At 31.3% G+C, this 62,672-nt stretch overlaps 1 protein-coding gene across 1 annotated transcript; it reads left to right on the top strand.

The window, feature by feature from the left end:
* Nucleotides 1-20,235: 20,235 nt before the first annotated feature.
* LOC143066403 (uncharacterized) lies at nucleotides 20,236-36,044 on the top strand. Its single transcript, XM_076239340.1, has 10 exons — nucleotides 20,236-20,326; nucleotides 21,767-22,054; nucleotides 24,563-24,670; nucleotides 25,215-25,337; nucleotides 26,502-26,630; nucleotides 28,250-28,481; nucleotides 31,127-31,386; nucleotides 32,975-33,120; nucleotides 35,505-35,589; nucleotides 35,844-36,044. Exons 1-10 carry the CDS (start codon nucleotides 20,263-20,265, stop codon nucleotides 35,915-35,917), a joined length of 1,509 nt encoding a protein of 502 aa, XP_076095455.1. The 5' UTR covers nucleotides 20,236-20,262; the 3' UTR covers nucleotides 35,918-36,044.
* Nucleotides 36,045-62,672: the final 26,628 nt, after the last annotated feature.

Raw genomic sequence — 62,672 nt, forward strand, 5'->3', positions numbered from 1 at the left:
CAGTTCACAAAAGACTGAACAATTATAAATTAATTATTCATAATCTGGATTTTTTCAGACTTGTCCACAGCTTTATTCTAGTACAGTTCAGACAATTTGATCACACTTAATAAAAATTGTTTTAACTATGTTTAGACAATTTGATTACCGTTAATAAAATTGTTTTAACTATGTTCAGACAAATTAATATAAGGTAAACTTTTCCTACGTTATTCATATGCAAAAGACAAGGTACGATAACGCCTGTTTTTTGGCCGCCCCATTTTCTCATGTTTGGAAAGCTACTTATCACGTTAAAATATTCCCTTAGGTTTGAAGTTTGTTTGGGTGAACTTCAAAACCATTAATTTTACAAAATGAGAGAGGTTAGGAGTGTTGAAGGGCACCAAAAACGCCAAAAGAAGAAAAACAACGATTTTTTGTCATTGTTTCTTAAAATTTAATAGGGTGCGCCTACGTGACCAGGAGGAAATTATGTCGATTTAGACAGCAAAAACGGTGGTGCTAATGGCATTGGAATTAAAAAACAATCCTGGGTCACGTTGGCGCAGGCACTTAAAAACTAAAAAAATGTTGTACAAAACACCCGAAATGTGAATAATAATTACAATATTTGAATAATAACAGAAAGTTTAATCCCCTCACCTCACCCCGTTGCTAAAATTAGTGTTTTTGAAGTTCATCCTAACAAACTCAAGCATTTAGGAATTTAGGAATATTTTAACATAATAAATAGCTTTCAAAAACAGATTTTAAAAAATGAGAAAATGGGGGGTCAAAAACAGGCCTAATCGTACTTTGTCCTTTCCATAAATAAGATTGCTCTTTTTCTATTTTTCTACGCTGTACACTTCTATTCTTCGTCATCAATTAAAAATCTAATTTTCTCATCAAACAGTACTTGTTCTACAAATTCAAATAAGGTCATAACATATCTTATTAAAAAAAAACCTCAATGACTCTCACACATACATCGAAAATAATATCATCAAAATGCTTTGTGGTCGATTACATAATTGATGAGTTTAGTGGAATGCTATTACAATAGACAGTCAGCATTCCAATGGATACTAATTTTGCAACCTTATTGGTCGACTTGTTCTTGTACTCACATGAATCAAAATCATATAACTATATTAAAGGGAAAAAGAAGAAAAGTTTGTACAGTTCTTTCATTTCTTTTTCATGTATATAGATGATATGCTGTCAATAGTTATCATAGGTACCAGGATTATAATTTAATATGCCAGACGCTCGTTTCGTCTACATAAGACTCATCAGTGACGCTCAGATCAAAATAGTAGTAAAGTCAAACAAGTACAAACACCGATGATTTATACGTTTACTGTTATCATTTCGAATTACTAGTTATCAAAGGGACCAAGATTATGAATTAATACACCAGAAGCGCGTTTCGTCTACATAAGATTCATCAGTGAAGCTCAGATCAAAATAGTTATGAAGCCAAACAAGTACTTATAGTGTTTATGTTTCAACTGACTGGTGCGAACTCACAATCGTCCTATTCCCGATTGTTACATTTTGACTTAGTATTGGTTCAAACGATAAGGGCTGCATGCATTGAAGTAGACATTTAACCTGTTGCTGTACCTGTTAACGTCCAATCGAAGTTTCTTTAATTTACACAATGTCAGTGTTTGCCCTTTAGTTGTATCCTCTTAACAGATTTATTAGAATCGAACATCGATAAACTACTTTTGCATTGAATTCATAGTTTAGAATGGCTACTTGTGTGAACACCTACCTATATGACAATTAACACCTGAGTATCCTGGAGTACACCGACAGAGATAACCATCGACCTTGTCTACACATGTTGCTCCATGTTGGCAAGGTGAGGGGGAACATTCGTTTATCTCTGAAAAAACAAACAAATACTTATTTTTAGTGTTTGACAATTTCTTTAATGACGAAAGTTTGAATTTTAAATTAAAATAGGTGTCTTATTATGAAAACATAATTAGAATATACCATCCCATAAATCAATTCCGTGTTAAATTTCTACAAAGAATCGTTATCAAGATTTAGTAGAGAAAAACACATAAACTACATGATTACCTTCATTACAGTACGAAGAGAAATTAGGATATACTGTATACGAAAGGGAATGAAATTCGTCTTTCTTTTTAAAAAAAGTTAAGAACTGCTCTAATTCTGAAAGCATTCAAATCGGTTCTGACGTTACAGTTTGATAAATTCTTATGAACCTTTCGTTGATTTAATTTGTATCGTGTTATTTCCTGTTCAATTCATTCACAAAATGGATCTCGTCTCAGGAATTCAGATATGTGGTTTAGAAGAGAAAGCGGATACAAATGTAAATTATGTAAGCGGTCATGACAAAATTCATGTCTTGTCGAAAATAACCACAAAATGTATTCGAATGAAAAAGGCAAGTTCATGTTTTTATTGACTGTTTATGACGTCTTTACACGAAATCTATTGGATGTTGGATGTGTACGGATTGATAATTTAGTCTTAGATGCATGAATTTTTTATTAGTTGTTAGAGGCTTTAAACTAGCTGTCAGTTAACTGCGAGTATTCTCAGATCTGTACCTAGTGTCTTTTTGTTGTTACCCATACCCGTCCACGTCCAATTGTATGTTTGTCCATCTGAGGAATAACGCCTTTTTCAACTGATTTTTATAGTTTGTTCTTATGTTGTAATGTTATACCACTGTCCCAGATTAGGGGGAGGCTTGGGATCCCGGCTCATTTTGTATGTATGTGCGTGCCTGTCTTTGGTCAGGAGCCTGCAAATCAGTGGCTGTCGTTTGTTTATGTGTTACATATTTGTTTTTCGTTCAATTTTTGCACATAAAGTAGGCCGTTAGTTTTCTCGTTTGAATTGTTTTACATTGTCATTTCGGGGCCTTTTATAGCTGACTATGCGTTGCTCATTGTTGAAGGCCGTATGGTGACCTATAGTTATTAATTTCTGTCTCTTGGGGAGAGTTGTCTCATTGACAATCATACCACATCTTCTTTTTTTATAAATAAAAAATTAAAGAAGAATTCGTCTGATGACACGAATATCCTGCTTAAGATTTTCTATAACATTACCTGTCTGACAATATTTTCCTTTGTACCCAGGTCGACATGTACATATACATCCATTTGGTATGTCTGTACATTTACCGTTATTCTTGCATGGATTAGAGGCACATGCACCTGGAATAAGAATTGTAAATAGAATACTTATTTCTATATGTGTATATGGTTAGGTGACTGTCAAGAACAAGGTTACATAAGTACAGCCTACAAAGACTTAAAATAACAAAAATTAAGTCATTGTCTACAACTAAACCTGTTTTGCCGATCAGGAGAAAAATAATACCATGCAAACAAGAATACTAATACTTAGGATATATGGCAACTATTTAGGCCAAAACATTTTCCCTCTGATCTTTTTATTTGTCTTTCCAAAAATATAGTTAAAAAAGGCTAAAAAAAAAAAAAAAACAAAAACAAAAAAAAAATTGAAATTTTGTTTTAAGTTTTTTTTTACTCATGTAGGAGGATTCTTGTAACGATTCTTATCATTTCAGTATTTATATATTGCCAATTCTGATGTTTATACACTCTTCCTGTTTACTTCTTATGCTCCAATTAGTTGCATACAACAAAACTGATATAACATTGTTATTTAAGGTCTGAAAAGTTTATTCAATATCAATTACAGTTTAAAGGCTTGTAGTCGACAGGTTTATCCAACACAATGGATAAAACGATTTACCATCAATATGAGTTTAGTTGCAATTCGACTGATAATTTCAAGGAATAATATTTTGTGCAAGTAAGCAGAGAACAGACATACAAATGCCATTTGATGCAGGTGATTTAAAAAAAAATAAAAGGCATGAATACAACAAAGCATCATTTACTGTCCGGAAAACAGTGAATGGTTGACCAACTTTCGGATCACAATTTAATCAACTTTTAGTCACTTAAAGGTATGAAATAACGCCCAAGTTCGTAGTGTTCTTAAAAATTTGACTGGTCGATTTAAAAATATATGCAGGACACTCGTTTCTACAATAGACACATCAGTGACGCCCTTATCCAAAAGTAAAAAAGCTAAAAACAATTACAAAGCTTAAGATCGTTGAGGGTTCAAAATCCCGAAAAGTTTTACAAAATACAGGTAAGATATTTCATGAAGGAGAGAAAATCATTAAGATTTCGAAAAAGAGGTGAAAGATACAAAAGGCATATTAAAACCCATAAGTCGAAAAAAAAATATATAAATGCTATAACAAGAGACAAAAAAAACGAAAAAAAAAGACAAACAGCAGTACACAAAACACAACATAGAAAACCAGAGATTGAGCAACACGAATCCCCCAAAATCCAGGAGTTCCAAAGGTGTAAGCAGATCTTGCTTCACATGTGGCAACCGCTGTGTTGTTAATGTAAGTACCAACCCTGTGATAAGTCTTATCTGGTAGGTCAGATTCGACGAAAATATGGGATTGTGGTTACGTCAAATTGGAAAACAAAGGTAATACATTAATGGTTAGACACTTAGCACTGTTCAAGAATCATTTATATCTTATATTTCAAAGGCAACTCTGGGACGTTGTTGTTTTACATGTGTTAATAACACTTTAAGCTCTATACAAGAACTTACGTTTTGTTTGGCATCGATCACCTGTGTAATCAGATTTGCATTTGCACTTGTAGCCTAATCCAACCTGCTGACATACACCATGATTCTTACATGGAGATGATTTACACGCATTGATTTCTAAAATAAAATTGCTGCTACAATGATAATATGTATTAATCAATCAATTAAATGACATTAATCTGCCATCTATTTTTCATGTGATGTTTTTCTGCTCATCAGTCACCGATATTGACATATTAAATTTTTCTTTCATGTGTAGTGCTAATATTATTTTTTTGTTTTGGTTATTTACATATAATAATTCCAAATGGCGTTTATAAACGTCAATATTTCTATTCTAACAACTGTTGGGTTTTTTTTTCTAAGTGTATGGTTTGTTGCAATGGATTAAAATATCATATCATATCATCCATGTTGTGTCGTTTGCTTATGTTCAATAGATTTTCAGTCTTTTGTGTCATTTCTGTGTTTCGTAATTTTGATTTTCTTTTAAACTTGTGTATGGTTAGGTAGGTTTAAAAATTGATGTTTATAGAAGTGAAGTTTAATTATAATCAATTATTATAGTATATTCCTTTAAAATCTTGAGTCAAAAATCACCTTGGTAGTTAGAAGGGTAGATTATGGAAATGATGATTCAATTTTCTTGAAGTTAAAGGATGATTTATTTGTCAACAAAGATGCATATTTTATTAACCATGATTTTTATAAAGCTCGTAATTAACCTGTTTTACAATAAGATCCTGTAAACCCTTGTTTACAAACACATGTATATCGATTGATCCCATCCACGCAGTTTCCACCATTATGACAAGGGTTTGATTTGCATTCGTTTATACCTGAAAACAAAATTGTCTATATTTAATAGACAGGCAAAAGATGTCAAAGAAACATTCAAATTCATAAGACGAAAGTAAACTGACAACGCCATGGCAAAAAAGAAAATGACAAACAACAGTACACAACACACATATCAAACAAAAGACTGAGCAATACGAACCAGATGATTATTTGAAAAATCTTTAAAATATTTTATCAGTTGTTATAGTTTACATTTTTGAATAGATGAACTGGTGACGCCTGCCTCTGTGATATATTTAGAACTTCTCAAATAAAAAAAATCAATTCACTTTTTTTTTATCTACAAGGATCTACGGCAGGACAATTGTCAATCCTTTACAATTTGTCAAATCAGACCGAATACACAATTACAGTTATGAACCGAGTAATATTTTGGCAAGCTAAGACTTGAACTATAAAAACGTTGTCATTGTTAGACAATCAAAATTAGTCCAATTTCAAAATTAAAAAAAATATCTCCCTCGGTTTTAGTTCGTAATCAAGATTTGTTTCTCTCAATCGATTCATGATTTTTGAACCTCGGTATTCTACTGTTGCCTTTATTTACTACAGACAGGAGTAAGCCCAACCTTATTTTTAAAACACCTACTATTTAATTTAATTCAAATAGCACAGTTGATAAGAAAATAAACAATTATTCAGATAGCCACAAAACACATGTTTCGACAATAAAAAATGAGTGATAACTCACCTACTTCACAGTGATGACCTGTATACCCAGGTTTGCATACACATCTGTATCTATTTGCCATGTCAACACATCTCCCTTTGTTTTTGCAAGGGTTTGATTTACATTCGTTAATATCTAAATAAAAAGTTACAAAATGTTAGGTATTTGAATACAATCATATACTTACTAAATATACTAGCAGCACCTTGTACCCCTGATGATAAATTTGACAATAAAATAATAACAATATACACATGCAGTTTTGTATGTTCTTGTATATCAATTGGATGATAAGGCTATGTATAATTTTTATTCCTATGTGTTGTGAAAACGGAATTTGATATGAGAACTATTAGGTATGTGTGTATCAGAGATATAGGAAGATGTGGTATAAGGTTCATGAATTTGAAAAAAAAACTAATGTATATTCTAAGAATTTAGAAATGTTAGAATTGTTTTGAATTGTTGTGCTTAAAATTATCAAAATAGGAAGTTCTGGGGGGAAAGGGGAAATGTCCTTGAATATTTCCATAATAGCTAAAGTACGACTTTAACATGTGTATAATCTTCCTGTGCAGTTTTAGACATCTTGGTTGAAAAGTATATGAAGAGTTGATTACACTCTATCCCCGATTGCCTGCAAAATATACTTATAGCTGGTTTTGTGCTACCCGACCTAACTTGTTAACATTCTAGGGATCATTATTATTGTTTGATAATTAGATAAACTCAAAAGTCCACTCTGATATCGAGGTCCCAACTACATGAACAGAGTTCAGACCTTTTAAACTCATTAAAATATAAATAATAGTATTCCAGTTACACAAATAAGTCATCATATATCGATCAACGACAGTAGACAATAGCCACTAATATTTTAAGCTATACATCTGAACAAGAGTTTGACAAATATGATATATAATGTATTAAATATCTAACATCACCATCTACATTCTTATAAGTAAAACATCAAGATATAACTTAAGGCAACCTTCGACAAGGAAGTTACTTTTAAGGCATTATTTGACCTTGAGATTTTGTTATGATACAAATCAAAGAAATTAAAGCTTGTTCAAATCCTTAATATTAGCTGTTTGATACGCATATAACATAATTATATCGTGTATAAAAAGAATTATAAAATAATTATCCGATCAGAAGTCACTGCCCTACCTTATGATTTAAGTTAACTAAACACTAATACTTTTAAGTACCTTCGGTGGCGCCATGTTTCCAATTTCACAATTTTTTTTTATTTTTTTCATATTTTTTTCTTCAATAACCACTAGTTATTATAATATATAATCTTGTGCAATTTTATTTATATGATTATGATCTAACGATTCCATATGTACACTTTTAATTTAGGTTTGCATTGGCGGCTCCAAGGGGAGGGGGTTCCTGTGGTTGGAACCCCCCTTTTTTTAGACAATCAATGCATTTGAATGGGACCATATAGTTGGAACCCCCTCTTTACTATGGGTTGGAACCCCCTCCCCTTTTTCAAATGACTGGATCCGCCCCTAGTTTGTCCCATATACACCAAAAATAGCCGACATCAGATACTAGGTGCTCCGACAGGATGATCATATAACATTTTAATTTATGTTGCGTCCTTTAAAGGGATTCGTATTGCTTATTCGTTAGTTTTCTATGTTGTGTCACGTGTACTATTGTTTGTCTGTATGTCGTTTCATGTTTAGCCATTGCGTTGTCAGTTTATTTTCGATTTATGAGTTTGACTGTCCCTTTGGTATCTTTCGTCCCTCTCTATTTTAAACAGAAGTTTTCAATAAAAGATAATAAGTAGACGTCAAATGATCTCCAATTATAGAGCAGTCTATATAACATATTTCAAGCGTTGATGCGTTAAGAATACAATAAAGTAAATTTTTAAAAATGTGGTAAAAGTCATGATAGTAGCAGTTTTTGATTCTGAATTTTCATTATAAAAAATTCCGTTGAAAAAATAGTCAAATTCATAATTTTTAACACTTTTGAGGTGAATGAAACGTTTTTATGGTGCTGCACCTCTTGTTAATTTTTTTTTATCTGAATGGTACTCTGTTGTAAAGGAAAAAGCATTCTTTATTTTGCACAAAACATTTTGATCAGCTAAAAAAGTTTCCTTCAAATAACCATTATTTCTATACTAATGGCCAACATCTGTTTCTCACAATTTCAATTTTTTTTTAAATTACCAGTTCAGCAAAAAGTGAAATAACTTATAGATGTAAAGACTAGATGGTGTCCGTCATCTTTATCAACTTCATTTTAGCATCATCTGTCTACCGTCAGAGTCGCGGTATACACTGATAAAGATGTGTATGGTGAAATTAGCTTTTACAACCTCTTTTTGAAATAAGAAAAACAAGATGAAGTCGACTCGATGCAACATGTGTCCATTTTCAACAAGTGTTTTGAAAACACAAGGAATGAGTAAAGAATGCGAAGGTTCCAGACGTGTAGAAGAGATAAAACATAAAATATGTCAAAATATACGTCAATACAAGCTAAATATAAAAAGCTGTCAGATTATACATTTGTTCAAAATGTCTGATCAAATAATGTTTGAAGTGTTTACACGAGTTTGTATATATATCAAGAGTCAGTGAAAAGGATGTATATTTATTTTTTTTATATATAGAATTCGACTTTTTAGACTTCGTCCCGGCTTGTGGCTATATGTTTCACAATTATTGGTATCTAACATTGAGCGTGGCATTCGTACATGCTCGGATGTTGATTTTTCTTTTTCTAAATTTGCTTTTCAATTAACATACCTTTGGCTTTGTTACGATTATAATATTGTATGGTTTCAGGTTGTTAAACTTTTTAATCTAAAGGAGAAACTTGGGTACTATTTTGCTGTTCAGTTGTAAGTTGATAAATTTATGTGATTCGTCATACATGTAACGTACATCCTACAAGTGAATAAGGTTATTAACGAGGATTTACAGCTATATCTAAATTATGCACCATTCTCTAAACCCCTCACGGAGAGGATTGTGCCTGATATTCATATGATGAGAATTTTTCAATCAGTTTAATTGAAGTCCGGAGCTGGCATGTCAGTTAACTGCTAGTAGTCTCATGTTATTTATGTATTATTGTCATTTTGTTTATTTTCTTTGGTCGGGTTGTTGTCTCTTTGGCACATTCCCCATTTCCATTCTCAATGTCTATGCAGACTTCTTATACGTTCAGGTATTTCACATCCAAATTTTTATGGAAATATTCTTTATAAAGCACAAAGGTGTCAGTATTCACCTAAAAAACTAACAAAACCTTTGAATAGACTTATTAAGAAGGGATATAGTTACGATACTGTTGTCAGGTCATTAAAGATAGCATATTTTGGCGTTAATATTGATTCACTTATAGAGTCTTTGCATCGGAACTAAACACATTTATTCAAAAACCAGTTGTTGGCATGACACGGGTTATGTTCTTCTCATATATGTTATGATGGTATGATACTAAACCCCTAACGGGAAGGATTGTGCCTGATGTTCATATGATGAAATCATAATCTTTCAGTCAGTTTAATTGAAGTCTGGAGCTGGCATGTCAGTTAACTGCTAGTAGTCTGTTGTTATTTATGTATTATTGTCATTTTGTTTATTTTCTTTGGTTACATCTTTTGACATCAGACTCGGACTTCTCTTGGACTGAATTTTAATGTGCGTATTGTTATGCGTTTACTTTTCTACATTGGCTAGAGGTATAGGGGGAGGGTTGAGATCTCACAAAAATGTTTAACACCGCCGCATTTTTTGCGCCTGTCCCAAGTCAGGAGCCTCTGGCCTTTGTTAGTCTTGTATTATTTTAATTTTAGTTTCTTGTGTACAATTTGGAGTTTAGTATGGTGTTCATTATCACTGAACCAGTATATATTTTTAGGGGCCAGCTGAAGGACGCCTCTGGGTGCGGGAATTTCTCGCTACATTGAAGACCTTTTAGTGACCTTCTGCTGTTGTTTTTTTTCAATGGTCGGGTTGTTGTCTCTTTGGCACATTCCCCATTTCCATTCTCAATTTTATTCCTTCTGATAAATGCTTATATTACTTAATATTTCATGAACAATGTATATTTCTTACAATGGTGTATTAATACTTATTCTTTATAACCCATTACAAAGCGTAGCATTTGAAAACAAATAAATTGTTATAGATATTTGTTTGTTTACTTACTTATTTCACATTTTTTCCCAGTAAATCCACTTCGACAAATACAGGAAAAAGTGGTACCTGAACTTTTACATACGCCTCCATTCTTACAGGGAGCCTGTGAACACGCGTTCCGTATGATGGGCTGTCCTAAGGTGAAAAGAATAAATTAGTTTTCGATAATGCATAAATGTATTCCGTTATAGTGCTCTTTAACCTAGAATTTATGTTATGGCCTTGACAATAAGGTCATAAAGGTGTCGTATACGAAATGGAATCCGTTTGATGAAATGTTGTAGTCTGCATAAGGTCGAAATGGCTTTGCATTAAACCAGCTATCTGAATTTTACCTATGACCATAATATAATCAGGCGCAATTTATTTTATGCAATATTGTTTTGTTTTTTCTTGGTCATCCAAGGCGTTGCAAAATGACGTAGAAGTATTTTTGGCTGTTAAGAGTGCCTCTTAATTGTTGTCGATTTTTAATTCTTATCTTTCATAAACAATAAGGATTATGAACATTTTACGTCAATCACATTAACATATATACCTTCCTAGTTGTTACTATTGTTTACCGTAAAAATCAAGAAAGGTTATCGTCTTGTACAACAAGTTTGTTACAAACACTTTATTATAGAGGGTTGCTGCTCACAAGGAAGCTATTAAACCAAGAGTTCCAAATGGTGAAGTTGAAATCATCCCTTTGTAAATTTTACGGACGCCATTACGAGTTGGTTGACCGTTATAGAATAACCGTTTCACAAATGATATCGGATATGTTCCTTACGTCGTAACTACAATCCCCTTCCCTTTCATGAATGTGACCAACCGAATTAGACTATTTACCGGATTTGTTATCACATAAGCAACACGACGGGTGCCACATATGGAGCAAGATCTGCTTACCCTTCCGGAGCACCTGAGATCACCCCTAGTTTTTTGGTGGGGTTAATGTTGTTTATTCTTTAGTTTTCTATGTTGTGTCGTGTGTGCTGTTGTTTGTTTGTCTTTTTCATTTTTAGCCATGGCGTTGTCAGTTTGTTTTAGATTTATGAGTTTGACTGTCCCTTTGATATCTTTCGTCCCTCTTTTTTATTCACAATACCCTCCATTGTATTAACCTATTTAACTACCATTGTGGCATAAACGGAGGTTACTGTGACTAATAAGAAACGCTTGTTGAAACTTTTAGAAAAAAGGGTTTAGAAAAAGGCCATATAAAAAATCAAATATACACAAATTGTTCATTACATACCTTTAAGACATTGGTATTTAATTCTCAGATATTTCTCTGTACCAGAACATGGTTTATTAAACACTCGATTTGAAGCATATAATCTGCAAGACTTTTTCTGTTGGCACATTTCTTGAACTTGTCTAAGTACATTAATACGACACATTGTTTGTTTTTTGTTTCGTGGTCTACAAGTCCAAACTTGTGATCTACCATAAACAGCTGATAGAATCTTTAGCGTTTGACCCCAACGACAACTAATAGTGGAACGGCGTTCGTTGCAGACTGTGTTGTGTCGTCTATAGACAACTGAAAAGAAATATGTTGATAAAAAATGTAATCATATATTATTGTTCTTTCTTAAAAACAAATAAACAAAAGTATGTAGATAAAATATTTGCAGTTGAGATAAATGCGTGGAACTGTCATGTTTTTTTTTTATCTGAAGATGTTATCATCCTGATACGGCAACAGAACTCACAATTAAAAGCAATTACAATCACATTGAAGTATTTCCATAATTGCGCTATGCAGACAGGCTTATCTTGCCACTTCTAAAAATTGTCATCTAAAATAAAAACACAAAATGATAATTGAAAAACCAAAGAATATGCGCTTGATAAGTGAAGTGGTAGCACTAGTTTCGTTTCGTTCTTTACAACAATAACGTGAGGGTAATGTCGACACAGCTTGCTTTGATTTGAAACGTCAAAATCTAAATTAGCAATTTTAACTTCTAAAAACATATTGCTTGTTATGTTGTGTCAATGCTTATAAAAAAAAGAATCTACAAAGACACAAACAAATGCAGTAAAAAAATTACCATTATATCTATTATATCTTTTCCATCCGCGACCTCGAAACCATCCTTAAAAATAAAATATTATAAGGTATTAATGGGTTACGTTTTTAAGTAACTTTAGGAAAATTCTAAGTAAAAGCTTTTTTTTTTTTTTATCATTTATGATTAAAAAAACATAACTTTATTTATTTAATTCAATAATTTGTAGCCATTGCCTTCTAAAGCTTAATGAAGTACTTTATAAACGTAACATATAATGGTAACAACGGTCGTAAGAAAATTGTTCACGTACAACTGAATTGCTCGAGTTTATTTCAGTTTTGATATTATTTTACTTCATTTGTCGAAGAACGGACCAGAGCGAAGTTTTTACCAAATGAAACTTAACCGTCTATCCAAAGTAAAGGGACAAATATTTCTACATGTAAACACTTTTATTGTCTACAAATACATGTACGAGTAAAAGAAGACGGCGGATCCACATCAACGAGACCGCCAACGAATGACACAAATAACCAAAACATCTAACTAAAATGGTCAATATACAGCCTGTACCAAAACATAGGCCATACTATATTTCAAGCTCTAAATGATTTGAACAGAGTTATCTTAACCAGAAATAATAAGTTATGAAAGGTATTTTCAAATGTCAGACACCCCCTTTTTATTTTCAAATAATAATTTCAAAAGGTACATATTGTTCAACAAATTAAAAGACATTTTTATCATATATTTCTTTTTAAGTTGTGGCACCTATTCTACATATCCGATATCCGACTATCCGATACCTAGTGAATTTGCTGGATAGTAGTTTTATAGTCTATGTAACAGCTAATATGTTGTAAAATGCTTATAAGAAAATTAAGAAGAGTACGTATCAACCTGATTTCTTAACCAAAGATTATTTCAAAGTTTCCTCAATCTGACATATTTAGATTACTTGCGATTTAGAAGAAAAAAACTTTAAAAAAACCTTTATTAATTCATCAGAAATAGATTATCTTAATTTATGTGATAAATATTTATTTTTCTAAGAAAAATTCACCTTCTTCAATCAGGTTTGTTATATTGGAGAACAATTAGGGATAGTTCACAAGCATGAAATTTAGATCGTTACTATGTTAAGAACAAAACTGTGTCGAAACCTGCTTTATAATATTGCCCTTTATCGAGATGCCGCTTTCGTATCATGCATGCTGCGCCTGGTGTAGCCCTGTATATATCAAGATACTAAAATAAAATCAAAAGAGGTCCTGGCTGCACATGTATCAAGTGTCTGAATATTCAATAACTTATTTTGAATTTTCTGCACACTGAAACATTTGATTTGAATGCTATATTTGAGACATCTCGATATTGCTTTCTACGTCTCTTGCTGACCTATTTCGATAAAGTCTTTCGGCCAACATTTGCAACGTGGTTGTGCTCATTTAAGGAATATTCAATTGTCTGTCCATCACTTTGCGTTGCATCATGAATTACTTGTTCATCTATATTAAATATTTCATTTTTTAAAATGTTTCAAAGTTTTTAAGAATGTATTCCATAGAATATTAACTTTCCTCTTCTTTTTTTATTCGAATGCAACTGATGAGTCTTTTGTGGACAAAACATGCGTCCGGTGAACAAAAGTTCTGGTATCTATGATGAGTGCATTGACTTATTTCATAATTTCAGCTCCATATTATTTCAAAAGTTTTCCGAAGTTTTTGAATCAATCAGCTGTAATTTTATTGTAGAAAAATCACTCCCCGAGAAAATAATATGGGCTCTGTGTTATACTTATATACCCTTAATGAAACATCTCAAAGGAGCCCCAACGACGCATGTAGATGTCTCTGTTAAGACTATTCAACAGTTATATTATTTTATTTATTATTTACAGAAGATGTGAAGTTTATATCCTGACTACGTACGAATCAATATTTACAAGATAAATAAAATTGTTTTATTACAAAAATCAGATATAAACATAACGAAATGACGTAGTTCAGAAATTTTCAAGATTCCTAGTTCAGAAATTTTCAAGATTCCTATTATTGAGCTTATGATTTGCCTTTTGCTGGTGGATTTCCGTTTGGAATTTTCCTCGGATTTCGAAATAATTTTTTTAACTTTTTGTAGTTAAAATCAAGCTATGTATGTAACTTCCTCTGAAATCGTCATCAATAAGAAAATTCTAAATCATGATAAAAAAAGCTGCTCTCCTTTAAATTATTGATTATAACAGTCAACCATAGAACTAGTCTTCCAGTTCTATCCTAGAGCTGATCTTGATTCAAAAACTAAAGATAAAGGGATATCTCTTTCTGATTCACACTCTGATTCCATGTCGAGAGTTTTCTGCACTTTACACTTTAGCCATGGCGCTGTCAGTTTATTTTCGATCTGTGAGTTTGACTGAACCTCTGGTATCTTTTGCTCCTCTTGTATGTCCTTTTAGTTTATCAGTTCTTCAACGTTTGTATAAGATTATGGATTTTCAAATATTTTACCTTGAGCATCACTGAACATAATTTAATTATCGAAATGTCCAGTACAGTAAAACATATATAAATTAGTACTGTATATGTATTTTGACTGTTCTACAATAACACTGATTCAGATACTAGTAGTTTTACCCAATATCTAATACTAAAAGTATATTTCTATGACAGATCGTTCTAAGAGAGGTACGAAATCCCAACTGCATCTTAATTAATTTTTTTTTGCATTTCTATACAATATTGTAATATCAATTTATTAAGGAAGTTTTCATATAAAATTTACGCTTCTGCAATTATTATTCCATGTCGGCATTTTCCAGTTTATGGTTTCTATATTAAAGTAAAATTTTTAAAATTCTTTTACAATTCGTATACGTTTGTATTATAAATACATTTAACTGACCATAATGAAGAAAATCGAAGAAATAGACAAAGCCTTACCTTGGGTACCAACTAAAATCAACGAATTAACAAGTATAAAAGAAACTAAAAATTTTGGAAAAATGTCCATTTTGTGTTAATTGTACTTTCATTCCATAGCCCAAAGTAAATAAAAGAAGAAGAAAACAAAAGGATTATGTATTGGAAAATAAGGTAGTTGTTTTTACAGAAAATTTCTTGTTACATTTCTTTACAAGTGTTTGATTAGTTTTCTTTTTGCACATGTTGCACTTCATATATTACTTTTTGGATACCGTAGTTTTATTAGAAATGAACTTTTAGCTTATGTTAATATCTTCATTGGTGTGAAAGAATTTGTGTTATCCTGTTAGTAATCTAAAATCTTTAACAAACATATGTTGTAGTGAGTATTAATGAAAGTTTAGAATGACATGCAATGTAGAATACGGTCGTTCATACAACAGTCACGTTTCAGTGGAAACTAATTATTAAGTAGTTGAGATGCAAATCATATTCGTTCGTTTGTTAAATAAATAGAAAACATGATGAACTCGGAGGTCGATTTTGTTATAATTATAAACGTGCTAACGCTTATCCATTGTCTCAAAGTTGAAATATCGTTCCCAGAGGCGGATCCAGGGGGTGGTCATCCGGTGCCGGTGACCACCCCCTGGGTTTGCAAAAATGGTGCACCATGTACCAAAAAATGGTACACCTTGAACATTTTGAAAAATAAATTCGTCGATCACTTTCTCAAAATACGGTTCTTTCTACTCTATTTGTGAGCCTAATTCTTTACACAGTCACGTGATAAGTTTGACAGTAGATGAAACTTTGATAAAAGTTTAGATAGCTATAAAACCAGATTCAATCCACTATTTTATACACAAGAAGGTGCCTGTACCAATTTATATGACAGTTGTTATTCATTCGTTTGATGTGTTTGAGCTTTTGATTTTTACATTGTTTTGGACTGATATCTAGAATTGACTATGAAGGGTCGATTGAAAACAAAACTTTACAACAAAAGAGATGATTTTAGCTTTCCAATAGTGATTTTTTTCATCACGGACGTCATCACGAGTTGGTTGACTGTTATAGAATATACGTTCCACAGATGATAATGGATATGTTCCTCAAATCGTAACTACAATCCCCCTTCCCTTTCATGAATGTGATCCACCTAATTAGACTATTTACCAGCTGTGTAATAATATTAGCAACACGACGGATGACACATGTGGAGCAGGATCTGCTTACACTTCCGGAGTACCTTCGATCAACCCCAGTGTTTGGTGGGATTCGTTTTTGCGGTTGTACCCCTATTTATGACATTTTTACCCTATTTTGTTGATTTGTTTTGTTTACCCATCGTTGTCTACATAATCGAATTTGAGGCAACTATCAAACAAGTGAGAGGTTTAGCTAGCTTTAAAACCAGGTTGATTCCACCATTTTCTACTTGAAAAAATGTCTTTACCAAGTCAAAACTATGACAGTTGTAATCCATTCGTTTGATGTATTTGAGATTTTGATTTTGCCATTTGATTAGGGACTTTTTGTTTTGAATTTTCTTGGAAGTTCAGTTGTTTGTATTGAAAAAAATATCCATGTTCAAACTCATTTCCAACAAAACATAATGGTACCTAGAAAAAAAATGTATTTCCACATTTCAATGTACTCTTCCTATATTTTATATTTGTGCAGTGAAGCTTTAAATATTAACACAGAAACTATCTAATTTTTCATATTAACTACGTTGTCAATATCAATAAATTTTATAATAAGCAAATAGGGATCTTTACCAAGATCTTGCAGCTGCTACTCAGACATTGTAAAACGTCATCAGTGTCTGAGCAGGAGGTTGATGAACCAGGTAATGCCCAAAAAAAAGTCTCGGTTTTTTTTTTTCTAACAAATGTTCATCGGAAGATACCAAGATCAATATTCCGAATCATGTCCACAAATAATACCGAATGGTTTTGAAGTATAAATTCTAGGTACGTACGTTGTTTATCATCTTAATTACGTGTTGTAGTATTCTTTTATTTGTCTAAGTAAATCATTAAGTTTTGCTGTTTTCTTTTTGTAATATCCTTTTGGCGTGGCTCGTTACTTTCACATTCCGTCATTGTTTAATTGTGTTATTGTTAATTTGTGTATTCTTGTCTTTCATTTTATTTTAACTTTTGCTTATGTGCTTTGTTAATATGCCATTAGGTTTTTCTATGTTGACATATTTGGGTGTTTTTTTATAGCTTATAGCACAATGTTGACTTATGTACACAGGCACTGATCTTAAAAAAAAATTCCTATATATAAAGGTATATAGGAAAAAAAATTCTGAGACGAGTGCCTATGGAAATGTACCCATATTTTTGAAATTTTTTACCAAAAATGTCTGTTTGTTTTGTTCAAATTGTGTCAATATAATATAATTCAATGCGAAAGTTCAGCTATATATAAGAAAATGCATGTCCTAGTCAGGAATATGACAGTTATTTTCCATTCGTTTGATGTATTTCAGCTTTTAATTTTGCCATTTTGAAAGGAACTTTCCGTTTTGATATTGTTTTCGTTCTTTTTGTTATTTTACTTTATATTTAGTCATTGCCTCATCACTTTGTTGAAGCGATGATAGTTTGTCTCTATTGTTGGGTATTTATAAATAAGGTCGAAGGTTTCCTCTCATCGAGTGATCATCAACTCATCTGAAGAATCCAATACTATTAATCAGAAAATTAGAAAGAGGACCATTTGCGGAGACGGTCGTGTTCAAATATTACAATTTCAAAACTCATTTTGTTTTAGGCAAGCACCTCTAATTTTATTTCTGAAACTTATATAAAGATTTTCACTTTCAAAAATCCTAGATAAGCTCGATTGTCGTATATATCTGATTTGAGGAATCGGTTTGTTTTGAGAAAGACTCATTTTGTTTAATTTTTTTTGTTGCCTCTTCTGACACCAGACTCGGACTTCTCTTGAACTGAATTTTACTGTCCGTATTGTTACACGTTTACTTTTCTACATTGGCTAGAGGTATAGGGGGAGGGTTGAGATCTGAAAATAACATGTTTAACCCCGCCGCCTTTTGCGCCTGTTTCTTGTGTATAATTTGGAGTTTCGTATGACGTCCATTATCACTGAACTAGTATAGATATTTGTTTACGGGCCAGCTGAAGGACGCCTCCGGGTGTGAGAGTTTATCGCTACATTGATGACCTATTGGTGACCTTTGGCTGTTGTCTGTTCTATGGTCGGATTGTTGTCTCTTTGACACATTCCCCATTTCCATTCTCAATTTTATTGTTGACGTTCCAAAATTAATCCTTGTCACACGGATAACACCTTTATTTTGATGAGAATTACCTCTTGTGTCTATGCAGGATTTACCCATCAAAACCTCTAAAGAGTTCGATAAACAGAAACATTTGAATAGGGGACAATTGTTTTTATATTAAGGTTAAAATATATCACTATTGATACTTTGTTCCCAATGGAAATTTCTACAAAGGAAAAAACACAGCTAACAGTTTACTGTGAGCTCTTCATCATTTATTGGGCGGTAAGATCAACATTTCGTGCTTTTACACACAATATTAAATTTAGTTATGTGAAATAAAGATAGCTATTTATCCAAGATATGTAAAGGACAAATTCACAGATTGAAAATAAAACGACAACGCCATGGCTAAAAATAAAAATGACAAACAGACAAATAATAGTACACAAGACACAACAAAGAAAAATAAAGACTTAGCAACACGAATCCCACCTAAAACTGGGGATGATTTCAGGTGCTTCGGAAGGGTAAGCAGATCCTGATCCACATGAATCACCTATAAATCATTTCTCCCACTTTAAGGTCAAATTTTATTAGTAGAAACCATTTAAGGTAGGTCAGGGGTATACAGCAATCTTGAATTGTACAATCACAGTAAATAATCGGTCTAGTTCTTTGCCCTAATCAGATAATGTGGAGACATATTGCAATTTATTGGTTACACGTCTATTTATATAAAGAAAACTTAGTTATAAGGTTTTAACAAATAACACATATTTGTGCTTATAGAATTAATTTTTAAAATAAGCCATTTAAGGGGAGATAATTCTTATAGTGACATCATTTTTTCTTTTTATTTTCTTAAACTATATTATAAAACCTATCTTCTCATTTTTTTATTTCAAAATTCTGTAACATAGATTTTTTTGTATGCACAAGAAATGTGTTTTTTCATGTACAATCTAAGCAAACTTTGGCATTTTTGAACTCTTACCTTGAAAAATAGCGCGATGGCTCATACCTTTTATAATATTTTTGAAAACAAAACATGGTAAAATCTTCAATTTGGCAAAGTATAAGAAAATTCTGTATTTTTTTCTATACCCCTGAACAACCTTAAGCCATCAATCAATCAAACAGTTAGATAAAATGGACATGTTTTCTATACGATTATACCGGTGCATGAAAAGTTAACGTGTGCCCGCTGTCATTTCATCTTTGATCATCACACTTTTGACTGCTACCGTTCTTTATGAAGGTGAGCCAAAAAGAAAATCTAACAAAAGCAATTCAATATTAAATTAACAAGCAATAATGCCTTTATAAATTTACAATTCAAGATTTAAGTGCATTATATGCATCACATATGAAAAAAATATATAGATTTTATGAAACCTTTTAATAGTATTATGGTAATATTGTCTTAATAAAAGTGTTCACGGAAATAATGCTCACTCATGTTCAATAAAATAGTTAATATTGTGTGTATTAAAGAAAAGAAAATGCATCTTTTGTTAACGGGAAGTAAAAAAATATATATATACAAGGTGTTAAGTATATATATGATTATTATTAAATTAAATGTACATATTTCCAACAGAATAACGAATATGAATATATTATTCTAAGATATTATTGTAATGTGGTATACCTACAGTCTGATCCTGTTGGAAAGTAGATAAGGCGTACCATTGGGATGCATATCTTTATTGTTTTTAGTTTATTCATTGCTTTTACAACTCTCGTGGAAAATATAGAAGGTAAGGTCGAACATATAAATGTTCCAGAAAATAATGTGAATATTTCAGGCAAGCTTATAAACAGAATGAATTCTGACACTTAATGTTGTCAAGCTCTACCATTCTTGTTTGGTTTGTTTATGAATTGTGAACGAACGATGTTTCTTACAACACATGATACGAGTTGTGTTACAGATTATATAACCACCGAAACCTGTGCAAAGTTAATACCAATGATGATGTCAAGATCGAAGTTGTGACTAATAAAACTTATCCGGTTTCGACATTGATTGTATGTTAACAGCAACGATATACTATTGTCGTATTACTGTGGATTCAATTATTTTCGTGGGTATCAATTTTTGTGGAATGCTAAAAACTTGGGTTTTTTTTGTGGATATTTGATTTCGTGGTTTTGCAAATCCATGCATGAAATTACTTAATCGTTGAGCATTTGAATTTGTGGTACCAAAGAAACACACGAAAATTGGTATTCAACTTATAATGAATCCACAGTATTCAAAGTTCATGTCTTCGAGCAAATACTTTATATGAGTTTAGATATGACATACTTTTACATAATTGATACATGAAGAACCATTCTGTTAATTTCTGGAGATTTTTTTGTGTATAGTTGTGTATAAGTTCTTTTTATATGAGAACACCAACATTCAACGTGTGACTAACATAACCATCTACTAATAATTACAAAAGTCATATCTATTTTTTTTTCTTCCCAATCGTCATCAAGAAACAAAAAACCTATTTTATTAAAATATTGGTTCCCGTTGCAAACCAATATTTAAAATATTTGTTTTGAGTACAATCAATTCATTTAACATGTTCAAAAACCATTTCTTAAAACAATAACACAGTAAGTGTTATTAAATTGCCAACAGTTAGTAAAACTACAAAGATTTTTTTTTTTATTTTCCCAAAGATAGCAGCATATGACCTTGTTAGTATAATATTTTTCTGTTGAGACGAAAAAGTTCGAATAAGTATTGAAGATTAATACGAAATATGTACCATTATCAACCTGATACTTTATTTCGCGTTTATCTCTTTCTAGTCCATTTCACGATACTCAAGTTAACATATTCAAGATGATTTATAATCGCGGTATGTTTCTACTCGTGAAAATAAGTTGGTTTACAGTAATCAAGGAACAAAACATGATCCAGGTCCATGGGCCAGACGTGATAAAAACATAATTGTACATACAAAGCATGTGATCTTCAGATTGCAATGAAATTATCGGAACCTGCAAACAAAATACTGACAAATTTTGAGACCAATGTATTGCACTATGTTTAAAACTAGTCAACAGTGTTTATATTTACATTGGTCCATCAGCTTATATGGAAGAAGAACATATTCGGGATAACTATAATTCATTCTTTTATATGCAGATATCAAAACAATGAAATATTATTCTTTGGTATTTTTTTTATGATAAAGGTAAAAGAGTCGCAATATGTCAAGGAGATAGACAAACAATAAGTTGTAAGAAGAATCGACGTCTTCAAATTATGACTGCAACATACGGACTACGTAGAACCAGGAATAAATGTCGTAATGCCAATAGAGCGGTTTCATGGTGCGGTAAAACAAATAATGCCAAAACAAAAGTCATCCAGCTGTGCCAAAGCAAACAAGACTGCGAACTATTCTCTTCAAACAGCGTATTCAGAGACCCTTGTCCAGGAACGTCTGTTATACTAACTGTAGTATTCAGATGTGTAAGAGGTAAAATTTTGTTACTAGTACTTTTAATGTTGATATTTTGAAAGGGTTGTTGTGGTGACGTTTTTCCAGGCCATCCGTAAAAATTTTATATGCTAGGTGGTGACAATGAAAAAAAAATTCTCAGAACGATTCTTGAATTTTTAACTTCTACTTAAACTAAAAGACAATCGTCTACTTGTGGATGTTCAATTCAGTTACTTTTTAATGATTAGTTCTATTTCTTATTTTAAGTTGATAGGGGTATATGTATAAAACAATCATTTAGGCATTACCCAATCACATTTATTACCAAACATAAAAGCGAAAGGCGTATCACTATTTTCCAAAACAAACAACACACAAGAACTAGGATATGACAATTAGATTAACAGAGTAAGATAAAGTAGGTAATACCTATCATGAAATAAATGACAATTTTGTCTGAAGCGGTTGGGGTCATATCTAACTTTGCTTAAACATATTATTGCTTAAGTGGTACTATAACTGTTTTTTACGTTGTTGATTGATACCTTTCAAATGAATCAATATACATATTCAAATATTTGTGTATAGTATTTTCATCTCATAAACACAATGCTTCACATTTAAATAGATTTAGTTTTGCAATCGATCATTGTAGTTTTTAAAGTACTAATCTTGTTTGGTGTTTGTTCTCATTCATTTATACAAGTGTAGGGGAATGTTAGGAATTTCGCTGCTTGAAAAAATTATGGCTTTACTTAGTACTGATTACTTATATTTGTCTTAACATTTTGTTTGCTAGATACACTAGCAATCCGTTGTAACAGAGGGGCGTAAGATACAAGAGGGACATTCAAATTCATACGTCGAAGATCAACGGACAACAAAGAAAAAAAAAACCAGACAAACATTATAGCACAAAACACAACATACCATCAATGCCAAAAAATATAGGAAACAACACGTTATTAATTTCAAGCGTTTGAAGCACTTTTCTGGATTTACCTAAAATATATGAAAAATCCATTCAAACTAAATGATTTTTTTTTCATGGTGAAATTATGGTTTCTGATGTTCTCTAGATTGTATATTTCATCCGTTAATTTTTCCAAATGCACATTCTATCTACTATTGGCCATTATGTTAGGAGTTTCCCTCGACTTTTTAACCCTCTGGTACCAGCACTATTTCATTTATGTCTGTGTGATTTTCCTATTTGGCATTACTAAGTAAATATCCTTCTTTAGTTTTTACCAAGAAGGGCGTTTGTGATAGAGCTGATGTCACGAAATATTGACTCTTAAGTGCAGACTTTATCTCCTTTTATTTTGGTAGATTACCCCTCGCCATTTACATCATTCCGTATGTAATTATTTAGTAAATGGTCTGAAATCGACAAGTCTTTTTCAATGAGCATAGCTGTCAAGGATCGGAAATTCTTCAAATCGCACTTTTTATCTTTTACACTTTTTTCGCTCAATAAATATATAGTTATTATTACCACACCGTTTTTCACTTCCTTGTGATTCTTATACAGATTGTCCAGTTAACTTTATCTTGTAACTCTGACAGAGTTCTCACTTTCTACTTACTTGAGTGCTGTTTTGCAAAGATTGACTAAAACTTTTTTATACTTTTAACTTTGTCCGACAGTATTTTTCTTTTTGTTTGTTTGTTTTTTTTTTTTTTTTTTTTTTGTTTTTTTTTTTGTAATTGATATTTCACATTTGTTTTACATTTAAATGGCGCTATTGCATTTGACATTGCTTTCTTAAGATTGTCCATGCTTTGTTTTATCATTTGACAAAATATATAAGCAGGTTCGGTTGAACGATTCGATATAACTGAAATCTCTTTTGTTCATGGATGCAAGACTAATGATCTTCACACTGTAATGCTTGTACTAATGAAATATTATCGTCATTTTCAGTATTGACCTTACTAAGGATTTTTTTACCCATGAATTTAATTGTATTTTGCAATATCTTTTGGAAATGGTGGTGCTCTTTAACTTTGATCCTTATTTGGCTCTTTAGAGTATATCGTTCAAGCCGTCCATGATTAATTTTTGGAAGACAAGAGTGGCACCTTTATATCGACTGTATATTAGGAGTTAATACTCCTTTCTTAACACTTTTTTTTAGAAAAATGATTCATAATAGTGTGTGATGGAGAAATATAATGTTTTAAAAATTTTCAGAAAGTTAAATGAGGATGTTTTCATTACCAATATTATTACATGCAAATATTCTCTGATTTAAAACAAAAGACTATTAACGAGAGGCAAAATATGGCACATGGACTCCACTAATGGGCCAACCCAGAATTGATTTCAGGGAACAAAATATAAAAAGAAAAAAAAAAAATTGAATATATTAACAAATTATCAGACACCATTCTTGTAGTCTTGTAGAAACGATGTTGACTTTAATGGCAGTAAATATCATTTTCATTATAAAACATTATATTTGTACAATACGCATGTGAATAACTATACGCATACGCATGTGAATAACATATATATCAATATGTACTAATGCCTTGCAGGGTGTAATAAAAATAAATTCCAGTGCGTCGGTAATCTTAAATGCATACCAAAATCTAAACGCTGTGATGGAAAGAAAGACTGCAAGGATGGTAGCGACGAAGACAATTGTAAGTCTTATTATTCTCTATTAGGTCGATGGATGTCGTTTGTGAAACTGTTGAACAATTTATAGTCCCTTATTTTTAAAAAACTCAAAAATATCATTTTTCAAAATAGTTTTTAATGTGAAAAATTGATGGAGAATTTTAACGGTTCAACAGATAAAAACTTATAAACGTACGGAAACCTATTGAAGCCACTGAACCTAAGTGGAGAGTGCCATGACTGGGACACATTATAACACATTTAAGGAATTAAACAGGTCCATTGTTAATTCCATTATTTGTCATACAAATGTAAACCTAAATGTCCCAACTATGTGATATGTTTGTAGCCAGATTAAATCAACAAAATCTGTAAAAAAAACTCAAAAACATGAGGTGCAAAAATTAATTAATTTCAATAGATGTGGCAGTTTGTGGTAAAACTGGCATTTTGTACGCACATAGAAATGTTGAAAAATTCATTTACTTATTATAAAAAAATACGGTATCTATTTAGATTTGGAGCTATATTATAAAATTAATTTGCAATTGAAAAAAATCGTTACAGGTACTACTGTCCAATGTAAATCAAATGAGTTTAAATGCAAGAATGGTGAAAAATGCATTCCGATAACAAAGAAGTGTGACGGTTATAAAGATTGTTCCGATAACAGTGACGAATTAGCCCACTGTAAGTATATAATAATATAATCAAGCATAATTGAAATGATTGAATTGCACAATCTTCGAGGTAACACAATAACTGTTGTAACTAAGTCTTTGTGCGTGATTTTATATTTGTATATTACCTTATATTATTTTCAATTTCCTGGGGGAAAAAAAGATTCCAAGTTTGTATTTGTGTTTATTGTAAGGCGTAATTAATGACTAGTATTGACTATTTTTTTGCGAAAGTATGAATTATTCGGAATACTAAGAAAAAATAATTCTTTTCCCATGCATAGATAACCATAGCCGTATTTGGCACAACTTTTTGCGATTTTTGGTCCTCAATGCTCTTCAACTTCATACTTGTTTGGCTTTCTTACTTTTTTTTATATTAGCGTCACTGATGAGTTTTATGTAAACGACACGCGCGTCTGGCGTATTAAAATATAAACCTGGTATCTTTGAAAACCATCAATTATTCCAATATTTTTTAAGTTTTAAACACAACCAAAGCTTTTTTTGCTTTTGCTATCGATATGGGGAGTTGTCAAATAAAATAAAGTCCTACTGCCTAATCTTTATTGTTAAGGCAATTTAATCTTTGTTATAACTTAGCCTTGGTGCGTAATTTAATAAATGTGTGTATTTCCTTATATTGTTGCATTCCTAAAAAAAGCATTTGCTTTTTTATCATAAAGATTGTTTGTATAAGACTGTTAAACATTTTGATGACTGGTCTATACTTTAAATAGAAAAGTTCAGGGAGTCCAAACATAACTACTTACATTTAGAAATAACTTGTCGAAAGTAAAAGGTGCTATCAAAGAGATATTAACTGCAGTGTTATTGTAGTCTTGCATTACCAAAGGAATGTTTACACTTGAAACAGCAATCAGCATGAAAAACATCGAAGTGAATGGCCTTGGTTTTAGTGCTGCAATGATAATAAGGAACCAGTGGTAGTGTAAACTATAAATTATGAACATTTCAAAATCGCATGCAGATGAATGTAATATATATGTGACAGTAAACTTGTTATAAGATAATTCCAATATTGGCTACTTTTAAGGCACAATCAAAGCGTGTGGAGTAAGAAAACGTTTATAGCGTCTTTCATCAAATAAAAGTTCTACTGTAAAATAAACTGAACATAATAAGATGGAAATATGATATACTATATATTTAGGTCCTCTGAAATGTAGAGCCAATCAGTTTAAATGTAATGATGGTAAGAAATGTATCCCTAACAACAGAAAATGTAATGGCAACACGGACTGTGCCGATGGAAGTGATGAGGCAAGCGCAATTTGTAAAAGTAAGTCATTATAGAAAACTTGACAACAACAAAAAAAAAAGAATGGTAGTATGAAATTTATAACAATTTTAAATCATTGATAAGTTATGGTTTTTTTACATCTTTTATTTTTTTATTTTTACATCTTGATGTAATAGGAGGATACATTAGTCCCATAGACTTTTCCATCCACTCATGTGGTAAATGTTTTCTCAAATATACTTTATTTTATTCTGGAGGGTTGTTGTAAAAAAATTAACTCAAATGCTTAATGGAATATATAAGTAGTGTACTAAATAAAAAATAAATGTCGGTTCCATACCGGATGTATAACAGACATGTCCATAGTAAAAATATTATTTGAATCACATAAACCTTAACAAACGTTTTAGCATCTTTTAAAAATTTATTTAATGTTTACTGAAAACAAATTTGAATGTTGAATCTATGAAGGAAATACACTTGTTTTCGCTTCTATAAACAAATGTTAAAAGTACCTTTGGGCAGTGATTTGATTTAAATTTCAATCAAGTTTTTTTTCTTCATATATTTGTTTACGAAGCTTGCTAATGTTTAACATGATAAGATCTTTTTACAAGAAAAGAGCAATGCATCCAGTTTATCATCACATGTTAACAAATGATGGATTTAATTGGTCATATTTATTGAACTATTCGTTTTTTAAAAAGAATAACAATACTACCGATCTATAAAGCAAATTCAAAACGTTGAAGTCCTTAAAACTGATGAAATCAAACGCTATCAATCAACACAACAAATGAAAAACAACTGCCGTATTGGTAGATGCATTTTCGCTGGTAAATTATGGGTAAGCCTGGTTTATAGCTAGCTTAAATTCTTACTTCTGTGACAGTTTTTTTATAGTTCCGTTATATTGACAAAATTGAGTAAATAACCAAAAACAACTAATAATTTCTATGGAATAATTTAGTACATTGTAAAGGTTGTAAGTAAGTTATGATATCGATATCCCTGACTTACCAGTTTTTCATCAATTACACTTATTGCAATCCGAAACGTCACTCAGGACATTGGCATATCTAATGAAATGGAATATTTAAAACACCAAAGGACGGTGTCAAAGTAACATATGTATGCATAAAAAAAGAAAAGAAACATTTACAATAAGTAAAGAAAATTGTCCTTTACGATGTAAAATTTTGCTACATTTTGTCATGCGGAACTTGAATAACTAAATCTTGGGATGGACAGCTATTGTTGTTACTATTTGATGATCTCAAGAGTAAATTCTTTTATATAGATTCGACTGTATATTTAGAGAATTCAGGATTATTTTACAAAAACATATGTTTGGATATAAATGTATTAATAGAGATAACAGTATAAACTGTTAACAAACGAGACAAAGCCAATACCAACCGTGCAAGGGCTGTATAGCCAGTCAAGGTCGTAAAACAAACTTTCATTTGTAAATCCTAAGGTAATGCTCTCTTGACATAATCCTTCCCACGTCTAAACAAAATTTAGTTTTTGTTGAGTTATTAAATTCTATTTCTTTGGGGGTAAATAGTAATGACTTATTAGTTGCAATTAATCACATATCTTTGAATTTACATCAGAAATAGAATAATCAATGTGTATGCTTCTTTATATCACAGTAGCAGGAGCATGTGGTGTTCAACAAATTAAACCTAAACTAGAAAGACCAGACTGTCCTAAACTAGAAGCTTTAAGAATAGTCGGAGGATGTGATGTAAGACCTCCTCACTCATGGCCTTGGACGATACAATTGCGTCTTAACGATGCCGAAACTAAAACGTTCAACCATGAATGCGGAGCTGCTTTACTTTCAGAATCATTTGCACTTACGGCTTCCCATTGCTTTTTGAGGTAAGTTTTAAACCCAGATGTTTTGAGATATCTTATCATAGATGAAATGTACAAGCTGCATTTTGTCTTTAGTAAGATTTAGCATACAGTTGTAATTCTAAAAGATAAAGTATGCGTGAAAATTAAAGGGCAAACGAATGGTATTTCTTTATTCTATGATAAATAATTATTATTTGTTTTCATTAATTTCTTTTGAATGTGTAAAATGATACCTACGAACTTAGTTTGCCTTTTCTTTTTGCGTCTTAGAAATGGACTGAGACGTAGGGTCCCAATTATCGTCTTTTCATCTCCGTTTGTTATGATTTTTGCATTAATAAGATGGGGTCAGGTAATTAAGAAATGATATAAAAACACAAAGCGTTATTTTATCAGCTTTTTAGAGTGTTTTGCGTTCATTGCAATAGTTATTAAAGGAATATTATCACAAAAACATGAACAGTAAAATGTCTTTGAAAACTTTGCTTTGATATTATGTTCGTTTTTCTGTGTGGTGTTTTGTTGATTGTTGGCTGTCTTGTTGACCATGGTGTAATTTTTTTTAACATGGCGGGTGAGGAAAACATCACACAGGACGTTTACCGTGTCAACGCTACAGGCGGTATATCTTTTTGGATATGCAATTTAAGGAATGATGTATGCTTGCTAATTAAACAATTATCAAAAAGAGTTCAAACGACGAAGACATAAACAATTTAGGTTCATCGGACGGTCTTCAGCAAAGAATTCAGTGGATTGCCTCAGTTTTACGTCGTAAGCTTGGACAATTTTTCATAATTTATTTACTGGCCTTACTATCAATAAACTATCTTCGCTTCAATATCTCCTCAGTATCGTTTCCCTCTAAGTGTTTAAAATACGAAGTTGCCTTTGTATTTGGCAGTTTCCAATTGGGTCATTAGATTATTTTGTATACTTGCCAAAATATTGTACTATTTCATATGATGACATCATTAAATTAGGCATTGTAAATCATTACGATATTAAAATTGGTAGATTTTGCGTCTCAAGTTCTATTATTGATTTTCCCTCACCATCAACGCTTAAAATAAACAATAAAAACAGAGATGAGTTAGGAACGGTACGACCACAAAGGACCTAAACAGGCAGAATGAATAAATCTAAATAAAAAGAAAAATTGCTTAAAACTTTGATGTCTTATAAACACTTTTAGTGTATCTGTCAATGAGCATTATGTACCGATTATTTGATAGATGTGTTTGTGGATAAACAAAAACGGGAAAGAGTTACATTTTTAAACATTGCTATATAAGCGGAAGATTTGGATAGCCATAAAATCAGTTTCAAATCATCATGTTTTCTTAAAAATGTCCTTAACCAAGTCAGAAATATGTATGTCGGTATCAAAAAGTTCGTATCTATGTATGTAGGCGTATGCTTATTGTTGCATTTCCGCGTTTCTTCTGTTCCGTTGTTTTCCTTGTATTGCTGTGTTTATCTCTGTTTTTGTTTGTAACATGGATTTTTTTCTCTCAATCGATCTATGATTTTTAAACAGCGATATTCTACTGGTGCTTTTACATTGTATTTATAATTTCTAATTCAAATATAAAAACTATAAATTAATAATAAAGATCATTTGACATAAACACGTGTTTTTAGGAGCTTTTCCCTGAAAATCAATTCTGTTTAGTTAGAATATGCACAAGCATAACCTATTAATTCGATACCACTTTATACAATGAGACAGAGGGTATGTTTGTGCCGAGAAATGCGGAGTTGCGTCTTAAGTTTGCCATTGCAGGTTTTATTGCATCCAACTTTCGTATTATATATGGTTGCAGACTGTTTTGATTCGAGGGCCACTTGTGAGTCTTATGTAGACGAAATGCCCAAGTAGCGTCATAAATATACCTTGTTATATTTTCTCAATATATCCAGTTGTTCTTGTCATTATCAGGTGCATTTGATTGTTTCGGTGCAGACTATATATATGTTAAAGGTACCTTTCTTAAATTGTCCATTTATTCATTAAGATCTTGTTTTGTAAGTCCTTGTACCTCGGGAAAAATTAACAAACTTTGGGGTTTTTTGAGGGTTTTTTTTTTCTGTCTCCTTAAATCACATACCACTATACTGTGTCCTTTGTAAATGAAACAAGAATCTGATTTACAAATTGTTATCCTGGAAAACTATGTCTATGATGAGTTTTTCGGTTATCAAGCATCCTTGGCTTTGGGTGGTCTTGATGAGGGTCAATCCAAATCTTTTTTATGTTCTAAACAAGGCGTGTCTTTAAATGGTTGACATCCTATTTTATTTTCGAATTGAAAATAAACGGTTCTAGAGTGTATCGTAAAATACATTTTATTATCTGTTACATCTTTCGGTATAATATTATTCACATATCAGGAAAAAATATGTTCATTCAGATTTCCACTCAAGACAAATAAGAAATATGGAATAGTTTAAATTTTGAAAAAATACAATTGAACACGAGGGGTAACGAGTCATAACCAAATCTGTATTATACACATATTTACATAATCGAAATTGTAAAAGGGGAATCTTATTTGTAGGTTATTATTATTGGTAAACCAAATCACCATTCATCTTTAATATATCTTCCAGCAATTTTTATTTCAAAACTGACAACAATTTTATTAAAGCTCGCTTTTTTTCAGTTCAGATAATCCGAAGGATTGGAAAGCTATTGGGGGGCGTCATTTGAAAGACACAAATGAAGCCAATAATCAGGCTCGTGATGTTATCAAAATAGTGAAGTTTCCAAATGATGGTGACAATATTCTCGACAAAGATGTCGCTATTATCAAATTTGATAAGCCGATGACAATTAACGCGTATGTTACCCCGATTTGTTTACCAGTAAGAGAACCAGCAGTAAATGACGAATGTGTTGTAGCTGGATGGGGAGACGTACAAGGTTTGTACTTTCGTCCTTTTACATCTGTAATTCAATCATATATTCATTACAATAGGAAAGTTTGCATGGTCATATCTATATTAAAATGTGTCGATAGAAACAGACTCGTCCAAATTTTCCAGTATGAATTCATTAACAATTGCAATGTGAAAGGGATTTACCCTACATCAATTACGTAATGTAACATATATAAACTACAATATACAAATGTTTGTATTCCGATTAAGACAAAAGTGTTTTATGATAGAAATTTTTAAAAATGGAAAAAAAATCAACGCTTCTGTCAAACATTTGAAGGAAAAGAAATGTTACTCACCAACTGCTGGTACATGTTGTTTCTTCAACACGTTTTAATAGACCACCTTGATCATCCTTGAATCAAGTAGGCTAAAAGTAACGGTCAATGTGGATACGATATTTATGCAGCTTCCTTAATAAACTCATTAGGTTTTAATAATTATTGTACTTACTTATTTACTTACTGCCAGGTAATTATAAGACAATGGCATGTAAAGCAGCAACAAAGGTTCTCCTTTTTTGTCTTTCTATTGCCATTTTTTCTACTGTTTCACATGTATTATTCATAGTCTTCAGTTCCCCTTCTACAGTACGTCTCAATATGCTGCGGGTCCTTTTTTCTGATATGTGGTTGAAAGCCAAATTTTCTATCTTTTAATAATATAGTGTATTTGTGATACGGTAATAGGGGTTCCGGTATTGAAATTAACAGTCTTTTTCTAAAGGGAATATTGAAATAAAAAATATATGACAGAAATCATAATATGAATGATATATTCAATTAAATTAGAACTATACCATGGTAAAAATTCATAATTCGTTTTATTTCTATGGCATCAAAGGTTATGTTTTTATTATAAATGGTCGATGGACCGAAATTTGTTGGCTCTAATTGTTATTAAAAATAAACTATTTATCAAACATATCTAAATGTTAACAATCAATGTATCAATACTTCACATAGCTAGTACTGACTTTTGTATTTATTGCAACATTATGTTGAATATGCGGATTTCTCTAGTCCGGTCTGAGCTAGATCATGTTCATAGTTTCATAGTGTATGGTCCGCAAGAAAATCATACAAGCAAATTGTGTATGAAAAATATTTGTCTGAGTAATGGTACTGTCTATATTCCACCTATAAAAAATATGAATTGCCAAAAATAAATGTTTATGATAAAGTGTCTGTTATGAATGAAACAATAAAACTGAAGTACTTCTAAATCGTTGTATAAAATCTTTTGTTTTACGATTTACGGATAGAAATACTTGATCGAGATATAGATAAAGTTTGTTGCAATAGATGTTTTTTTTTTATATCTTCAACAACTATGTTGACAATATGAACTCATTACTGAAGAATCTACCTTACAAATCTATCGTCATGTGTAAGACTGAACTTATACTTTAACCATTAGTATATCAAATGTCTTTCTGCTTCGAGTTTCATGAAAGACGGCTTTAGAAATGTTTGATGTGTATAATCTGTTATATTCTAGTGGAGGTTGAAATAGTTTAGAAATTTGCCATGTAGTATATATGTAACCTTTTAGCACGTGTTTTTCTTCAGAAACAGGGAATGAAGATAAGTTGAAAAATACTGTAATGCCGATAGTTGATACAAATAAATGTAATGGTACTGAGGACCTGAAGGACCAGATTACACCCTACATGTTTTGTGCCGGATTTCAGCAAGGAAAAAATGACGCGTGTCAGGTATGACGATAAAGCGCAAAATGCGATAAAAACGCAGTTTAGAGCTAATTACAAAAATGAAAAGTGTTCTACCGAGCTTTCACTATCAATTAATTATGTGAAAAACAAAACAAAAATGAAAAAAAAAGAAAAAAGATCAAGAACCTATCTTTTAAACTGTTATGTTGGAGCTTTATCGAAAGCAAGACACACGAAAAAAGGAGACGAATGAATTTTGCGAATTCAAATTTCTGTAATCGTTGTTTATATGGTTGCAGGTGTTTCTTGAATAAAAACCACTTCTTTCGTTTATTACATGATGTTCTGCTAACTTCGGTTGTGTTTGAAAGCAGCAAAATGTCTGGAACTAAATAAAGTCCTCATTTTTAAATGTTTGCCAAATGTTATTTTTAGAATTTACCGCCATTTTGGCAATAGTAAACAAAATAAAATAAAAAAAAAACACCGAGATACATTCAGAACTAATAATTCAATAGAAAAACAGTAAACATAATTGATAATAACGGACAATGACGACAAATGCCTAATGTCATTATTTGCTTGCTGTATGTCATTTTTCTTTTTCCCTACATATGTCAGTCAGTTGGTTTTCTCTTTTGATTTTTTGCAATAATATAACACGATATATATTGATTGACAAGAAGATAATTAGATGGATGAAGTTAGCTGTACGATAATTGTTTCCATTAAATATCAGAGGAAGCCGGTGTGCAGGAAATTCAATAGCTACATAGTATGCCAGTAAGGCTCGAATCCCCATATCGAATTAACTGAAATATGTATATCGTATTAGGTCACTAGTACACTGTGTTACGATTTTATCTTACCGACTACCTTAACATGTGGTCTATAGACTAGTAGCCTACAGAAGTGATCAAGTCTTTAATATTAAGAACCTACTTCCCGTATTAAAATAGTCTACTTCCATTTATCTATACAAAAACAAATGCCAACAATAAGAATGTGTTAGTTTTTATCTGATATCATTTCAATCTTTCGTCATCAATTTTTTCAGACCTTTTCAAACCTTTTAGACTTTTCTCGCTCATATATGTGATCAAATTTATTGAATATATCGTATAATTCTGCTTTAATTTACAATTTATATTTCTATAGATATATAACACACCTGAGAAATCGCGGGCATATACAGCTTGTGAACTGTTGTAGAATGATTCTTTGTAAAAGATATTATGTATGGATAATTTCACAAAATGTATCAAAAGCCCTCTCCCTAAAGTCCGATATTTGTTTCATTTCTGTTAAATTTAATTATTTTCGTGTTTCTGGACTCAGACCACAATTATTCTTCTCCTTTGCTACAAGGCTTCTTTTGGTAAAAAGTCAAATCAAATTAAAATTTGCACTGTTTCAAACATAAAATAAATGTAACTGCTTATATATAGACAATAGTCTAATAAAATATGCTTCTAGAACATTCCATCGTTGCTTTTTCTTTTGAAAGCCTTATTAACATGCCAATGGTAGGACATGAATCTTGTATAAATGACTAAGACCGACGAAGGCTAATTTGAGGGGTGGTCGGAGGGGTCCTGATCCCGAAATCCCGGGCTTAAAACAATGAAATCCCGAGATGCAGAATTGAAAGAAATTCATATCCCGAAATCGAAAAATATATTCCCGGATCCCGTAAGAATCAATCCCCAAATCCCGAGCTTAAAAACATCAAATCCCGACGCCTTCAAAAAAGGTCCTGCCTCCCTTTTATGGGCATTATGTTTCTACTCTGTGCATCCGTGCGTTCGTTCGGTCGGTCGTCCGTCCGTCCGCCTCTCCCGCTTCAGGTTAAAGTTTTTGGTCGAGGTCGACTTTCTATACTTACATAGAAAGTCCCTGACAGAATACAGAGAGTCTATATATTAAAGTATTACAATCGTAGTTTACATGTAGATAAACGCGAAAAATAATTGTCCTCTCTAAGGAGGTATAATAGTTGTGGTTCTTGCGATCTAAACACCATGATATGGAACGCGAAAAATAATTGTCCTCTCTAAAGAGGTATAATAGGTGGGATTCTTGCGATCTAAACACCATGATATAGAGAACGCTCAGAATCGCTTATTCATTTTTGTAATCTATCGTACGATTGGTTGTATTTGTTTCAAACTGGAAGTCTTATCCATGACTAAAATTTAGTCTGATGACGGAATCATATCCGGACTCCTTTTTTGTCGTTTTTCTCCCAAAATAACTCAATCTGAATAATCATAAGAATGGATGACAAATGCGACTATGCATGTTACCTATAGGGCACAGAGGCATGATGATTGACTTATTGTGGAAGGAAGAGAAGCGACACACAAAATGAGGTCTTCTCGTTTAATAGTATAGATGTGTTTCTAAAAGCACTTGTTTTGTTTTAGGGTGATAGTGGTGGTCCATTGATGTGTAAATATAGAAATTCCTGGTATTTACAGGGACTTGTATCTTGGGGAGTTGATTGCGCACGTAAGACTTAATTCATATGATTCAAAGGTTGACTTTGGTTCAATCTTCTTTTATAGTATTTTTTAAATGCACAAATATCGAATTGTTCACTATGTTACAGTTTTAACAAACTAATTGTATTTATTGCTCCTAGTTTACTAAGTATTCCGATACCAACACGAAGGAAAGGTAATTAGCACTAAATCAAAGCAAACAATGTTATTACTCAATGCATAAACATTATTCATTTCGTAGCTTTTCATTTCAATTTTCAGAACCGATGCTGCCTGGAGTATATGCCAATGTGTTCAAATTTGTAAGCTGGATAAGGAATCAAATGGAACTATAATAAATATGTTATGCTTAAAAACGTGTTTAACATGCCAAGGTTTGCAAACAACCAGACTGTGATTAAAATCCATGTCTATACATTTTACTTAAAATGATTTTTGCTGTTACTTAATGCGCATGTTCAAATTTTACTGTATTTACTTTATTAAAGTTATATAATACACAATACATACAACCTGATTTGAATGGATCATTCTCAGACGGATCATCATGTTTCCTCCCAGACAAATAATCTTTCAGCTGCCTAATAATAAAACTTTAAAAACTAGCTTCACAAGTTCTGAAGCATTTGTTTGTCAAATATCTTTTTCTTTGCTTTCACCACCGTCAGTATGCAATGCAGAAATGCTATAGAAACCTGTTTCAGGAGGATAATTTAAACAAAAGTCTGATAATTTATTCAATCGATTCAAATCAATAACACCTACAGTTTAGAGGTGAAATAGAATGATCATTTCAAAGTAAAAGACCCGTACAGGTATAACACTTCACATAATTATTCGATTTAACGGTATTATACTATTATCAAGAGGGATGGATAACGAGTAAAAAGCTATTAGCTGACTTTTCTGTTTCTCTGCAATCAATTTGCATTCGAATTTGTTTTTTCTACAATCATGATTAATAATAAAAATGATCGTGTTCTCCATATAAAACTGGGCTACCTTCCATTAACAAAAAATGATCAACCTAAATTTTCAAACTTTAAGGTAAATGTAAAAGGGGAAGTCTATACATCTTTCTCAAACCAAAAGCTCGACTATATTAGCCATCGAAATAACTGGAAACACCTGTTATATTTCTGACCATTACGTCGTTTTTTAATCCTTTTACATCTCCACATTTATTTATTTCTTCGCTGAACATTTGCAGAGTTTGTACTTTTATTGATGCTCTTTTCATAAAATTGAGAATGGAAATTGGGATCAGTCAAAGAGACAACAACCCAGCCAAAGAGCAAAAAAACAGTCGAAAGCAACTAATGGGACATGTAAGTTCCAGACCTCAATTAAACTGATTGAAGGATTATGTCTTCATCATATGCATATCAAGTACAATCTCTCCCGTCAGGGGTTTAGTATCATACCATTAAAAAATCATATGAGAAAAAAGTAAAATCACCAAAAAAACTGAACTCCGGAGAAATTTCGAAAATGGAAAGTAAATAATCAAAGGACAAAATCAAAAACTCAAACGAATAACAACTGTCATATTTCTGACTTGGTACAGGAACTTTCTGATGTAGAAAATGGTGGGTTGAACCTGGTTTTTAATTTTACAAAGAACATTACTGATCATGCCAACAACTGGTTTTAGAATAAATGTGTTAATTTCCGATGCAATTATGTACTTTATTAGGTTACCTATATCGAATCTCGCATTACCGATGTGTCTCTTATAATAATATAAATATTATCAATAATGTCTTTATTTAAAGAGGGTGACTAAATAAGCAGTCGCTTATCTACATTGAGGCCCTCACAAAAAAACATACACATTACAGAACATGTAACTAAACTTTCATGCGAGATGAATTAACATATGTATAAAAAGTAAGATAGCAAAAAAATAAAGCTCAGAGGAAAATCAAAATAGAACGTCCCTTATCAAATGACAAAATGAAAAGCTAATACACATCAACTCGAATGGAAAACAGCTCTCATATTCTTGACTTGTTACTCGCATTTTCGTATGAAGAAATTGTGGATTAAACATGGTTAAAAGTGTGAGGTTTAGCTAACCACAAAACCAGGTTCAAGCCACCATTTTGTCTTAAAATGTTCTTTATGTTGTTATCTTATAGTTTGTTTCTCTGTGTGTTGCATTGTCGGCTGTGATTTGTTCACTTTAGTGTTTCTTTTGTTTCGTTGTTTTCCTCCTATAGTTGATGTGTTTTCCTCGGTTTTAGTTTTTAGCCCGGAATTATTTTTTTTCAATCAATTCATAACTTTCAAACAGCGGTATACTACTGTTTCCTTTATTTATACCTAGCTAAACCTTTCAATTTCATTCTTTCTGTATAAACTTTCCATCGATGTAGACATAGAACCAATACTTATACCAAATATACAAGTATATATTTTACAAAGCCTTGTACAATGAATGAATATAAACCCAACAAAAAGGGCTTTGTAAAGTGGATGGTCGCATAACAACGCCGATTCTATGTTTACCGTGAAACAAACATTGTTTAACCTATCAAACAAAAAAACCTATTCACATCTTAAGCTGAATAAACTTAATCAAGAGGTAAAATTTACTAAGAAAATTTCCACTGTTCAGATCGCTCTATGTGCTACATATGATAAAAACACCAAGCAGAAATTAATTCTAAAGCACTTCCCGTTTGAACGAATGAAATAACATTTATATTGACAACAATTTGTGAACAAAACATTAGACATGATTGGTATTAATGTCAAATAAAGGCAACAGTTTATAGGGGTACTGCATTCAACATTGTGTAATAATCTTATTCACTATAAAACAAACAAATAATTCAACAAAGAAAAACAAAAATGCTTTATAGACAAGCACATTAGCCAAAAAAAAAATATACAAAAATTTATCATAACACAATAACACAATCAGGGGATGTATAAGTACCAAACCATGTCAAATAGATATTACCAAAAAAAAAACACTATATATATCACGTTATTAAGATGATAAGCAACGTCAGTACCTATACTATATACTTGTATTATTTGTGAGATGATACGGAATATCTTTCAACTTCTAGATATCTTTAAATTCTTTTTAAATTGGGTGTTAACACTCTTCTGAGAGAAAATAAAAGCAACACAAGTATACCGCTGTGCAATAGTCATATTTTGATTAAGGAAAAACAAATCCGGGTAACAAACTTAAAACTATAACAGGAAAACAATTAAACAACACTGAACTTCAACAAAAGCAAACGCTTACAAAATAGAAACGGACTGTAAATAACAACTGCTATACTCCAGACTTGGTACAGGACATTTTAGGAAACAATATTGTGTGTTAAAACTTTCTTTTTCATGTATATTGTGATTGTGTATGCGAACTCAAAATATGCAAATATGGATAGTTTCTTTTATTTTACCTCCTATACATTTGTAGAAATATGATTGGTTAAAAGCGTTTGCGTGCAGACCTGTAAATTCCATATTAAGTTAGTAGGAAGGCGGGGCTTATTTCAAAACGCGGTAAGGAGTGGAGTTAATGAAAGTTTTATTTAATATTGTTATATCAAGGTTAATGATATTAAATTGTTATTGTTGACATTAGGTTTTTTTGTATGCATACCAATGGAAGTAGGTTCTTAAATTGAACACTTGAACACTAAAATATGAAAATAAGATGTGGTATGATTACATATGAGATAAATCTAGCATACATAAATTCAACAAATAAAGAAAGTCGATAAGATAAATTCGCTACATTGTGTGCTAGTGACCTCTCACCCCATATCGAATTTACTGACCCTGTATATATCGTATTAGGTCCTTAACACACTATACATGTAATAACTAATAATGTCGTTTTCATTTCATTTTGGATTTTATTTATACCTTTTAAGCATCCTCAGTTCTTTTGGATATAATTACGTGTATTTGTACTCTTCCTTGTAAAGTGCAAGATTTCTGAAAAGATCGATTTTTTTGCTTCTGTCATAGTGTATATTTTATATATTCAATATCGATTCGAACACCACATGCGGTGTTGGCTATATTGGATATCTCTTGCACGTAATCTACACCCTTGTAGATTGCACGCTTATGCCGCTAAAAGGCTGCACTAGCACCAGTAAAGTGGAGAGGGATTAAAATAAGTTTCAGTTACTTGTTTCCCAATCCCTTATACATGAATATGTTTAAACTTAACACGGTGTAGCAGTTTTGAAGCGAATATTCAAAACAGGTGATAATATAGAATATATATCTTAAGAATGTTAGCATAAAAAAATGTTGCACACGGAAGAAAAAGCATTCTTTATTTTTCGTAACATATTTATACAATACAAATCGCGGATTATATTTTACATAATGTTTCCAGCACAATAATCAAAATGAATGTTAAATCAAAATTATAGTTTAAGTAGAAAGAAATCTAATTTTTTATACATACAGATAGAAATTGCAAATAATGGGAACGAATATATTTACAATTCTAACAGTTGTCTATGTTTTATTGTCTGTCAATGATAACACTGAAGGTAAAATAACGATGTAGTTATTGAATTGAATAGATACGAACTCATTGACAGAAAGTAATAGGTATATAATATTTACTCCAAGAAAAATATCAACTGCGGCCAATACTGATAGTATCAAACACATGTATAAGAAGCTGTATATGTCTAAAATGTAAGGGGGTAAAAGTAACCAACAAACTCAATATTTAGATCACTTATACATACGGGAAAGTTAAAAAAAAAAGACAAGTTGCTAACACATACGTCATTTGGTCTTTCCTGGATAGTTTCATTGACAATCATTCCATATCTCCAAATTTTAAAACAATACTGCCAAAATAAATTACCAAAAAAAATGAAGTATCTCATAGAAAAAGACAAATCTTTCGAGAGTCAACGGCTGACATCAGTTTTTTATACAAATAACAAGTACAAAACGAAAGGTTTTTTTTTTAAAAGGTACCCATACCAATTTAAGGTCATTTTGAATTTTAAAGTGCAGTCTCTAATAGACAAAAAATCAAATATTATAACGTTTTGGAAAATTAAAAATGTTAATACAAAAACACAATCATGTATACCCACACATACACACATTTATACTTTCGATGAAGAATGTCCGACGTAGAGTTGACACAAATCTATAAAATAAAAAACACATTTTAAAATATGAGATAGGTATTTAGCATCGACTGACAAGGATACCTTATGTGCTAGGTATTCATATACATATATATATAAGTCTGTTTCTTAAAAACTATAAGCAATAGGTCAACTATATTTATTGTTTTGAATTATTGTAAGATGTACATGTTTTTCTCATTTTGGTTTATATGACCTTGACCTCCTTTTCTTGGATTATGTTTAGTTTATGTGATAGTTGTAGTGAAGCTTTATATTTAGGACCATCATCATTATATCAATGGTTAGTTAAGAAGGCGAGACATTTCAGCATGTGCACTCTTGTTTATGCCTGTCAGTATACTATTAAATCAATCTTTTAATAATTGATCATGGTACAAGAAGAAGAAAAACCGTATGTGGCAGAAACAAAGGAACACTCCGATGTATGAAAGAAAACTAAGTTCTAAGTATATCAAAGGCAACATACGGAATAAGAAACTTTTTGACTTGTTATCAGAATAGTAATGGTACAAAACAGTGGTGTAGTCGAACAAATAATGTTCTAGAAAAAGTAAAAACAATGTGTAACAATAAAAGAAAATGTGAAATATTATCACCAAACACAGTATTTCAAGATCCTTGTCCAGAAAGAACTGCTTACTTAACAATTCGTTTTATATGTGTAAAAGGTAAAGTATTAATTCATGCTGCATCATATATCTAAAACAATGTTAACAGAAACGGATAAAGAATTTAAATAAAACAAAATTTGATTGAAAGTTGTCAATCAGTTTGTCGTAATAATTTCACAGTTATATATACATCGTCATTATGTTGTCTTTCAGTATTTGAATAATTTCATATCTTATTGGTGGTAATTGTTTTCGACAAACGCAAGTAACAAATGAATTTCAAAATCCACAGTGCTGTTTATAAAAGTTGGTATATGCACTTCTTGGTTCAAATATTCGTTGTAATTACAAAATATATTTTCATTTTCGAAGTCATATGAAACAAGTTTTACTTAAATTATAATATTATAATTACATTAGATGTATATTTCATTATAATACGTTATTCTGATTTGCTAACTGCAATCTCGCGTTATTCTTTAATCAACTTCATTTCAAAATGAATTGTAACATTTATTCTGACACGTGCTTCTACAATAAAGTGCACAGGTAAATAAAATAAAACTTGATAGTAATCGTGTTTTTATGATCAGCCGGAAGTGATCTTGAGTAAACTGGAAGTAGCTATGTTTGCATATATTTCATGGCAACGTACCTAGAAACTTTTTTTTAAATATGCATACATAAACCTTGCAATTGTGACCTTCATTGACTTAAACTAAAGTGGAAGTACTTAATATCTCCCATATTACAGGCAAAAGTATAAAGAAACCATATTTTTTATCAGTGTAAATAAAGCTATCATATGAGACTGATAGTGACATTTTTCAATAGGAAGTTGACAAGTATCTTCATTATAACAGGCAAACATAAATAGAAACATTTATACATTGAATCCTTTGAAGAAAACCTATGCTTAAAAGCCAAAAGTAACTTTGAGTAAACATTAAGTAGCTTCTCGTGAATAATTTATAAAATTGATGTGGAAAGACCTTCAATTGTTCATTGTATTTCTTTTGCTGTTATAGAAACAGCACCAGTTCAAACATCGCGTTGTGGCCTGCAGCAAATCAATCCAAGATCAACAAAACGTTGTACGAGTTTTCAATTCTTGTTTGAATACTGCAATGCCGTGCCTCATTCCTGGCCTTGGGTAGTCCAGTTGCGTCTTTCCGATGTCGACACTAAGACGTTCGTACATGAATGAGTAGGATCATATACACTAACATATTCGCATTGCTTTCTATCGTAAGTATTTAGATAGCAGTATCCATTTGATATGTCAAATGAAAAACATCTTTCCTTGATCGCCGATAGCGTATGCAGCCATGATATTTCAACAGTTTGATGTGAGAAGATGTGATACGAGTGCCAATGAAACAACTCTACATCCAAGTCACAATGTGTAAAAGTAAAACATTATAGGTTAAAGTACGGTCTTCAACAGTAGTGTTTGGTTTGTTTTATTAATTTTTAAAACAGCAAACTCGTTTCAAATAGACATAATTTGTTTGAATTTATTACTTATTAGTAATTGATAATTGGTGTATTTATAGGTCGTATTTATAGGTCACATTTAACAATACTACTTCTGTTGTGACAATAAACAAACACCAGAAACTAACACAGTTTAATTCATTCTGTGGAATCTCATACAAATTCCAAGCCAATCTGAAATATTTTAAAGTCCTTTCTTCGTTATTAAACTATCTAAGTGCAGTGACTGTGACTGATTTTTACACTTGATAACGATGATAACAGGTTTTGTTCTTTGAGTCAAGCTTTTTTTCCATTTCTTCTTATGCTGACATATTGCACCACTGTCCGTCTTTAGATGACTGATCTCTCATAATTCTGTTCAATTCCAACAAATTTTGTGTGCGCCTGTCAATAGTCGGCAGGAGAATACATATGCATTGTAGCATCTGTCTTTCTTAAACGATTCATAGATATAAAGATAAGACGTTTTGTACCAGTGTGATAAAAGGAGAAAACATGAATGCGATACTGTGAAATCTACGACACCTGAAAGTATCATGTTTTTAGTTGTTTTTTTTTTTTAAGAATAGAAGAACATACTTATAAATGAATATAATTTTGGGAAATAGTCGTGCTGTATAGATATCTTAAAAGACAGTTGTCAGACTTAAATAATCAATTTTGACAATAAGTTAGGTAAAGGGTTTCGGCATGCTTATCCATCAAAAGGTTTTCTTTTTCCTACACCCTATAGTTCTTTTTGGATTATGATACTCCGTACGTTTTTTATATATTATTTATTTTTCAAGTTTTGAGCGTGTTTCGGCTCAAGGATCAGATGTGAACGAACTTAATATTTTTATCTCGTATAACTTCAACGACAGTGATATAGCTATTATAAATTGATTAAAACTTTAACCAAATTTTATCACAAACATAGAGATTTCTTGTTTAGGTAAACTCATCATAGATACCAGGATTGAAATTTTGTATTTGCGCCAGACGCGTGTTTTGTCTGCAAAAGACTGATCAGTGACGGTCGAATAAAAAAAAATAAAAGGGCCACATGTAGTACGAAGTTAAAGAGCATTGAGAACCAAAATTCATTAAAGTTTTGCCTAATACAGCTAAGGTAATCCATTCCTGAGGTTAAACAAATCCTAAGCATTTAAAAAAGTACTGTTTACAGTTTATGTGAAAATATGTCAACACAGACGTTGTTTAAGATTTCAGAAATTAAATAAATGCAGATGTATAAGCCGCTCTTTAAAAGCTATTATGAAACAAAACAGTTGTCATTTAAATCTTTATGTTTGATCGAAAAAGGCAAAAAAAAAGTAAGATCACAAAAATACTGAACTTAGAGGATAATCAATTCGGAAAGTCCACAATCACATGGCAAAATCAAATAACAAAACGCATCAAAAACGAATGGACAAGAACTGTCATATTCCTGACTTAGTACAGGCATTCTCAAATGTAGAAAATGGTGGATTAAACCTGGTTTTATAGCGCTAACCCTCTCATTTTGATGACAGTCTCATCAAATTCTGTTATATTTACATTGATGCGTAAACTTAACAGACACAATAAATATAATAGTCAAAATATGGGTACATCAGTCATCATCGTATAACAATTTTAAAAAGAACAATTTAACAGAACACAAAACATCTATCTACAAACACATTCATTGATTTGTGTGTCTGACGTCAGAAAATTTTTATACGTGACATAAATTTGTCGTTCAATGTGCATGCAAACAATTGTAAAATTTACATAGGTAATGTTAGCATATAGGGTTAAAAAATCAAAAGTATGTAAGAATAAATATCAGAAATAGACCGAGATTGAAAATAGGCCAAAAGTTATATATAGAATTTATAAGAATCCAAAAATAGTTAATTCCACTATCAGTCATTTCGTATAACAATTTTAAAAAGGAACAATTTAACAGAAAACAAAAACATCTATCTACAAACACATTCATTGATTTGAGTGTCTGACGTCAGAGAATTTTATACGTCACATAAATTTGTCGTTCAATGTGCATACAATCAATTTTGAAATTTATATAGGCAATGTTAGCATATAGGGTTAAAAAATCAAAAGTATGTAAGAATAAATATCAGAAATAGACCAGTATGTAAGGAAAAATAAATAATGTACATACCTAATAAAAATAAATCTATCAAACCCAACAGCGGCATTTCCAATCACGAAATAAGCATTTCCATGATTACTGTTGCAGGGAAGTAATGCATCTTATTTGTTGATTTTATTTTGTGTCTAAAATAGACTCATCATATATACCCGGATTGACATTTTGTATTAGCGCCAGACCCACGTTTCGTCTACAAAAAGACTCATCCGTGACGCTGAAATATTTTTTTTTAAAGGCCATTTAAAATACGAAGTTGAAGAACATTGAGGACCAAAAATTCCTACAAAATTTGCCAAAGCTAAGGTAAACTGTTAAAATAATTTGGAAATGCACTGAAATTGTTCTGACTACGTATAATCACCGATAAAGAACATGCATTCAAGTATTGAAACATCTAATAAACTCGATACAGTAAGACACATTTGATACACTTTTAATTTTCCAGGTTAAAAAATCTGAAAACATAGTTAAAATAAAAATACGAACTTGTTTCTGTAAATACTTCATAATGCCAATTTTATGATAGTGGTTGTTGTCCATTGCACTAAAAGTGTAGCATTAATGCAAGAAGTGGTACAAAAGGTTGTATTAAAAGACATCCGGTGAGTATACTCATGTTCAATAATTAAACTTAATTTTTGAAAAAGCATCTAGTACGGTTTCTCATTGAAATAGCATTACTGAACTTTAGCATTTTACTGTTGAACAGATCCTACAAGTGTTATTCAAGTCAAAATTTGTGAATAAATTACCTTTTTATTGTATGATGTCTCTAAGTGCAATAATTTCATTTAATAGATCGACAGTGGTAGTCCACTTATGTGCAAATTTGGAAATATCTGGTATTTACAAGGATTAGCAACGTTTGGCGTTGATTGCGAAAGTAAGAATAAATTTATGTTTCCAAATTATCATTTTACATTAGCCTGATCAGAAGTGCACAAGTCAGTAGTCTTTTAGAAACTAGAATCAATATTTAAAAAAAAAATGTTTTTTTTTTATATTTTCCGTAGTATTTCAAGCGTCTTGGATTTAATGTAGGCTGCAAATACTACCAAATAATGCTCACTTTTATTGAATAGTACAAATTACATAATTAAGGGCATCAGTAGTGTTACGCGTACGCTGTTCTATTGTCATAAATCGGTTAAGCGAAAACAAATCCAGTTAACCAAAGAAAAAGTAAAATCCCAAAAATACTGAACTCCGTGGAAATTCAAAACAGAAAGTCCCTAATCAAATGGCAAATCAAAAGCTCAAACATATCAAACAATGAGTAACAACTGTTATATTTCTGATTTGGTACAGGCATTTTCTTATGTAGAAAATGGTGGATTGCACCAGGTTTTATAGCTAGCTAAACCTCTCACTTGTATGACAGTCGCATCAAATTCCATTATATTGACAACGAAGCGTGAACAAAACAAAACAAAACAAACAAACCTAATAGTTCAAAAAGTCAACATTGTGTTATAAACTTAATCACTTAAAAAACAAACAAATGTGTAACAAAAACACACAGAATGGCATATAGACCAAGCATGTTAGCAAAAATAAAAACAATAATATACAAATTTACCATAGTACAATAGCACAATGACGTATAAGTACAGATCGACGCTATATGTTTCGAAGTAACACCAAAAGGAATATAGACAAAGCACATTAGCAAAAATGAAAGTCAAGATTACGAGAATATCATAAACAATAATGACAGGAGGTACAAGTACCACAAGTATCTAAATCACAATAAAAACAAACAAATATTAAACAGAGAAGCACAAAAAGGCATAAATCAAATTTAACAACCTCATTCATTACTTTTATATTTTGGAATGTAAATCCATCTTTGAACAATTGATAGATTTTAAGTACTGGGACCGAATGGTTGGATTAATATTCATTCTAACGTAGAATCGCGCGTTGGACGTCAAAATGTAAACGTCACATATAAAATAATGTTGTCGTTCAAAGTATGAAAAGAAAATAGTCTATCGTTCTTAATGCATATATTCTGCAATATGTAAATTACAAGTTTACCTTTCCTTCATGTCACTTGTCTATATGCTTATTGTGTATGTCTTCTAAGAAAAGAGCCACATCATTATGTATAAATGAAAAATAAAAGGGCATATAGGCAAAGCATTAGCAAATATGAAAGACCAGGATACATACAATAGGACGATTGCATGCAGAGCCATGTCATATGTATCGATGGAACAAAAAAAGTCACAAAGACAAAGCAAATATGAAAGATATGCAAACAAAACAATGACGGGTTTCATAAGTACAGAGCCACGTCTAATGGATATAACCAAACACAGACCAAACAGTAAAAGTAATATTAATAAAGACAAACTATAGAATAATATAACACACATTTTAAAAGATGATAATCAACGACAGTACGCAGAATCTATACTTAAAGACAATCATGTATTTTTTGTGAAGTTTATACGGAATATTTATTCCGTTTATACGGAATATTTATTCCGTATCAACGAAAGGGAAAATAAGACGAGATGTTCTTTGACATGCCCCTGGTTCATCAACTTTCTACTCAGACACTGATAACGTTTTACAAAATCTGAGTAGGAGCTGCAGGTCTTGAACACCGATTAAAAATTTTAAAATTAAAATAAATGTAATGCCTTCATTACTGTACATTACTTTTCATTACAAATTAGTAAAATACATAAAAATGAAGAATATAGTAAAATAAAAATAGAAGATTAACAAAAACAAAATAAAGTATTAAATAAAAACATTGTCACAGTTTATTTTGTGTTAAATCATTATAGATAGTTTGCCCTTAAAAGTTTTCTTCAACGATCCATAAATAAATCCCCTATGCCAACTCAACTTTAATCCAGCATATGAAAAGGTGATCAGTTGTTTGTTAATTTGCATTTTCTTGTCAGTGTGGGATGAGATTTTAAAAGGACAATATGAAAAAAGTATATTAGACCAATTTGATTTACCACCTGACACTGATGGAACATTTAAGGAATGATATTGGGAATATTTTGGTGTTTGGTGGTCCATTTAAAATTTTCTGAAAAATTATCAAAAACTATAGAGATGAATGTAAAAAGGATGAATTTTTCATAATTCTATACACACCTCACATATATTTCAAGGAAAGATTGAATATGTCCTAAAACGGGAAATGAGAATACCTGAATGGTTTAAGTTCTAATTTTATTTTTCTCCTTATACAATATTCATATCCATAAAAAGTCTTTTTGTGGTCTTATAATGTTTTTTTTTTTGTATCAATGTTCAGTTAAAAATATATCATGTAGTTGTTAAAATAATACAGAAATCAGCGAAACGGCCCTGAAATTGAGTCTTGATATGGCATCAAATGAGTCAATGAAGTAGATAAACATTGTCTTTTAGATAGCTCTTTATCGATTGTATTGACAATGAGGGAAACGCATTAAATATAAGAAAACAACGACACAACATTAAAATGTAACACACACACACACACACACACACACAGAAACAGACTACGCATTAGACAATATCCTTTGAGAATAACAAATATAACATCAAAACCAAATGCATGAATTTGGGATAGATAAGAACCATGACACGTCTTATAGTAATGTGAATTCACACTCAAAAATAAGAGAAAACAAACGACACAACGGAAACACAACGTTAAAATGTAACACACACAGAAACGAACTATAATATAACAATGGCCATATTACTGACTTGGTACAGGACATTTTTAAAGGAAAAAATGGTGGGTCAGGAGGCTGTCATTAAGAAGTTGTCTTTTGTTGCAGTTACAAATTTGTTTTCCGTTCATTTTTTATACATTTATTAGGCTGTTAGTTTTCTCGTTTGAATTGTTTTACATTTGTCATTTCGGAGCTTTTAATAGCTGACTATGTAGTATGGGCTTTGTCATTGATGAAGGCCGTTGACTTTAAACCGTAAGTTTCTGTTATTTGGTCTCATGTAGAAAGTTATTTCGTTAGCAATCATACCATCTCTTCTATTTTATATTACATATTGAGTCTTTAATTGACTGTTGATTAATTTAAGAAATTATATCGAAAATACGGTTTCAACTTCCTCGGGGCAATGTTGTGATTAATTTGGCTACTTTTTTGTGTTTGTCCTATTTATAAAATTAAGAAGATGTGGTATGATTTTAGTATTTTATATCCCATCATTATAGTGATTTGACATAAACGTGACATCATATGTGAAGTATTTTCAAAAGTATCGATATTAAACCATCATATATAAACCCTTGCATATAATTAACATATAACTAACTGAAAAAAAAATCGAAACATGTTACTTTTTTTTAAGTTGCAGTACACATATTAGTGCTCTTTTACATTCTTGACTAACCGCAGTTTAATAATTTTTTCTTGTTTTAAGAGACATTGTATTATGATGTGTAAACCACAAATATAGAACAAAAATATCCATTCCAGAACTTATGATTTAAATAGCCGACATGGTTAATTATTTAGGTTATTAAGTGTAGGAAAAAATTAATTTAATGGTCAAATGAAGGAAAATAAGAAGACAAGAAATATAAAAAAAAACTGTTATATCTTATTGTATTTATTACAAATAGAATAACAATTCCAATAATTGTATAATGAATTACATTTAATATGTAGTATTAAAACATTAATTTTTGTTCAGATATTGTTCAGATATTGTTCCAATTCAAATCAAGTCTTCTATTTAATGATTTATACAAAATATGTTTGTTTTGGTATTTGTTTATATGCCTTAGTCAAATGTAGTAACACGTGTGAAGCAGATATGTTCGAACATGTCTTAAAACTTATTAATATCTTTAAAAAAAAAATAGTTTTACCTATGAGCTCAATTATGTGTTGTAAATATAGTTTATATAGACATTACACATTTTTAAACATTTTTAAACAATATCTTGAAGAATCTATATTAAAATAAGGGGTTAACTTCAATATAAATAGAAAGCAATTCAGATACCAAAATGAAGACCTTCAGTACGTCTATTAGAAATTTAAACTTACACGCTCACAAACATGTTTAATCCCCTGCATATGTATGTGTCTGTCCTAAGTCAGTATCATGTAGTTCATTGGTTGTTGTTGGTTCTTTTTTGTCATAGTTGTTTTTGGTAAACTGTTTTGTAATAAATTAGGCCGTAAGTTTTCTTAATTCAATTGTTTCATATTTTTCGTTTTGGGGCCCTTTATTGCCGACCATACGTATGGGTTTTTCTCATTGTTAAAGGCCATATCGTTGCCTATAATTGCTTACATCTACTTCATTAAAAGTTTGGTGGATAGTTGTCTCAATCAATCAATCGGTAATTTCAGAAATACAAGTGGAACATCTCCGTTGATATGTTAAACACAGGTCTTCCTTAACATTAATAATCAAATAATAAATTTTGGCTTCCGTAAAATTGTTGTCAAGATTGATTTCACCACTGTGTTATTGATTCATAAAAACCGATAAGTTCGTGTAAAGTTTAACTATACCCGACCCTCATTACAAATTTATGTCCGAGGTAAATCTAGAAATACATTTCGGACGCAGCAAATATATTAAGATAATTCTTATTTCTAGCATAAGCTTTCAATAGAAAATAATTCCTACGCTGAATCATCCAATCAGGAGTCCCAAATGACTTTATTCTAGATATAGGCAGATATATGAAACAAAAATAACTGTTCCAATCAAAAGGTTGGATCAACATTGTTGCAAATCTTATATTTTCAATAGTAAGACAGGTTTCCAATTCTACAATGTAAATAGATTTGTTTTAATTGTTTGAATTTCACATGCCAATTGTATACACTTTTGTACACTTTAAAGGTTCTTCAACCTATCGATACCTATAATTGTACATTGATCATATGGTCATGTTTTTCTCTAACTATCAATGACTTATTTACACTAAATCGTTGAATATTGTGGGGACTGATTGATAATTTGGTATAATGGTTATATTTAGATTTTTGTATTATTTAAAACTTACTTTGAACTTACTGCCAGTAACTTTGCGTACTTTGGATGGGGTGTTAAATTTCCTGCAAGTTTTGTCTTATATAATTGGGAAACGTCTGTCCCAAGTTAGGGTCAAACTCCATTGGTTTTCCTAACAAAAGTAGGTGTATTAACACGTGGATTAAAATTAAACTTTTTTCAATTTAATGCAAATTTTCTGTTCGGAAAACGTTTTTTTATATAGATTAGACCGTTGGTTTTCCCGTTTAAATGCGTTTACACTAATAATATTTGTGGCCTTTTATAGCTTGCAGTTCGGTGTGAGCCAAAGCTCTGTGTTGAAGACCGTACCTTTACCAAGTATAATAGCTTACTTTTATAAATTGTGACTTGGATGGAGAGTTTTCTCATTGGCATTAATTGGCACTCATAACACATCTTCTTATATGTATTTGCATTACATTGTTGACATGACAAATATATTCTGTACATGTAAATTATAAGATATGACAAACAACAATATATACAAATGAACGAATGGTTATAACATGTTAGTGTTAGTACACCATTATCAAACTGACGAATGCATTGGTTTCATGCCTTGAAAAGTACCTAATTTGAACTTTTGTTTATTGTTTTTAAACGTGAACATACTTACACATAGCATGTTAAGCTATATAATCACTCGGGAGGAGGGGACTGACGCACTCGCAAAATCCCGGACTGCTCTAAAGAAAAACGAACAAAAATAAATGAATTTAGTCTCAAAATGTCGTTTTCAATGCAATAACAATTTTGTGTCTGTATTTCTAAGGATACTTAGATTCCATATATGCATTTCTTTCCACATTTGCATTAGTGTGTGTATAACAATAGCTTTTTTCTGTATTTTGGAATAAAAGTATTGTTAGGCTTATTTTAAACGAAAAATATTATCGAATTAATAATATCTTTTTATATCAATTACTAACATATATTGTATAACTTTGAATATGTAACTCAACTGTATATATCACGTCTTGTTAGAAAGCAAGTATGTTTCTTTACATTTTTGTTCATGTTCACCCGTAAAAAAGTGGTCCCACTCGAAACAAAATCCCTATCAAATCAATAAAAAAAAACACGATTCAAGCTATATAGATGTTCCGGACCATATGAGTATCTGGACCATATGCGTATGGTCATGACCATATGGGTATATACTCATATGGTCCAACCATACGCGTATGGTCGGGGTAATCAACACGTATACTTTTAAACTCTTCATTAGGTGTGACCCTTCTGGTTATTACGTCACTAAAATGTCATTTTATTATACATTCAAAAAAAAACTTATTAAAAAAACCAGTTTCACACAGTTAATCATAGTTACTATTTGTAAGTACAATTATAAGATGTCAAAATCAAATGAACATATTGTAAAAGGAATTTTATTGTTTAAAGTAGTTGACATCACCGGCAAGGATCATGATAATTTTTAAGGATCATGATATTTTTAAGACATTTTTGAAAATAATATAAAAGTAAAATATTAAAAGTGTATGTTTCTTCATTTTTTTCTATTCTTTATTTCTATACTTCTATTTTAATCGTAATTATAATACCGGTAAAATAGCATTTAAGAGTCATGAAATAGCCACTGCCTTTATTTAATTTGATCTGTGATATTCATTTTACGATATTGGAGATCTAGAGTTTCTTAAAAACACCGTAGACACATCGGAATTGTCCGAGTCGATATCACTGCACACAGCCAAAACAAGCAATCGCAGAATAGCTACATGTATTGCACCGTGTGAATGTCATTCTAAGTATACAAAAGCATACACGAATACAATTAGCGATGAAAATTAATATCAACTGACTGTGTCATCTATATTTAATGTTTATGTAGCGTTTGAAATATAAAATTAATACTTTTTTTTGTAAACACATTTGTTTTTTAATATAAAGTTTATTATATTAAATCTATTGTGTATTTGAAAAAATACCTATATGGTCCAAATACTCATATGGTCCGGCCCGTCAATAACCAAACGAGTTTAATACTCATATGGTCATGACCATACGCGTATGGTCCAAATACTCATATGGTCCGGAACATAGATACACACTTTACCTACCGTGCTAGCGTTGTTTGTAGATACAAGTGGTTTTTAAAATTGATTTGATTCAGTCTTTTTATTTGAAATATGCCCACAAATTTAAATGCCACATGTTGGATATGCTTGACACATGTTGGTGGCTTATATATATCAGTAAAAGTATAAAAATTATTTTTTTGTCATCACATAATGTTGTACGCGGAAGAGAAAATCGCATGCTTTAATATACGTAACAGATTTATACAATTTAAAAGCGGATTATATTTTTACATACATGTTTCAAGCACAATAACCAAAATGAATATTATATGAATATTATATACAAATATAAATGATATGTACAATCTGTTCATACTTTACTTAAACAAAAAATGGGAAAGAACATATTTAAAATGTTTGCAGTTGTCTTTGTTTTATTGTCTGTTAATGATAACACTGAAGGTAAGATTGCGTTGTAGTATTTGCATTGGTCACTGACGGAAAACGAGAAAGGTAATATAGACAAGTTGCTAACATATACGTCAGTGGTCTCCACTGGCTAGTTTCTTAATAATAATTTCATTCCTTCTTATTTAACGCTAAGATTTTTGAAACTATACTGATAAGATAAATTACAAAACGCAGAAGAAGACAAATATTTCGACAGTCAATGGCCGTTTTCAGTGTCGAGTCTTTTATCAGAATAGAATAATAAAAATGATGTTCTTCCCTTCTACAAGGTACTCAAAGATATAAGAATATGTGGTATGAGTGCCAATTAGCCAACTCTCTATCCAAGTCACAATTTGTAAAAGTAAACCGTTAAAGGTCAAAGTCACTGAACATCAGGTTCCAGACTTAGTTCAGGTGTAAATAATGCAGCGGGTTTGATCGTTTAAAGGTACCAACCTTCATACTTACCTGACACAATAGTGTTATATTACAAAATTGAAAGACACACTATAAATTATTAATTGATATGGCTTAACTAAATATCCATTTACGGTCATTTTGTTCAAACTATAGTAGACAAAACAAATGAAACGCATGAAAAAAAAAAACAGAAAGAAGAAATCTGCAAGGTATTTCGTCTACTTGGAACCATGCATTATGACTGTCTTACATGTGTCAGTTTGACTTAGTTGGATTTGCATAGCGAGTGATATATAAATAAAATGTGGTATAATTGCCAATTTATACACCTTGTCACTAGAGACCAAATGACGAAGGTAAGTAGGTAACTATAGGTCACAAAACGGCATTTAAAGTGAGCAAACCTCATATTGTAAAGTTAATTATAAAAGATCCCGATATGATGTTAAGTTAATTAATAGGATTGGTTTTATAACAAAAAAATCATAGAAATTATGTTTGAAAAAAAATCTAAACTTTTTAATACCCAGTGTATTGACAACATATAAAGTTAGTTTTCTTGTTTGAATTGTTTTACATTGTCATTTTCAATAATTCTAAATTGAAAAGGAAAAAGAAAAACCATATGCAAAAGTAACAAAGGCACACTCCGATGTATGAGAGAAGACCGAGTTCTGAGTATTTCAAAGGCAACATACGGAAGAAGAAACTTATTGACTTGTAATCAAAATGGTAATGTTACAAAAAGATGGTGTGGTCGAACAAATAATGTTCTAGAAAAGATAAAAACAATGTGTAACAGTAAAAGAAAATGTGAAATATTACCATCAAACATAGTATTTCCGGATCCTTGCCCAGGAAGAGCTGCTTACCTAACAGTAAATTTTATATGTGTAAAAGGTAACGTATTACTTCATATTGCATCTTATAACTAATAAGTGAACATTAAAGGGATACAGAATTAGAATAAAACAAAATTTGATTTAAAATTGTCACTCAGCTATTCATAATAATTTCATAGTTTTAAAACATCCGACGAATTTCATATTTTGATAGCGATAATTATTTGGGCAAATGCAAGTACCAAATGAATTTTAAAATGAACAGTGCTGCTTTTAAAAGTTTGTATATGCTTTTCTTCATTCAAAAAATTGTTAAAAATTGAAAAAACAATCAACACAAATCACTGAGCACGTGAAATATATGTGAGAGGATCAAAATTTATTGGCTTATGTAAAAACCAAAACAACGCTTGTATAATTCACGGAATATACCGAACTTAGATTAAAACTATGGAACTGTGTATCTATAAATCCCAAATGAAACTAACTCACCAAGTATAGCGATGGTAAGCATTGCGCGATTTTAACTGTACCTTTCCGTTGATTCAATTTGGTACAAGTATTTTTATTCAAAACGCTTTCCCGAGTGTTTATCTCCTAACAAAACGAGCACTGTTTTTGGTATATGATGGTCATGATCAGTCAACTGAGATCTGTCTAGTGAAACTAGGGAAATCTCAAAAGTCCATTGAAAGGAAAGTCTGGCTTACATTCATAGTCACTACGATGACTGTTAATACGTTTGTGTAATAGACTTTCTAACGCACTAACACACTGTTTATACTGTAGACGATGCAGGTGATAGCTGATGTATCCTCAAAACCAGGTACTTTGTCTTTAGGCACCTGTAAGGCTTGTAGGATTAAACGATGTCGGACTTGCTAAAATACTCAAGACTTTTAACAATAACTCAAATGGTACTAAATACACCATATTCTACAATGTTAATTCCAAAATTGCAAATACTTTGTATCTTTAAAAGGGTAAATGTGGTAAAGTGTGTTAGTGAGTCATAATAGCCATTTTACAAAGTATGAAGTTTTTGAGGCGTCCATCTGTTTTACAATACCGAGAAAGAGAAAATATCAAGATGTGACACAGACCTTCTCATAATTGTAATATCCTATATTTCAAAGGTGAAATGAGCAAACGTATTTTTCAAAGACTTATCCAGATTACATTCAGATAAGCGCTTTGATTTTAGGCCATAAATAAAGTGTAATTTCAATTGTATTGTCTTTGTCGTTATAGAAACAACACCAGTTCAAACACTGCGTTGTGGTATACAGCAAATTAATCCAAGACCGACAAAACCATGTACGCTTTTAAGATTATTTTATTATTCCTGTAATGCTGTACCTCATTCCTGGCCTTGGGTAGTCCAGTTGCGTCTTTCCGATGTCGACACTAAGACGTTCATACATGAATGCGTAGCTGTTTTGATTTCAGAATCATATGCACTAACAGCTTCGCATTGCTTTCTATCGTAAGTATTTAGTTAGCAGTATCCATTTGATGTGTCAAATGAAAAACACCTTTCCTTTATAACAGAAACGGTATGCAGCCATGATATTGCAGTAATGTTTTGTCTATTTTACTCATTTTTACAACAGTAAACCAAATTAGTTACAACAAGACAATAATTTACTTCGTGTTATTACATATTAGTAATTGATAATTGGGGTATTTGTAGGTCACATTTAACATAGAAACTGATGGCGTGACTAAAAAAAAACCGAAAAAAATACAGTTTTATTTAATCTGTGAAATCGCATACAAATTCCAAGCGTACCTGAAATATTCAGTCTATTTCTTTGTTATCATTCTACCTGTTTAAATTCAATTTTTTTTTTCTCAGCATATCTTATTAAAGCAACAGTTGTATACCGCTGATCAAAAGTCATAAATCGATTGAGAGAAAACAAATCCGGGTTACTTATTAAAACCCAGGAAAACATATCAACTATAAAAGAAAATCATTGACACAACAGTTACACCGAAGTACATTTCGTATATGAAAAGAAAATGGGTGATATGGGGCCAAATAGTTTACATTGTATAGTAGGGAAAAAAACAAGAAGACCAAACTTCTGCAAAATTCCTAAACTTGACCTAAAAACATCCTGAAGGAATGTATTGTTTTATCGATCCAAACTACATAATAAATAAAGGCAACAGTAGTATACCGTGTTCAAGAGTCCTAAATCGATTAAGAGCAAACAAATCTGGGTTCCAACCTAAAACCGGGAAAAACACATCAACTATTAGAGGTAAACAAAGTAACAACAGAAACTCTGAACTGCAACAAAAACACACAATAAATTTGAAGTATACCTCCAATCTCGGCATTTATTATGTTTCATCTATGTTGTCGACAAGACAAATTGCAGCGTTAAAGATAAACGATACAATTACAGGGGAAGTAATGACGTTGCTTACGTAAAATTAAGAATAGAAATGGGGAATGTGTCAAATGACTGGATACTTTATGAGGATTATTTGAATCACAGATAGATGTTTTCTGAATTAGATGAATATGTAGCAAAAAACGCCAAAATTAAAAAAACAGAATTATTATCAAAATTTGTATCCTAGTTATCAAAGGTACCAAGATTATAAGTTAGTACGCCAGACGCGCGTTTCGTCGACAAAAGACTCATCAGTGACGCTCATATCAAACTATTTATCAAACCAAACAAGTACGAAGTTGAAGAGCATTGAGGATCCAAAATTTCAAAAAGTTGTGCCAAATACGGCTAAGGTTATCTAATCCTGGGATAAGAAAATCCTTAGTTTTTCGAAAAATTCAAAGTTGTGTAAACAGGAAATTTATAAAAATTATCACATAATTGATATTCATGTCAACACCAAAGTGCTGACAACTAGGCTGGTGATATCCTCGGGGACGAAACGTCCACCAGCAGTGGCATCGACCCAGTGGTGTAAATAGTTATCAAAGGTACCAGGATTATAATTTAGTACGCCAGACGCGCGTTTCGTCTACATAAGACACATCAGTGACGCTCATATCAAAATATTTATCAAACCAAACAAGTAATCATACTTTTCTACAATAAGATATTCCAAACTGCATGTTATTTTTCTAAACAAAAAAGTTAAGTATGTCTGTCCAAAGGAAAAAAATCGAAATTTTATGTAAATTTATAAAATTGAAAACTCATCTATTTCTTAATTTGGCAAACACAGGTATACTTTTTTTATTAATAATTTGAATCAAATAAGTGAAAAATAGCTTATATGATTTTCGTGGTTAGAAAATTACTGTCTGATCCTAACTTTATCGTATGCCCTTAATAATCTCTTGACGTTTATCTGGAATAACTTATTTCCTTACAGAAAAGGGCTGAGTCTCATTGGCACTCATACCAAGTCTTCTTATTTATATTTATGTGAATTGAAGCCAAAAAATAGGGATTACTATTTTTAAAGGACCGTTTTATTAAATTAGATATCATCTGTTTGATATATCATGTGGAAGTGTGTGGCTGAGAGTGTTCGAAAGTCACAAATGTGAACCGAATTAAACGAACCATCAAAAACATATCATGTGTCTACAACACACAAACAGTTGCACGGCCATAACGATCATATTCCAACAGTCATAAGTTATCGGACTGTCTGTGGTGTCCATGCAGTGATTGTGTACTGATTGATACTTGATAACGATAATTACTGGATTTATGCGAATGATTTTTTCGTTTTCTTCTTATTTTGATTTATTGCATCATTGATCGAATCATGATAGATTGCTCATAAATCTGAATAATTCCGCCAATTGTGTGTGCGCCTGTCCATTGTTTGGAGCCTGTTATACGGTCGTTGTCGTGTTTCGGTTTCTCTCATATTTGTTTGATTTACTTATATGGTGCTGTTGCCCAGACTATGACGAACGTAAACATATTTAACACCGCCTGATTATTTCTATGTATACCCGAGGGTATCACCAGCCCAGTAGTCAGCACTTCGGTGTTGACATGAATATCAATTATGTGGTCATTTTTATAAATTTCCTGTATACAAAACTTTGAATTTATCGTAAAACTAAGGATTTTCTTATCCCAGGAATAGATTACCTTAGCCGTATTTGGCACAACTTTTTGGAATTTTGGATCCTCAATGCTCTTCAACTTTGTACCTGTTTGGCTTTATAACTATTTTGATATGAGCGTCACTGATGAGTCTTATGTAGACGAAACGCGCGTCTGGCGTACTAAATTATAATCCTGGTACCTTTGATAACTATTTACACCACTGGGTCGATGCCACTGCTGGTGGACGTTTCGTCCCCGAGGGTATCACCAGCCCAGTAGTCAGCACTTCGGTGTTGACATGAATATCAATTATGTGGTCATTTTTATAAATTTCCATTATACAAAACTTTGAATTTATCGTAAAACTCAGGATTTTCTTATCCCAGGAATAGATTACCTTAGCCGTATTTGGCACAACTTTTTGGAATTTTGGATCCTCAATGCTCTTCAACTTTGTACCTGTTTGGCTTTATAACTATTTTGATATGAGCGTCACTGATGAGTCTTATGTAGACGAAACGCGCGTCTGGCGTACTAAATTATAATCCTGGTACCTTTGATAACTTTTTACAAGTAAAGAACCTGTAAACCAATGATTGTTGTAGGTATTTTCCTGTCATGTTTGTTTCCTTAAAAATATGTGTTGTCATTAAACAGACCATTTGTTTTCTTGTTTGGATTATTTCATTTTTGTTTTGAGTTTGATATCCACACCCTTCATGTCATGTACTTAGCATACTACAAATGAAGAAAATTGATGATACCTTCATTAATAAATGATTCCTTAGAGTCTTTTTTAAGGTTAATGGTTTGAAACATAATTGAAACATTTTATTGTTCATGTACAACTGATATTTTCAGCTCAGATAATCCAAAGGATTGGAAAGCTATTGGTGGACGTCATTTGAAAGATGTAAATGAAACCAATAATCAGTACCGAAATATTATCAAAATAGTGAAGTTTCCTAATCCTGGAAACCTTATTCTCGACAAGGATCTTGCTATTATTAAATTTGATCAACCGATGAAAATAAACACTTATGTTTCACCAATATGTCTTCCAACAAAAGAACCAGTTGAAGGTGACAAATGTGTTGTGGCTGGATGGGGATTTGAACGATGTATGTATCGTTGTCCATTGAAACGTTAAATGTTGTTTAATTTTCTTAAATATATATAATATAATTGATAACGATTTATATTTAACATATTAGAGTACGAAAGGTTTGAAAGGATATATATCTATTATTTGATTCATTCATTTGAGTGATCAGTTTCGTATCAACGTTAATGAAGGTTTTCCTTTTGGTGTCAAGATACTGAGAGGGTTATTAAATACAATACTTTTAAAGTCAACTCATTTGCAAAGCATGAAAAGATTATCTTTTATTCACACATCTGAGACCATTGTTGTTTTAAAATTGTTATATAGATATTATGTTAGAAGACCCAAATTATCATTTTTGATAATTAATTATGTATAGGGTTTTGGCATTCTTATTGATCCAAATTGTTTCTCATTTCCTACACTCTATATATTTTTTCTTGATGATGATAGTCTTTCTTTTTTTTATGTATTGTTAATTGCGCTAGTCTTTATTTAATGCGTGTTACCACTAAAACCTTATGGATGGTAACGAAATTATTTTTTTTATCACTTATAGCGAAGACAACATGGATAAAACTATTATAAGTTGATCAAATTTTGTTTTTCTTTTGAATTGATAAAAGGAATGAAACAGTATAACCATACTGTTGTTGTTTAATCGTTCGACGTTTATTTTTTATAGTTTTTTTATGGTTTGAACTTTTAAATTACTAAATAGCAACAGGGAAAAAAGTATACAGCAGTTTTTACCGAAGCTTACTCATTCTATACCTTCTTAGTTTCTTCAGATCCAAGTACAGTTGCATTGAAAGATAATGCAAATCCGATAGTAATTACAGATGAATGTGACGGCCGCAAGGTTTTGGAGGGAAGATTTACACCTTACATGTTGTGTGCTGGTTTTCAGAACGGAAAAACAGACTCTTGTTGGGTAGTTAACCAAAAAGTATTAAAGGGGGATTTGCATCATTAATGCTTTAATACGAATAATGCAAAAACAATTGTAAAAAGTAAAATAATGTATGCTAAAGGTAAATACACATAATTTCCAATTATTTTTGTTTCTAAGTACTAGTGCATCATATTTGTTCATTTTTTTTTTGTCTTCAGTTGTTAACCCAAGCTGAAATCAACTGAAATAGTATGGATGACATATACGCACCAATAATACACATGCGTTGTTTTGAATGAAAGTTATGAAACGTGATACAGCAGGACATATTTAACATGGAGGCAAATCAGGGGTTCACATTTAATTTTCTTAGCTAAGAAATCTAAAGACATAGTTCAAAATCGAATAAGAGTTCAGCTTGTTTCCGTGCATTTGTTGGGACGCCTATATTAATATAAAAAATGTTGTGTATTGTGTAAGAGGTGCAGCGTTAATAAATGCAGGTCTACTAATTGATGCATTTTAAAGGTTCCAATAGTGAAGCTCAAATGAATATCCTTTTGTGCCATAATTAAACTTTTATATTTGAAAAACGCATCTGAATTTTCATTGATAAATCATTACTCCAGTATGCAGTTCACAGTTGAACGGATTCGACAGTATCATTTCAATGCAATATGTAAATAAATATTATGTTGTTGTACCATGTACCTAAGTGCAAACGTTTCATTTTATAGAAAGACAGTGGTAGTCCATTAATGCGCAAAATTGGGGATGCCTGGTATTTACAAGGATTGGCAACGTTTGGTGTTGATTGCGAACGTAAGACTAAATCTATTTTGCAAAATATTTTCGAAAATCAAATATGTAATGGATTTACCATTAAACTCATCAGACGTGCACAGGTCAATAGTATGTTAAAAATAAGTATTTTAATATATCTTTAAAAATTTTAAGGATTTTATGCTTGAATTTGAAATTGACATAAGATATATTCGCTTACTTGTTCGTCTTATTCATAAGATTAAGAAGATGTGGCATAATTCTGGGTTATATATATAGACATATGAGAGCTGTTTTTCATACCTCCCTCTCGACTACCGCAGTTTTTTTCCTTGTTTAAAGGGGGAAACAAAACAAAGTGAAGGAAAATAAATATTTTATGGTGACATAAAGAAAATTTACAAGACAAGAAAAATCAAAAACTGTATTCATCGCATACCTTTTTACTATTTTTTCAGAACCCAGCCTACCAGATGTATATGCCAATGTGTTCAAATTTGTAAGCTGGATAACTGATCAAGTGACAAAATTATAGAACAGGGAGTTGACTGTGTCACATCTTGAATAAAATCTTTTAAACTGGACCTATTATCACAAGTAGAATAGTATCATAAATATAATAAATAGATCACTTCTGTATTGTTTTATTACAAATAAGATATCAATTTCAATAGCATTGCAGTGAATAACAGTAGAGAAGCTGTCAAACTAATGTTCAGAGATTTGAATCAAATTCTCATTTTTGATTTGATAACATACTAAAGTGTAACGCATTGACATTGGCTCGATAATATATATATATTCAATCATGTCGTGTGTAATTTAGTTTAGACACAATATAATTAACCAGTGGGGTGACCATAAAACACGATATAAACATACATTTAAATAAATAGATAGATAGATAGATAGAATGATACACAGATAACGAACTCATGCAATTGTTTGTTTTTTTTTATGTTTTTGAGAGTTCATATTATGGGTTAAAAATATATTCAAATCATCGTTTTTACCTGTATAAGAATGAGTTTTGGTAGATCGAATCAGTCAATCAAATC

This window comes from Mytilus galloprovincialis, chromosome 3 (assembly GCF_965363235.1).
Source record: "Mytilus galloprovincialis chromosome 3, xbMytGall1.hap1.1, whole genome shotgun sequence".
NCBI classification, from domain to species: Eukaryota; Metazoa; Mollusca; class Bivalvia; order Mytilida; family Mytilidae; genus Mytilus; species Mytilus galloprovincialis.

Excerpts from the sequence above, each read along its gene's own strand:
- LOC143066403 (XM_076239340.1), top strand. The coding sequence starts at position 20,263 with ATGCATATCTTTATTGTTTTTAGTTTATTCATTGCTTTTACAACTCTC. Across the intron at positions 20,327-21,766 it reads TCTCGTGGAAAATATAGAAG|GTAAAAGAGTCGCAATATGT; the intron begins GTAAGGTCGAAC and ends TTTATGATAAAG. Across the intron at positions 35,590-35,843 it reads TTGGGGAGTTGATTGCGCAC|AACCGATGCTGCCTGGAGTA; the intron begins GTAAGACTTAAT and ends TTCAATTTTCAG.